This window comes from Mustela nigripes, chromosome 4 (assembly GCF_022355385.1).
Source record: "Mustela nigripes isolate SB6536 chromosome 4, MUSNIG.SB6536, whole genome shotgun sequence".
NCBI lineage: Eukaryota > Metazoa > Chordata > Mammalia > Carnivora > Mustelidae > Mustela > Mustela nigripes.
The window spans coordinates 88,980,309-89,051,752 of NC_081560.1; the positions used below are offsets into that span (position 1 = coordinate 88,980,309).

Consider the following 71,444-nt stretch of genomic DNA (forward strand, 5'->3'; position numbering starts at 1 on the left):
GGTTCCCACAATACTGACAGCTTCCAGCCTCAAGCACTTGTGTCTCTCTGCTGAAGGGCACACTTGGGCCAAGCCTGAGAAGGGTCAGAAACGTGGAAGGATTTATGTGGCCAGGAGTAACCCCCGACCAATGAAGTGTAAGTAATCAACTTCCTGCTCCCGTCAGTAGGATGTTCCTGGGGCTGCTGCACATATTTTTTTGGAAGCATCCCAGAGGGATCGAGCCCTGTGCTCACCAGTGGTCATTGACCTTCCCCCACTTTCTGTGTCTCCATCTGATTCTATCACTATGCTTCCTGGGATCATTTCCCAAATCAAGTTCTGGCACCCAAATCCTTTGTCTCAGTTTGGAGGCTGTGGTTTTGGAGAAACATAAATGAAGACACCAAACCTTCCATTCCCAGTTTTTTCACTCCTACGTCTCAGTTTCTACAGCAGCAGTCTTCAGATCCACACGACATCCTACTTCCCAGTGGTCTGAGTCCACCATGGGGGGAAGCCACCAAATTGTGCGTGACGACGCTTTCTAAGACTGTGTAAGTGCACATGTGTACACGGGCACACAGAGAAGCATCAAAATGACGTGGGTCAACATTTTCCAAAATACATCCCAGGGAATGGTTTTTAATAAATTTTGCTTGAAAAATAATCTTAATGTCAAATTAAATTTTTTAATGTTAAATTTGGGGCTGGGTTACTTAAAGGACAAAGAGGTCCATAGTGTACATCCGTATGTACCAATCCGTATGATTCTGTTGTGCAAAGACAAAAAGGTGTCCGTTTGCTCTGACTTCTCTTTTTCTTGAGCCTCTATCCTCACCAACTGGGAAAAATTACACTTGCCAATTAAAAGTCCCTCCGTCTTGTCATTTTTTTTTTTTTAAGATTTCATTTATTTATTTATTTGACAGAGAGAGATCAGAAGTAGGCAGAGAGGCAGGCAGAGAGAGAGTTGGGGGGAAGCAGGCTCCCTGCTGAGCAGAGAGTCCGATGCGGGGCTGGATCCCAGGACCCTGAGACCATGACCTGAGCTGAAGGCAGAGGCTTCTACCCACTGAGCCACCCAGGCACCCCAGTCTTGTCGATTTTAAAACGTCTCTTTTGGGGGTGCCTGGGTGGTGCAGTCAGTTAAGTGGCCTACTCTTTCTCTTGGCTCAGGTCGTGATCTCAGGTTCATGCAACTGAACCCAAGTTGGGCTCCCCACTCAGTGCAGAGTTTGCTTGAGATTCTCTCTGTCTCTGCCCCTCCCTTCTGCACTTTGTCTCCTTTGGGGTACATATTTAGTTAACTCAAAGTTCAAACGTTCTATCAGAAGTTTCTCTCCCTCAAAGGATCTCACCATCTCACATCGTAAGTGGTTTAGGGGCCCAGAGGCCAAGAAAGGATGGAGAGGGCACGCTGCCCACTGGAGGTGGGCCGCACTGTCCACCAGAATCAACTGGAGAGATTATAAAAATGCAGATTCCAGGTCCTCTGTCTGGATGTTTTGATTCAGGGACAATGGAGTGAAACCAAAAATCCTGTGTTTTTAACCAGTTTCCCAGAGGGCTCTGACATAGCCAGAGCAAAGCCTGGCATTTGGGAAATGCTAGCGTGGTCTGTCTTGTTGCCCACCAAGTTTTGAACTTCCTGCCGTACTGTAAAGTAGGAAAGACTCACAGCCTGTTGTCTCACGCTGAGGTGTATGGTGTAGCACTACCCTCGCCTTTATTCATCATGAGGCATATTGGGGCAGAGGATAATAAGGTTTCCACATGAGTATTGGCACTAGTGGTAATATACACTGATGCCGCAATTTAAATATGGTAATCATAGAATTTTTAAAGCAGAACTGAGGAAATAAAAGGAGGAGAAGAGCCTCTGGTATTAATTCCAGTCATTTCAATACCACAAGAAGGAGTAAGTTTTGGGGCGCCTGGGTGTTTCAGTCAGTTAAGCGTCCGGCTGTTGCTTTTGGCTCCAGTCATGATCTCAGGGACATGAGACAGAGCGTGGGCTCTGTGCTCAGTCAGGAGTCTGCTTGGCAATTTCTCTCCAACTCCGTCCCTCCCCTCTGCTTGCATGCATGCTTACACGCGCTCTCCCTCTTTTTCTCTCTCTAAAATAAATTTTAAAATCTTAAAAAAAATTAAAAAGGAATAAGTTCTAAGAAAAGCCACACAAAAATCCCTGAAGAAAAAGAGGAACAGTTTTATGAACAAAGACAAAAAAAAATTAATATATAATTTACTTAATAAACTCTACATCTACAACTCTGAAAGTAAGATCTCTTTTAAAAACTGCTGGGGGAAAAAAAACTGCTGGAAAAAGAAGTTAGAGGTTATTTTTCTATAATTGTGTACTTTAAAAGCATTAGATAAAATGCTCTTTCTGTGGTATTCTTTATAATAAAGAAGTTTATAGCATCACTTTTGAAGTATTTTCAAGATGGCTATTGTATCTTAATGAATACATAGGAAGGGTTTATACCACTTCAAGTTGATATCATTACAATCTTTCACCCAAAACAGCTTTGCATTTCAAATTCCCTAGAGTGAAATTTAACCTTCTAAAATCTGATCCAGAATATTACGTCAGCCTGTTTCTTCAAAGAGAACCTTTACCCGACATGGGAGTCAGAACATAGTAGGTTGGATTTTGGTTATAAACAACAGCAAGATTTCAGTAACTTGACCCACCAATAGCGCATTTCCTGCCCATATGCAAGCTCAACGTGAGTAAACTGGGGAGTTCAGCTGGTCCCAGCCTTTCAGGGGCCGTGTTGACATCTCAACATGGGCTCAAGTTCTTCAAGTTTCCCACAGCAGAGGGGAGGAAACATGACAGCTTGTGACACAATTCTGCTCACCTTTCATAGGTCAAACCAAATCAATGATCATCTTAACTTCAAAGAGGGTTGGAGAATATTGTCTTAGCGCTCGCCTTCTAGAACTGGACAATTTGTCACCAACCCTACCGGGTATCACTTCTGCTTGACTTCTTACTCCTCTGTACATTGGCATCAGGTAACAATCCACGCTATCTATCCCTGTTTGGGACTCATTTTTTTTTTTTAGGTGAGTGGGAAATAATTTTAATCAAAGAATTGTACATTTTCTTCCCACATATCTTGCTTTATATTAGGAGATGACACTGCAATCCATTTCACTAAAATATTACAAAGTATTTATAAGAAAATATTAAAATAACTCAAACACAAAAGGCAAGCTGGGGTAAAATAAACTGTTTTTTCGGAAATCTCTACTCCAGTGCCCACTGCACACAAGAAAAAAAATCAAAACAAGTAAGTAACAAAGATCCCCCTGATCACAAGTTTCCAAAGAATTGGAGAAGAGGAACAAACAGGATGAACACGGTGGTATGAAAGGGAATGTATATTAGCAGCACTGCTTCAATAACCCATCTATTCTGAATGAAATAATCCTCTCTTATATGCAAGAAATTCTAAACCTTAGGATATTCCTTGAACTGAAATTTAAAAATACCCTGACAGTGAAAGTCGCTCTTTCACTAAGTTTAGTAACAGCCTCTTTCCCCACCAACCACTGATATGAACAGAAACCTGCTCTGGCATTAAAAGCTGCTACAGGAGCCCTTCCATCTCTTTCATGAAAGCTTCATAAACATCATCCTTAGTCTGCACTGAGACAGGAACAGATGGACCAGACTTGGGAGCTTCTTTGGCAAGAGGCACAGCAGAATCATCCTGTGACTTTCTTTGGGGAGCAGCAGTGGCCCCTTTATCCTTCCGACATACCCTCAATGCAGTGGGCACGAATCGAGGGATCTCTGCCTTGGGATTAGTCATCTGTGGCTTGGCACTGACAGTTGCTGGTGCTTTCTTCTCAATGGAGGCTGCACTTGTATCATCCACCTTGGGTCGCTGAATCAAGTTGGGTGGAGCACATAAAACCCCTGGGTTCGGCAACAGAGCTGGTGGGAAAAGCCTAGATGGGGCAGGTCCAAGTGGAGGCACCAAAGGTGGGTGCATCATGCCAGGACGAGGAGGAGGGATACCTGAAGGAGCAGGGAGATGCACCAAGGAGCCTTGGTGGGGGTTCCCGAGGAGGAGGGCCAGGAGGCAGACCTGGAGGTGAACCTGGGGGAGGGCCATGAGATCGGCCTGGTGGTGGGCCTAGAGGCAAAAGTTGGGGGGTAAAGGTCCTCAGAGTCCCGACATTTCAGGCAGTCTCAGGAATGGAGGAGCTCCTAGAGGTGGTCCAGGAGTAAGGCCCGTGGGAGGTTGAGGGTGGAGCCAGGGGTGGTCCAAGAGGAGGCAGTCCCAGCATGGGAGGTGCTTGAATCTGAGGAGGAGGGAACAGACTGGGGGGTGGGGGTTGCTGCTGTGAAGGAGCAGTAGATGTGCCATCAGAAGGAGATTCCTCTTTATGCTGTTTTTGTGATTGCTCTTCTGCTTCAGAATCATCAGAATCATCTTTGTCATCATCCTCTGAAAATTATTCTACTTCTCGTCCCTACTCGGGGATTTCCTGACCTGCCCTTCAAAGCATCACGGCTTGAAGGGGAGTCAGTTCCTTCATGTTCTTCTTTTTCTTCCTGATTTTCCAGGCATATCTGCAAATCTCACACTCAGACCTGACTTTTTTCCTTCGTTGTTGTCTCTCTCATTATCATCACATCCACAAGGTCATCCCCTTCACGTTCTCCATCTGATCTGTCAGTGTCACTGTCATCAGTATTGTCATCATGCTTATCTTGATCCATGTCCTCAGGATACCCATCATCTTCACTGGAGCTGGAAACATCATCATCATGACCCCGATGAGCAAGTTCTGGGCTATATAACAAGTCTTCATCCTGCCTACGAGGGGGAAGATCTAGGGCAAAGCCCAATTTACAGCCATATATTTGCAAGGCTTTAGGAGGTGGTGGGACCAGGAGGTTTTCTGCCAGGGGGCAAACATGGCACAGCAAACATGGATGAAGTCTTTTTAAGGATGGAGGGTGGCTGGGCACCAGGCCTGTCCTGGATTAAGATGTCGGAAGGAGCATGTGGCATATCTGGCAAGGGAAAGCTCTCCACTTCCACACGCTGAGCATTCTTGACAGTGTCAAAATATCAGGTAAGTTGAGCCCTTTTCTGTTCATATTCTACTTCTAACTTTTTCAGCTCTTTGTAAATACCCGGACTGTCTTTTTCAAAGAGTCATAGGTTACGTTCAAAGGTTTCATGCAGCTTTTTACACTTGTCTTTCAGCACCTCCTCATTTAACTGTGGTTGCTGAACCGGGTTAAACTCCATTTCCTCCAATTTCTCCATGTCCTGGATAATCTTCTTAAGATCCTTCATCTTCAGAACTGCAGCTCGTACCATCATGTACTGGTTTTTGTTCTTCTTCAATTCTCTCTTCTGGGCTTCTTTTTGGGCTTGGTCTGTGGGGTTCAAACATTTTCCACTCTTGGTGGATGATGTCGATCTCCATCCCATCTTGACCATTTGTATGGTTCACTTGTTCATTAAAACAAAAAACCAGAAAAACCTCGTAGGGGCCTTCACCTCTGTGTACCGGTCAGCCAGCCAGCCACCGCCATCTTGAAAGCTTACGCCCCTCCTTTGGGACTTATATTACCAATCCCATAAACTTACATTATCAATCGAACAACAAAATATTTCATCCTTCTAGACCCATCGTATTAAAAGCAAAATCTCCTTTTATTCTTAAAACCAACATCCCTAGTATATCACATTTGGGTGGAGCTAAGGTAGGTAGGTTCATTTTTTAAAAAGAGGAGATGCTGGCCCCACTGTGGCAGAGATGACCAGCTGTGCACCAACCCCATCACTATCTCTGGGTGGTCACTGGTGAACTGCAACAGAGGCTCAGACCCTTACAGTAGGCGTAGTTATACGACTCCATTCTGGTCAACGAAATGTAGATGGAAAGGTCATTTCCCACTTTCAGGCCCAGCCCATCAAAATTGACCGTGTCAGGGACACCTGGGTGGCTCAGTGGGGTAAGCCGCTCCCTTCGGCTCAGGTCGTGATCTCAGGGTCCTGGGATCGAGCCCCGCATCGGGCTCTCTGCTCAGCGGGGAGCCTGCTTCCCCCTCTCTCTCTGCCTGCCTCTCTGCCTGCTTGTGCTGTCTAAATAAATAAATAAAATCTTAAAAAAAAAAAAAATCGACCGTGTCACATGCCACTCGCACCTTCTGGCTGGATGCCAATGCGGGAAACCAGAAAGCCACATGTTGAAGATGGTAGACTTCCCTCAGCTGGTCTCCAAGGGACCATGTGACCCGAGCCTTCCTTCAGTGCTCTATACTGCTGCTGATACATATGTTTTAGTAAAAATAGGTTTTCTTAAGATCATCAAAATAAACTTGGATTATGACTGATAAACTTTGAGATGGGGTGGTATAATAATTCACAAAATACTCTAAAAGTGTGACTTAAAAAGTGTTTTGGTTGGCCTCGATTCTGACAAGATCAACTAATGTACTTGCTCAGCTGTTTAGGAATCTCCGTTCTCTAAGGCAGATTCTCTGGGTAACTGCGCCGCCTGATGAGACCATTTCCCAGCAAAAGCAGGAAGAACTGCGCTATTCTCGAAGATCGGGAAAAGGCAACAGAGGGGATGGCCAGTGTCTGGTTCCGTGGAAGCCTCTACTCATCACTGACCCTTCCGCATAGACAGGAGATAAGATACAATCATGTCAGTGACGGTCTAACACTGATGGGCCACATTCTAAGTGTCTCATGACAGAAATAATCCAGAACACGTGAACTCAGATAGATGATGTTACTTACATTGTATCACGCTCCTCAAAGCGCTGACAACGCTCCTATGTTGCTGCCAACAGAACGCTCCATTTCTTCCCCTCCCCCACAGGGCGGGGGGGCACCCAGAGAGGCTGCTCCCCAGTCCCCGGGCCGTTCGGTGGGTCACGTGACAGAGTTCTGACCAATGAAGTGACGGCACGAGAGCCACAGGCAGTTCTCAAACCCAGTGGAGGCCTCAAGAGCCAAGCGGAGAGCAGAACCTCTAGCTGGAGGGAGCCGGTTCTGGAGTGAATGCTTGGAACCCCCTGTCCCCAACCCACCAGCTCTAGAGGCCAGAAAGCAGTAAACCACTGAGATTTTGTTATGCGATTAGCTCAATTAGGATACCCTCATGACTGCATTAGGACTGTGGCCTTGGCCCCAGAGGACCAGGAGCAAGGTTAAAGCTAAAGGGAATGGTACGTAAAGTACATCTCAGGAAAGCCGTTACTTTTTATGAAAGAAAGTCCAGGGGTCCCGAGGGTCCGGCACTGCCCCCACCCGGAACATCCAGATTCACAAGGCAGGGGGTCTGCCAAGAAGGCGGCGGAAAACCCTCTTAATTAAGAAAGTATGGAAAGTTGCTTAAATTTCAGACATTTTTAAAGTAAAAATGACTTTAGGTAAATACTATGGTTGATCCATATTGACGTATAACGCACTCGCAGAAAAGTGACCATCGAGGGTGCAACTCGATGAATATTCAGCAAAGTGGTCACTCCACGCCGCCCCACGTCGTCCAGAAACAATGTTCTCAACAATCCAGAAGCCCCTCCCCCGCTCAAGACGGTAAATACTATTTTAAAAGAAAAGGAAGGAAGGGGAGGGGGCAGATATCCACTATAAAAGAAAATGAGAAACCCGGGGGGGGGGGGGGGGGTGGCCACTCACACCCTCGTGGAGCCACGCCCATTGGGGCTTTTCCGGACCCGCGGAAAATTCTCACCGGATTAAACAGAACCACGGAATGGGTAATCGCAGAGCCAGAGGCCGGGCTTTGGAGGCGAAGAAGATTCCCCCTAGATACCCGAAGGAGCGAGGCTGTGGGGTCCGCCCGGCCCGCGCGCCCCGCGGGGAACGGAGCATGGGGCGGGGGCCCTGGGGAGGCGGGCAGGTGGCTCACGGCCCCAAGTCCAGTCCGCCACTCCAGGAGGGCGGCGCAGGGCGGTGGTCTCGTCGCGTCCCCAGCCCCGCAGGGCTTGGCTCGGGGTCCGCGCTCCCTTCCCACTTCCCATCCCCCCGCCCGCACTCCTGCGCTCTTTTTCTGGAACCTGGAGAAGCAGGGCATCCTCTGGGCTTCCTTCCAACGGGATGTGCCTCCGCCAAACTCTTAAGCAGAGAACCCAGGGCTTTGAAAGGTTCAAAGTCCCACGTAAAGGCCTGAGAAGCCGCTTCTGTTGCCATCGCTCCAGGTCTGGACCAGAGCTCTGAGAGCAGGCTCCATTTAAGCCCGTTGTACGTCTCTGCTATGCCCTAGAACAGGGAAATCAGGCACCATCTTTGGTTTGGAAGCTGCACTCGCTGTTGCAGTTCTGTCTCTGTCAGGATCTCGGTACCTGAGATAGAGACAGTCATGTGATGAGATAGTAGATAGGTGTGTAGGTAGATAAAACTTCTAGAGTGTCTGCAGGTAATTCTGCAGACATGGTCCCAGGGCTGGGTCTTAACATCGGTGTTGGGCGGGGGCGGGGGGGGGCGGTGGATTTCGTGTTTACAAGGATGGGTGGTACAGGGAGTTTGGGGTTTTATATTTCAGTTCCTTATATTAAGGGAACAACAAAGAGAACTAATAAATTGGATCAGGCAGGGGGGCTATAAAGGGGATGTTTCTAAACATCCTTACAGTTCCTTATAATCTTACACTGAGTTTCTTCCCACCTGCCCCAGTCTACACAACAGTTTCCTCCCGTATTTCCTGTTCTGAAGTTTCCAGAGAAGGCAAATTGCAGGGCTTTGGGTTACATGGTTAGATGGGAGGGAGGGGATACCTGGGTTTTGGTTGATTTGGGAGACTAAAGGGGGATCACCCCCATATTCCTGTTGCTTCCTGTAAATGCAAGGAGATCCACTGATTTTTTTTTCTTTTTTTTAAGATTTTATTTTTTTGTCAGAGAGAGCACAAGTAGGGGGAGTGGCAGGCAGAGAGAAGCAAACTCCCTGCTGAGCAGGGAGCCCAATGCAGAACTTGATCCCAGCACCCTGGGATCATGAGCTGAGCCAAATTCAGGCGCTTCACCAACTGAGCCACCCAGGCGTCCCTCCGCTGATTTTCAAAATGGAGATATCCTACACAAACTATCCATTTCACAAATATTTATCAAGGCCCTTGCTTTGTATGTACACTGTGTCAGGCCCTGGGGGATTCGGTGATGAGCAGACCAGTCACTGTCCACAAGAACTCACAGTCCAGTGGAGGAGACAGCCCAGTAAAACAGCTATGGTCCCCTGGAATAAACACTGTGACAGCTGCCGCTTCCCGGCTGTGGGACCCGGGGGCAAGTCACCCAACTTTGTGCATTATTTTCATGACCCGTGAATGGGGATAACAGGAGTGCCCTCCTTGGGATATGATGAGGATTAAATCAAGTAATGTATCCAAGTGCTTGGAACAATGTAAGTCACATAGAAAGTGCTATGGGAGAGTTTGTTCTTGTGGATGATGATAGTATTATTCTTGGGGTGATTACTGATGGAAAGAAAAGCTTCCCTCACCCTGTGCTTTCCTAAGCCAGAAAGCCCACCAAAGTGATCTCTTCCCTCAAACTGTTGCATTTTTGTAGCAGACATCATATAATGTACTTAATCGTACCTATACATACTATCACATTGTACATCTTAGCTTTGTTTCTGCACATCTTATCTCCAACTAAACCGTAAATAAACTCTCTGAAGGCTAGCACAATGAGCTTTCCTCATAGCAAATGATTCATTCTTAATCTGTTCACTAACCACTGACAGATCTTACTGGGTTATTTTCTGATCTGTCCTACCTTGTCATTCTTATGATGGTTGGGAGTGATACAGAAGGTCTTGTAGATCTACTGATAAGAAAAACGTGGTCCTAGATGCGTGGAGATCCACAGAATGGGGTGGGGGAGAAGAAAAGAGAAACATATCAATAAAGCAGGTTAATGATGAAGTCCAGGGGTCTTCTGAAGCTGAAAGAGGCCCTAACTCGTAAAGGATTCTTCTGCAAGGAGGAAGTATCCACAGAAAGGAAGGAGACATTGACCACAACTTCTGCCTTGGAACGCTTATGACATATAGTCAAATTTTAGCAGCTATATTAGGATTTGGGGAAGGGAAGAGTATTTTTAATCTCAAACCACCAATAAAGCTTGAACCATTTGCAAGTTTAGTCATAGAACAGACAATATTTGTATAATTGGACTTAGCTGAGTAGTTCCTTCAGTGGAAAGGAGACCCAAGAGCCAGTGTCTAGCACTTCGGAATAACTAATGTAATGGGAAGTGGGGGGTGGGGGGGTAATCAGGTTGGGATGTGCCCCCCACTCCCCGCCCCGAGTGTGATTAAGCCAGGGCTAGGAGGGGGATCTGCTGAATAGTCTGGGAAGAGATCTGGCCAAGTTCATGGTCCCTCTGTGGTCAGCTCTCCTGCCCCAATTAGCCCCCCTTCAACAGTCGGTGGGGAAGCACATTCCCCTCATTCAGAATCCACCAGGAGGACAGCTCTGAGGCTTCTAAATCCACCATCCTCCTAAGGGAGGATTCCTAAGTAGGAATATACTTTGGGAAGCTGATGAGGCCCCTCTAAATTTTGGGGAGGCAGTCCTCGCATCAAATGGTTTGCAGGCTGCTGTCCATGATTACAGGTACTATTTGACTATTTGTAGAAACTATCTGCAGAAAGCTAAGACCCAAGGGGTCCATGTGAAAGGAGACTGATCAGATCAAGGATAATTTATCTTGATGTAAGAGTAATTCAGAGAACCTCTCAATTACATACCTCCAAGAAAGCTATGAGGCCAGCACCATCCTCCCTGTTGTTCCTGGGGCTCAGCTAGAGTCCAGGAGAACCCAGATTGGGGATGAACTCTAGTGTAGGAAACCCTGGAGCAGAGGAGAGGGGACACTGCTTCAGGATCTGAGTGGGTTTAGGGGTTCCAGAAAGAACTGAGGTCACCTGGAAAATATAGAACTCTCTAAAAATTATTTAGGATGGTTTTTCTATGGATTCTCCACTCCCATGGGACTCAGAAGCTATCTCTTTGTGACTGTCTATCTGATAGTGTGTCAGTGCTCAGCTCCCCAATCTTCCCATGACAACCATTTTTTCTGTAGACAATATCGGTCACAGTAAGTCTCCCCCAACAGCACACATGGATACAAGCACACACACATACACACGCTAGTGATATTTGGACCCTGAATGCTCTGAAAATATAGAGAAATGTCTTAGCAAGGTAAAGAAGCAAGCTCTCAGAGCTTATCTTTGAAAATGTTCATTCAGCTTGGTAACTCGGACCCCTAGATCACTAGGTTTCTCCCTACCCTCCACCCCTCAGTTACAGCTGATGAGCAAGGGTTCATTTGAATTCCGGGGGGTGGGGGGAATAATTCAATGAGCTTTGCAGGGCTAATGGGCTTACCTGGGCTCTTAAAAAGCTTCCTACCAGACTGTTTCTCTAATATTGCAGCTGTTAGGCCTTTCCTTCTCAGGACTATCTAGAAAGAACTATTTCTGTCTCGCATATTTATGCCTTATGAATGTATATTTTAATTTGTTTCAGTCTCTGCCCTTCTAAAGCATTCATTCAAAGGGGAGAATATACATACCGTAAACCGTAAACATCGTTCACTCTCGTGCTTCCCTCTGTGCTATAACAGGAAATGCATTTCTGACACTTTTAAAATGAGCAATCACACGTATAATCAACTTGGTTAAAACTTCCTTCCTGGTAACTGCAACACTTCCTCTGCATCTGGATATGAAGGGAGACCCAGAAAAGCGGAAGAGCTTAGAGGCACACGGGGTCGATTCGAATTCGTTTTGTTTGCAAAAACTAAACAAATGATCCTTCAGCATCTCCGCCTCGCTCTTGGGGCGGCTTTATCAGGTATTACTTCCTTCTATTTTTTGCCCTTTGTCGGGTCTGACTCAGAATAGTGACACTTCCGCCTCAGCTCGAATATTTTTATCTGGAAGGGTTGTCGGTTCTCGAGATGATTCCACCGCTGAATGGCTCCGGTTCACTGTCTAGTCCAGCCTAGACGTGTGGATATTCACAAGGTTCTGGCCAAAGCGTCTGCAGGTGCATCTGTCCTGTTTTGTTTTGTTTTTGTTTGGGAGGAAGCGGGGAGGGCGCGGGGGCTTGTGCCCACCGGGCTTCTCAGTCTTACAAGTGCATGCTCACTGCTTGCTGCGTGTAAGGGTGTTTCTGACGCCTTCCCTTAATAGGAGAAAGCCTGTGGCCTCGGCCATGAAGGAGAGCAGTGAGTACTTAGCCAGCCTGTTTTCTTCTGCGTCCGGTATCTCGTGAGATGGTTCGGTATCACTGAGGCAGAAGCGATTGCTGTGCATGTGTCTGTTGCCTCAATGTGGACCGATTTTATTTCAACTCGTGTCAGTATAAATGTACCTTATGGTTCTCTTCTTCCACCGTTAATCTAGGACATAGGCACAGACCAAAGAGTGAATTAAAAGCTGGGAGAGGGAATCCTCTGGGACAGTTAATTTCATGTCTTTACTAAATATAACTTCATCATATTTAAAGAGAGGGAATACTGACTTTAAAAGTAAGTTCAGGTCAAGATTTGAATAGAAGTTTGAATCTAATGAAACTTGTCTTGCTTATCTTTTAATCAAACTCCTTTCGGTATATATCAAATGGTCTGCTCTTTCTTAAGGAAATAAGTACTTATGAATCTCACTAACATTAGTCATTTAAGAGAGTAAATGATATTTCCTGAAACATTAACTTTTGTTTCGATATTTGATTCTTATTTAGAATATATCTTACAATGTGGTGATACTAAATGTTAAAATCAAAACACCTCGTTTGTATTTCAATTTTAATATTTTTACTATTTATTGGAAGTGTTTCCTATTGCATTCTGTCACATTTGTACTCAAATGTTTTGTGAAGAGGAGGTACTTATTAAAGATTTGAGGAAAGAGTGAAATAATGAAAATGAATTTGTGAATTCTCATCACAGAGATGAAAAAATGAAGGCCAAAAAAAAAAAAAAAGTTAAATAATTGACTGGGGTCCACCTAGCAGGTCACTAGAATCCAGAAATCCTTGCTTCCAGCCTGTGGTTTCTCCACTGTTGGAGGCAGAGCAGATGGAATGAATTGGTGCAAAGTGAAAAACATCTGAACGCTCCTACTACAAGAGTACTGCCTTGGGTGACTCCCCTAAGATCCTCCCTTAATGTAGCAATGACAGTGGCAACGTGTACCCATTTCGTAATTCAAAAACTTAAATACTTGCAAATGTTCTTACTCTGGAATATCACCCAATCTGATGGTTTTGAATATTATCAATGCAATTACTACCTTTTCTAACTAGAAAGGAAAAAAAAAAAAAAAAGACAGACAGGAAGTTGGCTAGGAAGTAAGATACCTGATCCAGACAGTTTGAAAAATCGAGAATGTGCAGCGTGGCTGGGTGAGGTGTCTGGGTCCCAAGGAGAAGTGTAAGACTGAACAAAGACGAAACAAGTCAAAGGCCCATTTTCAAAGTGGGAGGGGGAGTCAACATCTCACACTGCACCTTGTAAATTAGAACTCGGCCCTTTAACTGTGTGATTTTAGTCCTCTATCCATTTCAATATGCTTAAGAACAGCTATTACCCTGGAGCCGTTATAACACGTGAGGGACCGTGCGAGATGAGTGCTTTACGTCTCTTTTTAAATTTTCAGATGTAAGTACAAGATAAATGAACCCCCATATGCCTATCGCCCATGCTGAACAAGGATATCACCTAATTTAATCACTTCTTTCACCCTCTGAGGGATTCCTAATCCCAGCTGACAGGTGATAAACAGGCGCAGAGATCCCTGAACTTGCTCGAGGCCCCCAGATGCCAGGATTCCCACGCCCGGATTCCAAACACCAGCCCTGCCCCCACGACCTTTCATCCCTTCATGCGCGCGTCATTACCATTCTTCTCCCTTCTTCTGCCACCTCGTGGGACAAAAGTGCCTTTCCCGTGACAAAGCCTCCTGTGTCCCCGCTCCCAGGTCGCGTAGGGCATGGAGCTGGAGAACTATGAACAACCCGTGGTTCTGAGAGAGGACAACCGCCGCCGGCGCCGGAGGATGAAGCCGCGCAGCTCCGCGGCCAGCCTGTCCTCCATGGAGCTCATCCCCATCGAGTTCGTGCTGCCCACCAGCCAGCGCAACAGCAAGACCCCCGAGACGGCGCTGCTGCACGTGGCCGGCCATGGGAACGTGGAGCAGATGAAGGCCCAGGTGTGGCTGCGCGCGCTGGAGACGAGCGTGGCGGCGGACTTCTACCACCGGCTCGGCCCGGACCACTTCCTCCTGCTCTACCAGAAGAAGGGTCAGTGGTACGAGATCTACGACAAGCACCAGGTGGTGCAGACGCTGGACTGCCTGCGCTACTGGCAGGTGCTGCACCGGAGCCCGGGCCAGATCCACGTGGTGCAGCGGCGCGCGCCCTCCGAGGAGACGCTGGCCTTCCAGCGGCAGCTCACCGCCCTCATTGGCTACGACGTCACTGACGTCAGCAACGTGCATGACAACGAGCTTGAGTTCACGCGCCGCCGCCTGGTCACCCCGCGCATGGTCGAGGTGGCGGGCCGCGACCCCAAGCTCTACGCCATGCACCCGTGGGTGACCTCCAAGCCCCTCCCGGAGTACCTGCTGAAGAAGATCACCAACAACTGCATCTTCATCGTCATTCACCGCAGCACTACCAGCCAGACCATCAAGGTCTCGGCCGACGACACCCCAGGCACCATCCTCCAGAGCTTCTTCGCCAAGATGGCCAAGAAGAAGTCTCTGATGGATATCCCCGAGAGCCAAAACGAACAGGACTTTGTGCTGCGCGTGTGCGGCCGCGATGAGTACCTGGTGGGTGAAACGCCCATCAGAAACTTCCAGTGGGTGAGACATTGCCTCAAGAATGGAGAAGAGATTCACCTGGTGCTGGACTCGCCTCCAGACCCAGCCCTGGACGAGGTGAGGAAAGAAGAGTGGCCCCTGGTGGACGACTGCACGGGAGTCACTGGCTACCACGAGCAGCTGACCATCCACGGGAAGGACCACGAGAGTGTGTTCACCGTGTCCCTGTGGGACTGCGACCGGAAGTTCAGGGTCAAAATCAGAGGCATTGATATCCCTGTCCTGCCCCGGAACGCTGACCTCACGGTTTTTGTGGAGGCCAACATCCAGCACGGGCAGCAGGTGCTTTGCCAAAGGAGAACCAGCCCCAAACCCTTCACGGAGGAGGTGCTCTGGAATGTGTGGCTCGAGTTCAGCATCAAAATCAAAGACTTGCCCAGAGGGGCTCTACTGAACCTCCAGATCTACTGCAGCAAAACTCCAGCCCTGTCGGGCAAGGTGGCCGCAGAGAGCCCCAGCTCCGAGTCCAAAGGCAAAGCGCAGCTTCTCTATTACGTGAACCTGCTGCTGATAGACCACCGGTTCCTGCTGCGCCACGGGGAGTACGTGCTCCACATGTGGCAGATCTCCGGGAAGGGAGAAGACCATGGGAGCTTCAATGCCGACAAGCTCACGTCGGCGACCAACCCAGACAAGGAGAACTCCATGTCCATCTCCATTCTTCTGGACAATTACTGCCACCCCATCGCCTTGCCTAAGCATCGGCCCACACCTGACCCTGAAGGGGACCGGGTTCGGGCGGAAATGCCCAACCAGCTTCGCAAGCAACTGGAGGCAATCATCGCCACGGATCCACTGAACCCTCTCACTGCAGAGGATAAAGAACTGCTCTGGCATTTTAGATACGAAAGTCTTAAGCATCCAAAGGCCTATCCTAAGCTGTTTAGCTCCGTAAAATGGGGACAACAAGAGATTGTAGCCAAAACATACCAACTGTTAGCCAGACGGGAGGTCTGGGACCAAAGTGCTTTGGATGTTGGGTTAACAATGCAGCTCCTGGACTGCAACTTTTCGGACGAAAACGTAAGAGCCATCGCAGTTCAGAAACTGGAGAGCTTGGAGGACGATGACGTCTTGCATTACCTGCTACAGCTGGTCCAGGTAGGGCTGCTGCTGTGCTCCCCAGAGCACTGTCCTTCGAGAGTGTATTTGCATGTACACAGTCTCCCCATGCAGTGGTCATCAAATGCCTTTTGTCCATGGTGTCACAGTCAGTCACAGTAGATCTGATGAAGCCACATCAAAAAGCGGCAAACTGTCCCATTTACTTGTGTACTCTCTTGGAGGGGCCGCCAATAAGCATTTTGAAGACCTGAGCAATTTTGCTTTTTAGGAAAACTGGCCCTACAGGAGTCCTTTGTTCTCATTTACTGTATGAGTGACAGATCTGACTTATTGAATGCTCCCTTTTGCCCAGACTGGGAGGCTCCAAGTGATTTGCATGCTTTTCCTGTATTCTCACATTGAACTCTCCCAACAACTATGATAGAGGTCAGATTAACATTTGCATTGTATGTGTGAGGGCACAGAGGCACGAAGAGTCTAAGGAATGTACTCCAGGTCACATAGTTGGGAAAGAATCAAACCAGAAATCCAACTCCAGGCCCTGCTCTTTGCATGGCCTCCAATACCCTGCAACAATCCCATGGCAGGAGAGTGTGTCCTAGAGAGAAAAGATCAGCCTCTCTGATCGCACCCATCACCGTCCATAGAATAACATCTCCTATCTGGGTGGCACCTTGAAAGCCCCCCTCTTTAGACAGGTCTGGTCCAGGATTTCCACTCCAGTTCTCGCACCTTTCCCTGTAGTCCAGAGAAGCTAAGCGATTTGATTACGGTTTACCTAGGAAGTTGAAAAAAAGGAGGCATGGTTCCAGGCACCACAGCAGTTCCCAGATGGTATTGTGCTGCTTAACAAGGAAGAGGAAGTAAAGGAATTAGAAGAGATTTGTTTATTTAGAGTGCAGAGATGTCCCTACATTAATTCAGTAACATGTACTGAGTGTTTCCCGCATTTTGGATGGTAGATACAGACCCATGATCACAACCGGGTCTGTCTCTGCCTCCCCATAACTTGTGGTGCTGTGGAGAAGATTGACAGCAAATGCATACACATACAAACAGATATTTAATAACAAATTGTGCACATGCTTTGGGGGAAGCCTGCAGAATAGTATAAGAAAATCGGCAGGGGTCCTGGAGATACTTAATGTAGCTAGAGGAAACCAGGGACAGTTCTAAATACGTGATGTTTTGACCCAAGATCTTTAAGATTAGCCAGGCCAAGTGTCAGACACTAAACTGTCAAATCATTAACAACCATTAGAAGAAGACCCCTGAGTTTTCTGAGGAGCATTTTGGATATTCTCAACTTTAACTCTGAATCTTCACCTTATGATTAGGCAGATCCTTGAAATATGATATTCAACCTTTGCTTTCATCTATTAAATGTACCTAATCTTTCTCTCAGCCGACTAGTTCAGATCCTGACATAACACAAGTGAAAATTAATGAAATTTAATTCACTGATGAATTATCTTTTATTGTCATTTTCACAAGCAAATTGTGCAGAATTGAAAAATGAATGACATTCTTCTTGGAACTGTTTTAAATGAAAGAGGTCAGTAAGTAACACTACCATTGAATCTGTGGTCGTAAATGTGAAAAAGAGTCGTCATTTGTAAAACTATTTGAGACATTTTCCGATATGAGGGAATGACTCATTCCTGATGAAAATGGTCTCCTGGTTCAGACCAGCATCATGTTTACAGAAGTGAAACACGAATAAGGTCAAAAAGACTCACGTTCAAGCCAGAAACATACAACTGATTCTGAAGTCGGTACCATGGCTAAATAACCACATTCTCAGAATTCAGACCCTCATGGCAGCTACAGACAGATTACTGGCCCACACTTGAGAGGCGCCATTGACAGCATGGAGATAAGAGAGAGGTTATCGTGTCAGAATTGATCATTTCCAACCTGGAAAACCAGAGTAAGAACTGGATGTTGTACCTAGAAACCCACAGGCCTGCAAACATAAAGCGGAATGGGAATTTCTTTGGTTCCTTGGGAGAAAAAAGATAGACCATTTCTATTTGTAAAGGAAATACTAAGAGTATTGCTAATTTCATTGTAAGCCTCTCTTTATGCATACATGCGATATCCACCCTCTTTTTGCACCCATCTTATTTGCTAGTCTTGCAGCTGTTAAAAAGATGAGCTACTGTAAGTACAGAGAATGATATTGCAAATATGTATACACCCACCATTCTTAATTATTTTTTCCACTTTACTGGTGCTTTTCCTTCCGTCATAGAGCAGTCTGCCCCCTGAGTCCATATCTCTGTGATAGCCAAGGGATAGGAAAATGACTAAACCGGAAGGAGCATCTAAAATCAGAGACTTTTCTGCCTTCAGCTCAGGTCATGATCCCAGGGTCCTGGGATCGAGTCCCACATCAGGCTCTCTACTCAGCAGGGAGCCTGCTTCCTCCTCTCTCTGCCTGCCTCTCTGCCTACTTGTGATCTCTGTCTGTCAAATAAATAAATAAAAATAAAATAAAATAAAATCAGAGACTTTTCAGACAAAAAGCTCTGTCTACACTGCTCCATGGCAGAGGGGTAGTGATCACTCTGTGTGGACGGTCCAGGCCTGCTACTTACTTGCAGTAAGGCCCATGAGGCAGCTCAGGGAGATGCCAAACACAAATCTTGAGCAAAAGGGAACCGACAGGATTTTTAGGATTTCCACATCTAATCTTTTTCTCCTTATATGTACTGTTATCTCCACTGTCCATTTCCTTTCCAACAACCTCTTTTACGTATCACTTTTGCCGATTTGTTGTAGCCATCCCCATGTGTCCCCTCTGTCCTTCCAGTAAATCAGGGGAGCCCTTACCAGAAGCTAAAGCCTGACAGCTTCACCTTTGAGGTTATCAAAAGCACGTAACAATGAGTCGAGAGTTCTGGCTTCTGATCCCAGGCCCTAAGCAAGTGGTTCGCTCTGGCCCAAAGTGTCCTTGAAAAGAAAGGGCTGACTGCAATGGCTGGTAAGAGTCTTCTCACCCTAGCCCGGAAAGACCCAGGAAGACAGACGATTTTCCCTGCAACCCCTTTTTCCTGATTAACCCACACAGAGTGCAATCGGACAAGTGCCCATGTGTTCTTCCTTCAGGCTGTGAAATTTGAACCTTATCATGACAGCGCCCTGGCCCGATTTCTGCTGAAGCGAGGCTTAAGAGTAAGTCCTTCCACTTTGATCATAGTGGGGCATTTCCAAAGTGGAGAGAATTGGCTGCGGGAGCCTGAGTCACAATAATTTCATCCTTCTCGTTCCCACCCTCAGAACAAAAGAATCGGTCATTTCTTGTTTTGGTTCTTGAGAAGTGAGATAGCCCAGTCCCGGCACTATCAGCAGAGGTTCGCCGTGATCCTGGAAGCCTACCTGAGGGGCTGCGGCACGGCCATGCTCCACGACTTCACCCAACAAGTTCACGTGATCGAGACGCTGCAGAAGGTCACCATTGATATTAAGTCACTCTCTGCTGAGAAGTATGATGTCAGTTCCCAAGGTACAGTGGCTGTGTTTTCATGGTTCCCTTTCCAAAGGCCTTCATCTCCAAGTGCCCTCATCCTTGTGATTCTTCTCCTTGAGGAAGGCAAGTCGCACCTTCTGAAAGGGAGCCAAAGACAGGTTTTTTTAATCCCCTTTCTCCTTGGAGTAAGCAAATTTAAAGCTCTCTTTTTACAAGATCATATTTTTTTGAACTATACACATATACATGCTAATGATGAATTTTTGAAAATAGACATTAAACTCCATGAAAAATTAAAAAAGCATTATGCCAATGTAAGATGTATTAAGAACAATTGTTTACACCCATCCAAAGATTAGTTACTTGCAAATACTTACCTATTTCCTCCCTTTCAATATGTGCATAATTTTCAAATTTTCAGTCATTTAAAGAAATTATTAAGAAACTAATTTAAAATGTGTGTGTGTGTATATATATATATATTTTATGTCAGTGGATTTATACATCTCCTCTCTGAAGTCATTTCCAAAATGATCTTCTTATCCCTAAGAAATCCTGCCCCTGCCTCTAGGAAAATTAATCACTCTTTCTCTGTATATAGCTTTGGGTTGATACTGTATTAAATTAGAGTCATTAACATGTCTTTCTGGTCTGGTAAATTTCATGACCCTTGAAACAAGAGGCTATGTCTTACTCATTTGTGTATACCTAGACCCAGCACTATGGCCCCAGGTGGACACACTCTAACATACTCAGCCAGTATTTTAAACTTAATATTCCAAATTTCCACTTTTTCCCTTTGATTCTTTTCCAATACACCAGTAGTACTCTCCCCTAAAACATAATAATGGTAATAATCATCTTTTTGCATTGCAAATAAGAAAGGGAAACACTTGTTCTGGCCTCCAGTATGGTATCCAGGAAGTCATTTTAACCTACATATTTTGACTTAGACTTTAGAATTCTGAAGAACTCTTGAATTTTGAGGCTATCACGTTGTCTCCACATAACCTAGCTTCCTCTTTTGAAAAGAATCTACAGAACCCTAACCGAATGGCATTTCAAACAGTCTTCAAATGTCTGTTCCCCAAACCACATGGCAGTTGAGAGTTTCACATTGGAACGAAAACTACAGTATTCATTCCTTAGCATTACCCTCAAGGTATCCTCCCTTACCTGACTGGCTTGGGATCCCACAGAGGCACTCCCACGCTTCTATCCTCTGCTGTATCACGCGTCACGGTCACATTGCTCACAATAAGCCTGATTTAGGGGTGCCTGGGTGGCTCAGTGGGTTAAGCCTCTGCCTTCGGCTCAGGTCATGATCCTGGCATCCTGGGATCAAGGCCCCCAGGGAGCCTGCTTCCCCTCCTCTCTCTCTGCTTGCCTCTCTGCCTACTTGTGATCTCTGTCTGCCAAATAAATAAATACAATCTTTTAAATAATAATAATCCTGATTTAACCCGCCACCTCTTATGGTTAGTTCCTCAAAGACAGAAACCCAATGCCCTGGGTTCCAGCTCCACACCAGACCAAATGGATAGAATGTTATGAAGAGATGTGGCCTCAGGAAATGTTCTAGATAAAACCGGTGACTCCCTGAACTTACGTAACTTTTGTGTGCTTTTGGCAATTACAGTTATTTCACAACTTAAGCAAAAGCTTGAAAACCTGCAGAATGCGAATCTCCCCAAAAGCTTTAGAGTGCCGTATGATCCTGGACTGAAGGCGGGAGCCTTAGTGGTAGGTATCACCTTGATGTCCCCAAGTGTCTTTGTGTCTTGAAGCTGTCTGTGCACGCTTTACAGGGCCCAGTGGGTCAGAGCTAACATGTATGTAGAGACAGAGAAGCTGGAAAGTCCCCAACAGGGTTCTTGTCAAGGTGTTCTCTACGTACTAGCTGCTCGAAACCTCCACACCAGGCGTTTCCCAACCACTTGGTTTTAAATCAGCTCTCTTAAGGAATCATTCACGTACAATAAAACTCACTCATCCAAAGTGTACGTTGCAATGAGTTTTGACAAATCATATAACCACCACCACGATCAGGATAGAGAACATTTCCAAAGAGATGTCGTAGGAAGGGTCCTTTCATGTGCCTTTTGCAATTAGACCTTCCCTCCTGCCATCCCCCATCCTAGACAGCAAATCTGCCCCTGCCACATCGTTTTACTTTTCCTAGAACTTCATGAGGTGCAATCATACACTGTGTGGTGTTTGTTTCTGGATACTTTTCCTTCGCATAGTGCTTTTGAGATCCATCCACGTCACTGTGTGTGTCAACATTCTCTTCCTGTTTTTATGACTGAGTGGTATTCCCCTGTCCAGATATACTGTGACTTGTTTTCCATTCACCTCTTGAGGATGTATTTAACAGCAAGGCAGTGGAGTCATGGTACATGTGTGTTTCATTTTATAAGACACTGCCACACTGGTTTTCCAAAGTGGCTGTACCATTTTATTTTCCCACCAGCATTGTGAGATCCAATTGTCTCTCATCCTTGCCAACACTTACTATCACCAATTTTTAATTTTAGCCATTGCAATGGTGAACTGGTAACACCCTGTTGCTTTTATTTGCATTTCTCTAATGATGTGGAGTATCTTCTTGTGTGCTTATTTTTTTCCCCAAGTTTTTTTTGTTTGTTTGTCTTTTATTAACATATATTAACATATATTAACATATATTAACATATATTAACATATAATGTATTATTAGGGGTACAGGTCTGTGAATCACCAGGTTTACACACTTCACAGCACTCACCATAGCACATACCCTCCCCAATGTCCATATGCTTATTTATTTTTTTGAGAAGTTTCTGTTCCCACCTTTTTTTTTTTTAAATGTGGGTTGCCTTCTTATTTTTGAGTTATTTATATATTCTGGCTACAAATCCTTTTTTCTTTATCAGGTATATATTTTATGAATAATAGTCCATGGCTTGCCTTTTCATTTTCTTAGTAGTGTATTTCAAAGAGAAGAGGGTTTAGTTTCAATTAAGCCTAACTTGTCACTTTTTTATAGTTTTTGTGTGTATGTGTCCTATGAAACATCTGTTTTATCCAGTAATTCTCAACCAGGGGTGACACCCCCCAACAAAAACACATACATGTGGTAATGTCTGGAGCTATTTTTTATGGTCACAACTGGAACAATGCTGCTGGCATCTAGTGGGCAGAGATCAGGGATGCTGTTTACTATCCTACAGTGCACAGAACAGCCTCCCAACAATGAATGATCTAGCCCAAAATGGCAGCAAGGCCAAGCTGAGAAATACTGCCTAATTCAACATGACAAATCCTTTTTTCCTAGAAGTTTCATGGTTTTCACTCTTATATGTAAGTCTTTGACCCATTTTGAGTTAATTTTTGTGTAGAGTTGGAAGTAAAGATCAGGTGTGGGTTTTTTTAGAATCAAATATCTGACTTTTCTGGCCCCATCCATGGAAAACACTAACCTATTCCTGTTGAAATACCTTGGCACTTTTGTCAGATATCAACTGATCATATTTCAGAGGGCCTATGTCTAGATTTTCCAATCCACTTCGTTGATCTATCTTGGGGAGCCTGGGTGGCTCAATGTGTTGAGCTTCCGACTCTTGATTTGGGCTTAGGTCATGATCTCAGGGTCAGGAGATTAAGACCTCCATCACGCTCTGCACTCATTGAGGAGTTTGGCATTCTGTCTCTCCCTCTCCCTCTGTCCCTCCTCCCACTTGCTCTAAGATAAATAAATAAATAAATAGATATCCTTCTATCAATACCACGTGCTCTGGGTTACATTCAGATGATAAACCACTCCATATCTGCCTAAGAATCTTACAACAGTGTATTTCCATTACCTTCCTCCCATCCTTTGCACTATTCTGTCATGCCTTTAACTCCCACATATGTTATAAACCCAATAATAATAATAGCTCTTGTTATTATTGCTTTAAATAGTTAAGAATAGATTGAGCAGATTTAAGAGATTAAACATTTTTTATATTTACCCACACACTTAACCACATTTGGGACTCTTTATTTCTTTGTATCAGCTCCTGTGTCCCTCTGGTATTGTTTTCTTTCAGCCTTAAATACTTCTTATAAGGCAGGTCTTCTGGCTAGAAATTCTTTCAGCTTATGTTTGTCTAGGAAACCTTTTTATCCCACCTTCATTTTTTCGGAAGATGTTTCCCCTAAATATCAAATTCTAGGGTGATTTTTTTCCCTCCCTTTCAGCAGCATTTTCTTCTGGCTTGCATATTTTCTGACAGTAATTCTCCTATCATTCTTATCTTTGACTTCTGTACATGTCTTTTTTCCCTAAGATGCTTTTAAGATTTTCTGTTTTAGCACCGTGAGTTTCCAGCAATTTGATGATGATGGGCCTTGGTATGGTTTTCTTTACATTTCATCTACTAGTATTTGTTGGGCTTGGATAAATGGCACATGGGACTACCAGGGCCCTTGGAGGTGGGTATACAGATGGCATCTGCCACTGTTTCTTGGGTACCTCCACAAACTCTGAGGGTTCCTTGGAACACAGTTTGAGAACTCTTGCTTTCAGGTACTATGACTTGCTCTTAGAGAGCATTTCCAGATTTGGTTGGAATCCTTTCTGTGTTTTCACCCAAATCGTTAAGCATCATTTTCCAGCTAGGATGCCGTACTGGTTGTTTGTAGTGGCGCCTTGCAAGAGGATTTGTATCTCCACAACATGTATTCATTATGTGTTGGAAACACATGACCCTTTTCTTACAGATTGAAAAATGTAAAGTGATGGCCTCCAAGAAGAAGCCGCTGTGGCTTGAGTTTAAATGTGCCGACCCCACAGCCCTATCCAGCGAAACGATTGGAATTATCTTTAAACATGGTGATGACCTGCGTCAAGACATGCTGATTTTACAGGTACGCCACCGCTAAGGAAATTTTTGCACAGTTACCTGAAAAAAGAATCCCGTGTTAGAGCTAAAAAATGCCCCCACGACTTCCATTCCCACTCTCCTATTCCATCCACACACGGTGAGCCAGCATTCCGTAACAGTTTCCACAGCGGGGAGCATGGCTGCAGACTGTTCGATGCGCGATCAGGGAACAGCCCTGTTCCATCCATCCGTGAGAAGATGCACAGCCAGCCTCCGCATGGGGCCAGATGGGTCTCCCTCCCCGTGCCCTTCTTGTGCACACCATATTCCTAACGCGATAACATAAAATACAGACCTCTTCGGCCCCCCTGGCATCCCCTTTATGTATATTTATAGACACAGATGTGCACCCACAGGTGCTCTCCTTAGAGACCCATAGACTCTGATACACATCCACATCTGCAAACCCAAGTGAAGGATTTGACAGGAAAGAGAGAAGAAGAACAGGCAGGTGATGTCAGAACTCATGCAGTTAAACAGCAGGAGTGAATGGATTACTAGAGCAGGAGGCAGATGGTAATCGATGTTGGCCATCTTCCATATTGTCTAACGTTTCTGGATCAACTTTAGGTTTGCAAACCGGTAAAGTAATATTCTCCATATTCTAGCTCACCATTGTAGAAGTAACATAAGTTCTAATCTTTAGTGGGTTTTTTTAAAAATAGGCAGACCTCATTGAGCTAAATGTGGCCTGCTTAAAAACTGGTCGTGTTTCGTTCTCTCCGTTTCTGCTCGGACTTATTTCTGATATGGAAGCGATAATACCTTTTGCTCTCTTTTTGAGAATCCTAGGTGTATTGTCTCAGAAGTATTCAAAAGAAAGAAAGGAAAAGAAATCCTTCAAACCTCTTGGAGGTTTGTTGCATTTCCCATAAATCTGCAGACTCCTTTGAATTATTCGAAGACAAGAACTCGCATCACTGTGCCATTCCTCTCAATTTGCGGGGAGGTTTGCACTTGCCTTTTCTGTTTTGTTTTGATGCTGAGGCATGCTGCTTACAAGAGCTCAGGAAGCCTTAGTCTCTCCACCTGCAAAATGGAAATGAGAATCATACCCCCGTGAGAGGGTAAATGCAAATGAAAGACCTAGAACAGCACTCAGTCAATTTGCCGGCATTTTCAGCGCTGCTCCTGTTGTCTTGGGTTAGCCCAAGCGTGCCTTATGGATAAAAACTCGTAAGAACAGCAGAGCAGACCATAACCCCAGAATAGCTAAAACGTCATTACCATGTCTCCCCACTCAAAATCCATTCACCCTCTTCCCCAGAGGACATCTCAGGGACTGAACTTAAGAGGCCCCCAAGGAAGGGGAATCTCAAAGCACCCCTTATAAATAAAGTATGGCTGTTATTTATAGAGTGTACGTTAACATACATATTTCATGTTACCAGATAAGATTGTGGGGCTTTTTAAGGGAGAAGAAAAAGACATTAAGCAAATATAGATTTCTAATGGAGACTTTTTTTGTGTTCACTGTCCAGATTCTACGAATCATGGAATCCATTTGGGAGACTGAATCTTTGGATCTGTGCCTCCTGCCATATGGTTGCATTTCAACTGGGGACAAAATAGGTATGTGGTCACCTCGGGAGATGAATGTACTGCTCAGCTTGCTTCACGGGATCCTAAGCCCTTTGGTGTAGGCATTTAATACCTGAAAAATTACACACATAATACATATATAAAGGAAGGCAGTGTTCCAAGGCTGGTGCATGTGACTCGAGTTAATGTGGATCTGTTGGAAATACACAAGTGTGGGATTCCAGTCCTGTGACTATACATGGCAATGATTTTAGTAAGAACTTATTCCCTCCTCTCTACTTCTCCATGTCTAAACTGTAACTCGTTTCACTGCACATTAAACGTCTCTCTCACAAATAACATTTAAAAATAGATGGAAAGATCTGTCACTTACTTTAGTATCTTAGAATTCACATTATTGAAGTGATTATGTAGTCATCTCTTCGGTGCTTTTATAGACATTTAACATTTTTTTTTGAGCCACACATATTTTTATTCAAGCTTCTGATCTGAGAACTGTATAAAACCACTTCCATTTGACCCTGGGATTAAAAAAAGGAAAAGGCACCATTTGCCAAACTCCTATGCTCAGCACATAAGTGCTTTTTACTTATGACTTTTCAAAACCAGCTTTCCTCTTTTTTCATTCAGGGACACCAAAAGCAGGTCCTACACAACTTCCTCCCTCCTCCTCCTTTACTTCCTGTCCTTCCTAAGAAAACCAAAAGCACAAACCTGGAAAATAGCCCCCTGGTTGAAAAGCCTGCTGCCCCCAACCCCCATCAACAAAGACAGAACCATTCACCCCGGGGTCAGGTCCCAGTTTACATCAGATTCTGTGCCTCCTGTAGGAATGATCGAGATCGTGAAAGATGCCACAACAATTGCCAAAATTCAGCAAAGCACAGTGGGCAACACAGGTGCATTCAAAGATGAGGTCCTGAATCACTGGCTCAAAGAAAAATGCCCCATTGAAGAAAAGGTGAGCTCCTGCTTTTTGCAGCGCCAAAGGCTCCTTGCAAGCTGGTCATTTATGTAGCAATAATGGGTTCACATTTTCAAAGCATCTACCAGTGTCACACCTGATGTTGGGCAAAATCCTGTCCTCATGAGGCCAAGAGGGTTTTAAGCACCTTCCCGTGGGACACAGCAGATTGGTGTCAAACGCTCCATTCAGAATGCTGAGAGCATTTGTTTCTCCTTTGATTATCAGGCACACTTTGCATCAAATTTGGTTCTATGAAATGATGTGTTGGCACTTTTTAGGACAGTCCATTGTTGTTGTTCAGCAGAAACATGTAGTCACTGTGTTATCAACCCCTTCCTCCCTGAGAAACGCCACCTATCCTATCAGCGAACTTGTAATTTACACACCCGCCCCCGCCCTCCCATCTAAACGGTGAATTATGGATGTGGCAAATGTCAGTTCCAGCATATTTCTGAAGGACATATGCTGCGTCCTTCACAAGCTGCGTGCTGGGGCTGCTTGGCTGTCGCTTCAAGTTCTGCTGCGCCAGATTAGCCCTTCTCATTTGCATGGTTAGCAGCCTTTTGGGGAGGAAATATAACTAGCAGCACTTATTAGGCGGCTATACACGTGGATTTGTGAACCCGTGCCTACTGGGAGTGGTCACAAGCAAAACATATGTTCACGGATGAAGGAGGAACCATTATGGGTTCTGTGGAGTTGCTGGCAAGCGGTGCGGAAATGAACCCTTCGATCAACTGTTGCTCCCTGACTCTTCTTTCCTCTCCCCGCTCTCGTGAGTCACCGAATCTTCACCTAAATTGTAAGGAGAGCAGTGACCAAGTTGGCAGTTCGTAGAACGTTAATGAAATCAGGGGCAACCCATTTGCTCTCTGAAAACAGTTCCCAGAACTGTCCTTTTCGGAAGTCACCTGTCGCTGGGGTGCGCTGTTCTTTGTGGTTAGAACACAGCTAATGCCCGGATGCCTTTGCATTAGTTTCAGGCAGCCGTGGAGAGATTTGTTTATTCCTGCGCTGGCTACTGTGTGGCTACCTTTGTTCTTGGAATAGGCGACAGGCACAACGACAATATTATGATCACGGAGACAGGTGAGTTTATTTATTATCATTTTTCTATCACGGTAGAATATATATAACAGAATTTAGCATTTTGACCAGTTTTAAGTGTACAGTTAAATGGCATTAAATACATTTACACTGCTGCACAACCATCACCACCCATCGCCAGAACTTTCTCGCCTTCCCCAATGGAAACACTGTCCCCACTGAACTAGTACTAATTCCCCTCCTCCCCTCCCCTCGGCACAGAGCAATATTTAAGCAGAGGTCCGTGTGAGAGCACACATCCAGAAGTCATTACCATGCAGGGACATAGACACCGTGATCACTCCCAGACAGAACCCAGGAGTGAATAACAGAAGATTCCAGAAATGTGACTTCAGAAGGAAAAGCCAGAGAGTAGCTAGAAAGCTTGGGTGGGGACATATCCCAGAAGCTGGTGACAGCGGGTATGATCAGTAGTGCCAGACACAGCAGGGAAGTGACGACAAGAACTCCCAGATGTCCTTCCATCGGAAGCGCTCTGCCTTCCTAACCTACCCCTCGTCACCAGTTCGCTGACTGCCCTGACAGTGGTCAGTACTGGCTACCGTGCCAGGAAAGGGTTCTCTAAGAAATCTGGACCAGTTTAAGAATGGAGCCTGGAAAAGGCACCAGATGGGGGTAAACTGCTTCCTCTCTGTGGGAAGCAAAAGACATCACGTACTTACGGGCTACGTAAATGAGAGGAGATGGTGGTCATCGTGGTGGTAATAGTGACAGGGGTAGAAATGGACCCAAAGGAGATTCAAAATGGTTTATTTCTGTGGGGCTACTCCAAAGTAAAAGGTGAATGCCCTTCCCCCAAGCAGCACCGACCCGCCTTCTCTCCCGAGTCCCATAAAGGGCATAAGAGGGTCCCGGTTATAACGATGGCAGATTAGCCAGAGAGTGTAAACTTCCATTTCTAAGAATAATTCTGAGACGAGTCAAGGATTTTTTTTTTTTTAATGGCATTTGGCTGTCATTTAAAGAACACCAGAGGATATCAAAAACACACTTGGTTCAAAGAGTGCTTTGTGGTTACTACTACGCACACCTGCTAAGCCGAAAAAATATCACAAGCCTCTAAAACAGGGTAAAAATAGCTCTCTCACCCAAGATAGCTCATTTTCAAGCAACTTGAAAAAATACTCCAGGAAATAAACAAACCAGAGTGTTGTTACAAGCCATTGTGCCAGTGTAATGATGTCCGACATTTTCTTCTCCGAAGGAAACCTATTTCATATTGACTTTGGACACATTCTTGGGAATTACAAAAGTTTCCTGGGCATTAATAAAGAAAGAGTGCCGTTTGTGCTAACTCCAGACTTCCTGTTTGTGATGGGAACTTCTGGAAAGAAGACAAGCCTACACTTCCAGAAATTTCAGGTAATTGGCCTCCTCCTGCGTGGCCTCCGGGAACACCAACCGGAGAGTGCCTGCCCGGCCCAGCAGCCCTGCCCCCTCAGCTCCACTAAGGCTTTTCTGCCCACCCTCTCCGGCAGAGGCACCCGGTCCTCCCTGTTTCCTGCGTTCCATCCCCACGTACACGATCCCATTCCTCCGTCACCTTCCACCCCAAACCAAACGGCAGGTGAAAGCATTCCGTAATCCAGGGACAGGCAGATCCGGAACACCGGGATGGCCCCTGTACTGAAGGGGGGCTTGACCGGGGAGCCCCTCCGAATATTTCTTTCTCTATTCAAGCCAGGGCCTAGAAAATCCAAATCTTGCGTGTCCCTTTCAGGACTCTCCAACAATCGGGAGCTCCTCTTGATGTCTGCGACAGGTGTGTCTTTTTCAGAGTACTGACAGAGGGCATGGTGGCCGCACCTCTGGACTCTTGTCTCATGTGTGTGAAGGGCAGTTCCTTCTCTCATTCGAAATCCTGTCAGCGTGTGTGCAGGGGGTGCGCCCAGCTCTGACACGGCCTACTCACTGGTCAGCGGGCTCTGACACGGGTCAGCCCGTCTCCCCGGGCCTTCACGTCCTCCTTGCTTTTATATTCCTTCCTGGTCTCCATCCACATTTGACTAGCAAATATTTCAAGCACCCGAGGAGGAACATTTTGGCACTTGCAAACTTAGTAACTGTGAAGGAATAGAAGTGAAAATGACTACGCGACGGGCTGCATGAAATACATGCACGGTACCCCCCACGAACACGAAACAGACCAGGGAGGTCGAGTGTGACTTGACCGGCAGCTGTGCTTGGGTCCCCTCTAGAGACCCCACCCCCGTCCCTCACCCCCAGCCTTAGGGCCTCTTCAGCACAGCCTGGTTTGCAATTAGCATTTCAGGAACAAACCTTTTTTCCGGGCGTCTCTTCTTGAGTACCCTGGGATCCTTGGGAGGTGGCCCAGGCCCCACAATTCAGCGCAACAGGAACTGGGAGATACGCATTGTTTTGAAAGCTGTCTGTTCTTGTTTGTTCTCCTGGCTGATTTCGATCTGATTACAGGACTTAATTCTCCCATGGTTCCAGGAGTGTTGTCAGAGAGACTGAGATCTCTGCGGCCAGATGTCTTAGGATTTGGGGGGTGTGCGTGTGTGTGTGTGTTTCTGTGTGAACTCAACTGGGTTTCAGACTATTTCAAGGGATTTGACACATCTCAGTCCTGTTTTTCTTTAACGTTAAAAACCATGTTTTTTGACAACTTCCTGGAAGAGAAAAATGGTTCCCAAAAAAAACCCCAAACCTGGAAGATCTTTACCATTTAAAGAAGAGGGGGACCCCAGAGGAGGGGGCGCCCCAAGGGGCCTCAAGCACAGCTGCAGTCATGCCACTGAGAGTCAGGCACACAGGAGTCCGTCCTCTCTGACAAGCTTTCCTGCTGTCTCTGTGTTTGTTCTCTTTCTCTTGGTGAGCGGTTTTCCCCAGAATGACTGCCCGTCTCTGATGTTCCTATGGACCCCACAGTGTCCGTGCCACCCCTAAAATCCCAGCAGGACTTCCCCCTTTCCTCTTATTCATTGTTATGCTTCAGAATAGTCTTTAATGAAGATTTGGGACATGGAAGGCCAAGGAAAGGTCACTCCTCGTCCCAGGCAGCTTCTACCCAAAGCAACAAAACTCTGCAGGGAGCCTTGGCACTAGTCTCTCGGTCCAGGACCACTGCGCCACCTGTTGTGACTAAAGCTGTCTTCCCAAACCGCTAAAACCTCCTTCACCAAAGTGACCTCTAGGCGGTGTGCACTGCTAAAAACACACCTTTGTAAATTTTACGGAACTGACGTATCTGTGTTCTAGAGTACTGGCCTACGGTTTAAACCACAGTACTGTGGCTGAAGGATGGCTTAGGAGCAGAAAAATGAGCTTGAATCCTAGTCCTCTACTTAGTATCTCTGCGTGTGATACAGAGAACTCATCTGTTCAGAACCTGGGGTTCCTGTTCCGTAACAGCAGGAGCAGGAAGGGATTATCTAAGCAGAATGGGTAGAATGCTCTTCCCAGTGCCAAGACCACAGCCGAAATCCAACACCCGGCAGCCCCCAGTGGGACGTATATATTGCAAGGGGTCTGCTAACTTGGAAAGCTTTTAAGCTGAGAAGCCCTCTTAGACATGAGATCACAAGCACAACAGCAACGTACAAAACACAGAAGAGTAGCCTTTTTCTGGGGAAAGAGCGGGGGCGGTGGGGGGTCCGAGCTCTGCCTGCTTGCCCCCCACCCTGCCTCTTTATCTGCTCATCCCCCGCACCTCACTCACAACAGGGAAAAAGCAGGCCACAGACACGTGTGTATACCATTATCTCATATCCAGGCTTCCTGACGTTTCAGCCTGAGCAAGATGAGCAGCAGGTTTTCATCATTTGACTCAGGCCTTGTGACAATTTATTTTTTTTAACATACTGCGAAACCCTCCAGAAGTTTTTCTATTTCTTAGTTTTATGTTCCCCTTTTGACACAAAGTCCTTCAGGCTCTGGGAGGACGTCTCTAAGCTCTCGAAATAGTGCTACAGGATCTCGTATAATAAAGCCACCATTTTTAGGTAGGCTAGAAAATGTTGTATATATTTACATTTTGAATCAAAGGTGTCCTCATTTCCAGCAAACCGCTAATTTAGAATGGTGAGGTTAATTAACGCACACAGCACGTTTGAGTAACCTGTTGGGGAGGGTGGAGAGAAGCTGACCCACTTTTCATTAAGGGTGAGGCAAGCCTTCTCCATAAGACCTGAAAACATGCCTAGCTCCTGGCTGAAGGCTCGAAGGCCGGAAACTGAAAGAGGAAGGCGCTGCTTTATTGCCCCTCTCCCTTTTTTCCAAAATACTTGTTGAGCCCAGGACCATCTTGATAAATTATTTCTAGAATCAGGTCGACTTCAGGAGCAAGCTGTGATCACACAAAAGGCACAAAACCAAGGCATGCTGACTGTTTTAACCCGAGGAGCCCCGATGGCCTTCGGAGCAGCGTCCTGGACATCACATGTTAAACAGAAACATTTCAAAGATGACGGTTTTGATAAATAAATTCTCTTTGGGAAAATCTCTCCCTTACTGAAGGGTGAAAAGGAAAACCACGTTTTACTCAGACAATTGATTTGAGAACCACTGTGCTTTAAATTTCACTAAATGGTTTTAGAACCTCTGTGACCTACAGATACATTTATATCATTAGCAAATGAAATTTGGCTCCCTCTTTTCTTAATCTAAGAACGTGGGGGCTTTCTCCTAATTTTAAAGGTGGTAAATGTGTTTTTTTTAAGGCCAGTGAAATATTAAAAATATCAGAAGATACTGAAAACCCACCTTCCAAAAAGAACGCTGTCCGCCTTTGAGCGTTTTGCCTTTATTCTACTCTTTGGCCTCGGAGAAGATTGTAAATTCATCAGAATTTGGTTAAAACCTGAACTGAAGCAACAGATACACTGCTACTCCCTATAAACTGTTCAGCGGCTTCTCACCTCACTTTGAATCAAATCTGATTATCGAAGCCTGCCCAGGAGGCTCCATTCCGGGAGCCCACTACACACCCCCCACACTCACTTCCAAACAGAGCAGTCGCCCACTGGTGGGGCCCCCGGCCGTGTGCTTTGCCCTGCACTGTGCCTTCATGGCACCTGGGACCACATACTGCCGTCTGGGCAAGGCTATGGCAGCCGGGCCCCGTCTGACCTGAATCCCTCTTGTGGGGCCTGAGATGTAGGGAGTGCGCAGGAGGTATTTGCAGAGTGGAGAGGAGAGGGCGGAGGGTCAGTTCCTGCCTGCTCTTGGCACACAGTAGGCACTGAGCAAATGCATGTTAGATAAAGCAAAAGAAAGCTGGGGAGCCAAATAACACCTTCTCGGGCACATCTATGCAAAGCAGGCAGCTCGAGGAGCACACTTAAAAGGCATTTGCCCCTAGATGTCACTCTTAAGAAGCGTTTTATAGGAGAGAGTTCTGGAACTTATTCATGGTGTTACTTTAATCTTGGGGGCCGGCTTTACCACCCCTGGCAGTGAGGTCCCTGCACCCGATCTCCGTGCGGAGTCCTGACTGGGGTTAAGAACGATCTCAGCTGTCGTCTTGCTCTCCTCTTGGCCCCAGGTTCTTTTAACTGCCTCTGCCTCAGTTTCCCCAGCACAGCCCTGCTTGTTAACCTGCCTTTAGGAGCGGGGCCCTGCCCCCACCTACCAGTTGCCTTGCTGGAAACTCAAGCACTGTCCTAACCCCCGCCACAGGGACCCTAGCGCTTGACACTTCTGAGGACTGTGGCCTCCTCGCCGGTATTCCCCATTCCTGCTCTCTGACCGCCCTTCCCCACGTGGTAACCCTGGGTTTGTCTACACTGAGAACCCCCTGTACTTAACGGGCTGCCAGCCTACACCTTCTCAGCCTCCTGCTCCGCCCTGTTGTGGTCACCAGGCCCTATTTTTCCCTAGTTCTTACCAGGCCCTGATGGATAAGATCCATTGCACTTTGCGGGCAGATACAGGAAGGGAAGGAACATCCAGGCAGAAAGAATAGCATTAGCCGGGGCATGAAGTCAGTATTTAGTATCCGTATTTAGGAACAAAAAGTACAGGCGCCCAGTATGAAAGCCACACAGGTATAGACAGAAATGTGGGGTGAAATTTGGGTCAAGGAAAGAAATTTGCATCTGGTTTGGTCTCCAATAGGGAGACCACAAGCTTATCTGTCAATATCTCAGATGTGCCCAGAACACACTGAGTTGAGAAAGGATTCCCTCCTGGGACCTGCACCCTGGACCATAACAAGGTCAGGCTCAGCCTGCTCTCTCCCCGCCTGAGGATGCTCAGTCTATACTATCCACCGGAAGACAGCCTCAGAGAAGGGTCCAGCATCAGTCATCCGTAGGCATTGGGATTCACGGGCGTGGATTTTGGATCCCCGTAACTTTTAAACATCTATCAAGAATAGCCTTCCGACTGGCATCTCCTCTCCCTGTTTAGTTTCTTCTAGAGAATTGTTTCGTCTACCCGAAGAGTATTATTGAGGCTGTTACTCCCCATGTTACAAAAACGTGTACTCTTTTTATAGAGATCCTCTTGCAAAATCTCTGTTAGGTCATAGTCTCCAGAAAGACTGTGTTTCTCCTACACAAAGAGTTTCTTAAAATCATTTGACCATTGGGTGAAGTAAGGGGTTTGATTTTCCTTTTGGCTACAGAAACATTTGAAGATGGCCCACGGCAAGTACATAGCATTTGTGATGTATGGCCTTGACCTGGTCGTTATCCCAACCCCCTGTGATCATGTCCTTTGTCCTTCCTTTCCTTTTTCTACTCACTTCAAATTAATGTTATTTTGACTTCTGTGTACTCAGTCCCTTCTGAAACAGGCTAGAACACGCACACATACAGTCCATTTAGAATATCTGACTAATAATGCAAGGCAGTGTAACCGGTAGGTTTCTAATGAGCTTCTAAGTATTTGAGAACATGGCAACACAGCCCTTCGCCTGGTAGACGGAGCTGGTCTGAGATTCATTTTTAAGAGGTCCTTAGAGACAAGATTCCTAATTCAAGCTCAACAAATGCACACCCAAGTGTCAGACACACTCTTCCTTCAGATTATCCAGAAAGTGCTTCCTCCTGCGTTATTGAGGTCTGCTAGCCGGTGTCTCTCCGTTTTGCCAGAATAACTTCTAAAAGCATAGCCTGGCCAACTCATTGATTATTTTGTTGTTGTTGTTACAAAACAAAATAAAATCCTCTCTGACAGGAATGTTTTTTCTCTCCACTGTCTCCTTCCTCTAGCGGACGGAGGCACCCTTACTATTTAGAAAAAGTCAGCGGGTACGGACATTGCTTTTCATTGATGAATCTTTGTGAGGTTTTCTCCTCTCTCTCTTCTCTGCCCTGGAGTTCCTGTTTTGTAGGCCTGAGGTCGCTTCCTCATTTTTGTAAGTATGTGTGTGCAGTACTAGTTCACTTCCACTTTGTTTTAGACGAAAATGGAGGAGTTTGTTTTAAGAAAAAGGAGGCCTATTTCCTATGACCTTGGACAGCCTAAAGCAGCCAGAGCTCATTGGTGGTTAAAAAATTAGTAGACGGGCACATGGGTGGCTGAGTCGGTTAAGGCGGTAGGCTCAGGTCACGATCCCCGGGTCCTGGGATGGAGCCCAGCATCAGGTTCTCTGCTCAGCAGGGAGCCTGCTTCTCCCACTCCCTCTGCCCCTCCCCCAGCTCATACTTGAGCTCACTCAGGCATGTTCTCTCTCCCTCTATGTCAAATAAAGTCTTAAAAAAAAAAGAAAAGAAATTAGTAGACTGTATACAGAAAGCTTTCAGTTTAATGAACGAGTTTGGGCCCAGTTAACAAAATGACTCTAAGTCTTAACCCTGAAATGATAATGAAGTCCTTTGTTTCCAAGGCTTCCGGGAGTGGTAGCTTTGTAAAAACAAGCCTTTCCTTTGGTACTGGATGCTATAATTAAGGCACTTGAATCAACGATGAAATTAGGAGCTGAGGTGCTGTGTAGGCTCAGTCTATCTGTTAACGGCTCCTGGGTGGTGTGCCGGCTCACAGTAACAATACTACTGCGTTCCCCACACTCGTGCTCATTAACAAGTGCATCACGCCAAGTTCCCGAAATCAGAGTCTTTCTTTACCCCTTCTTCTCCACTTGGCATCATACAGCCTTTACCAGCAAGCTGAGAAGGAGAATGAGGATGTCTGAGGTCGTGCCAAGCAGCCTGGGCGGAAGGGAAAATTCTGCTGCTCCAACCGGTCACTTCTGTGTTCTGTGTTTCCCCCCAGCTCCGCAGGCCACATCCTCAGCCCCTCAAACCACAGGCCTCCGGCCCAGGGCAGCCCATAGCCAGGGCGCTCTCACACACGCCCCAGTGGCTGAGTACAAGAGCAGAACTGAAACTTCTGGGGCTTGAGGGGGGCGGGGCCAGTGCCCAGCTGAGCCCCTCCCCCACCAAGAGAACCCCCTGCAGGAGCTGCCAGGCCACTGTCTGCTTCCGACTGGCTCCCCACCTCCGCGTCGAGAAATGGGCGTTCGAGAATGCAACTTGGCGTTCTATTAATAATAATCGCCAACCACCCACACCACCCTTAAATCTCACCACAACCCTATGAAACAGGTCAGTGTATTATTCTTGTGCTACAGATGAGGAAACTGAGCTCCGGGCAGGTTAAGTGATTTCTCCGATGACAAAGAGCTTGTCTGTAATAAAGCCAACTTTGAATCCAGGCTGCGAAGTGCGACCGCACGTCTAACCCCTACTCTGCACGCTCGCTAAGCCAAAGACCATTAAATCTCTAACGAAGGTTCAGTGTCTGCTCGGCCAGTCAGAGTGTAGACACGGTGTCTGCCCCATACGGGGCAATTGGGGGTTAAGATTTCTCCCTCACAGACATGACCCTTCGCACACAGTGACAATCAGAACTGAGTAAACTCAAGCCAGCAGAGATGCCTCATGTAGAGGAGATGGCCCGAGAGGGAGAGACGCAGACAAAGGACAGTTCTTTTCCTTTAATACATTTCTGTGTGCCACAGTGAGGAGTGAACCTCACTGGGCTGCCGCTTTAAAACATACACAGCACCTACGGACTGGTGTTCAAATACCTTGGCCCCACGCTCATTTTCCTTCTCAAAGATTTTCTATTAAGGAGTTTGACTGCACGGTGAGCTCAGACAGCAAGGGGTGTGCCTGGAGCCCCCAGTGTACAGAAGGCTGGGAAATAATTAAAAATCAGAATATACTCCAATTCAAAACCAAAAGGCATCCCCATCGACGCCCTTGTGAAAATCGTGTGAGCTGACAAATTAATGAGCCAGTTGCCTGGGGTGAAGTCTGCCCTTCACCTGTGTAATTACCAAGAAACGAAAGCGACATCGGTGTGTCCTCTGGATGAGCAGAAGGTAGTGATTTCCGGCCATGAGCAGAGTCACGAAGGACGCAAGAGCGCTAATGCACTGGGGCCAAGGCAGGAACAGCCCAGGCCCTTGGGTCTAGGAGCTTCCAGCTCCAGGGCAAGCAGGCAGGCAGGAGACACAGAGTGATGACCCCTCCAGACAGGGACAGGAGGTGAGGAGCGTTTACTGAAGGAGCGCTGTGTACCGCCCCCTGGACCGGGCATTTTATATATATTTTCTTGCTTAATGCCAGAATCATCCATGGGCTTTTCTGCTTAGACGGGGTGATGTGTCCATGGTCCAGCCTTGCTGTACAGATGTGACCGCCATTACCGTGGCTCTCAGTCGGCCACATGCGAGGGACACAGACAAGACCATCCAAGAGCAAAAAAGGAAACTCACTACCTTAACATTTTGGCCTGTTAACCTTACAGTCTTTTTTCTCTATAAATATTTTCTGTCCATTTACCAATACGGGCTTACGCTGCATGTGTTGTCCAATGACGCTGTTACATGGCCATTCCACATTCCTGTCCAGTCTCACTCCAGCACTTACAGAGCCCACAGCTGGAGGGACTCCCATCCACCCTTTTTATCAACCCGCACTTGTAAGATGTCTAGGTCCCCTTTAAGCTCCCGTGTTTTAAAATAATGTTCTGCTGAATATTCTTATAGACCGAGCACTTGAAAAGTGATTGCAATTTTTTTTTAAAGGTAAAAATCTAGCATGGAAATTGCCGGATAAAAGGATAGACACATTTTTAAAGTCCAGTTTATTGAGACATAATTCACCTACAGCAGAACTGGGCCTTTTCACGCGTACACTTTTTTTGATTTTGGATGAATGGCATCGGTCACTTGATCCGTCACCGCTGCAGTGATGTTCTGTAACACTTATTAGTAATTTAAAGCTTTTGATGCATGTTACCAAATTGTTCACTAGTAAATTTACACCTATTCCCACCTTCTGTCATCCCGTGAAAGGTGAACATTGGATTTTATTCTTTTAAGAAAAAAATTTAAGATTTCCCAATTTGGTAGGTGAATGCTTCCATCTTGTTTCATTACATTTATTTGATTACTAATGAGATGGTGTATTTTTTCGTGTTTATTTTCTGGTTGTCTTGTAGTGTGAATTCGCATTTATATCATTGGCTTATATGTCTGCCAACTACTTAATTCTTTCTTACCTATTTGTAAGAGCTATTGGGGGCCGGTAATCAAAGAAGTGATTTGTCGTGTTGCAAATGTGTCTTCTCTTGCTGTTTGTTTTTTCTGGTGTTGGTTATAGCTTCCCCACCTCCAGTAACATTTCCATAATCTCTCTACCTTTGCTTTAGAAGACTGCACCTTGGAAAGTGATCTTCATAAAGGCCTTTCCCACTCCATGATTATTTACATGTTTGCCAATTTCCTAGGAAAGAAATTGACCTAAAAGGTAGTGTAAGCAAAAAGATGAAATGTAGCATATTTAATCTTTAATGCATCGGGAATTTATTTTCGCCTATCACACAGGATAGGCTTTGTCACCCAAATGTTGAGCTGATTGTACCAACCCCTTTTATCCAATAATAGATCTTCTCCTCACTAATTGGAGAAGTCAACTTTGATAGATATTACATGGACATTTAGTCAGATCCGTGTGCTGAACTTTTCCATTCTCGTCTACACAATGTCTTCTCTTTTTCTGAGGAAAAGAATAGGCGCTATTTCCCACAGTTTTAAATACCATAGTTTTAGAATATGTTTTAGTATCTGGCATGCCAAGGACTGGTTTTCATTAACGTCCTCGTTCAAAATGTTCTCTCTGGGCCTAATGGTTCCAGATAAACTTAAAACCATATCTAGGTTTTAATATCCAATAGGAATTTTTGTTGAAATTTCATCGTAGATGAACTTGAGAAGAATTTGTGTCTTTATAATAAGCAGTTTTCTGAGGATCATGCTACATCACTCCACGTGTTCACGTTTTCTATTTCTCAGTAAATTTTCGCATCTTTAGAAACAAGGGGCTCTGTGGGTTTTGTGTATGCATTTATCCCAGGAGTCATGGGGTGGGGGGTGGTTTTGCTGCCATTATTCACAGCATTTATCTTTTCACTCTACTTTCTAACTGGTGGCTCCAATTTATAGCATCCTATGTATTAAATTTATCAAAAGCTATTTTTTTCTTTTTTTCAAGATTTTATTTATTTATTTGACAGAGATCACAAGCAGGCAGAGAGGCAGGCAGAGAGAGAGAGGGGAAGCAGGCTCCCTGCCTAGCAGAGCGCCTGATGCAGGGCTCGATCCCAGGACCCTGAGATCATGACCTGAGCCAAAGGCAGAGGCTTAACCCACTGAGCCACCCAGCTACCCCTCAAAAGCTATTTTTTAAAGATTTTATTTATTTCTTTGACAGGCAGAGATCACAAGTAGGCAGAGAGGCAGGCAGAGAGGCAGGCAGAGAGGCAGGCAGAGAGGCAGGCAGAGAGGCAGGGGGAAGCAAGCTCCCCGATGAGCAGAGAGCCCAATGTGGGGCTCGATCCCAGAACCCTGAGATCATGACCTGAGCTGAAGGCTCAGGCTTAACCCACTGAGCCAATCAAGTGCCCCCTCAAAAGCTATTTTGATAAAAACTAGTTGCTACAGTATTTTTGTTTTTTCCCCTCAGTGTTCGCAGGAGACAGTGAAGTTATTTGTAAATACTCACAAGTTTACCTTCCACATTACATTTTAGTTACATATTGACATGTGAATTTTAAGAAATCAGAAGCAGAGGTCACCCGGCTGGCTCAGTCAGTCGAGCATGCAGTTCTGGATCTTGGGGTTGTGCATTTGAGCCCCACGCTGGGTGTTAGAGATTACTTAAAAATGAAATCTTTTAAAAAAATAAGAAGTGGGTTTTAATACAGTACCTTACAATGATCCTTGCAATTTGGGAATAAATAGTCTTTGGAGATGTATATTATTCTTTTAGCATTTTACTCTATTTTATTTGAAATATTTCTATCTGTAATCATTAAATCCTGTTTTCTTTAACACGGTATCTTTGCCAAGTTACGATATTAGGACTGGGTGGTTCTCATACTGCAAAATTGAGAACCTCGAAATTTCTTCTCTACTTTGGGATCCTTTAATTGGCATAAGCCCTTAGCCTTGCTTCCCAAGTGGACCCAACTCACCTATCTCATCTGCTCAAAGGCTTTTGGAGGAGGTCCAGACAAAGCATTGGCTTAAAGCCCTCTCTCTCACTCAGTATCCAGCATTTGTACTAAAATCCCCACATTTATTCAACATTCTGAGCGTCAGCAAAACGCTAATACATCTGTTTTCTTAGACTAGAACAAATTGTAAAATAAAGATGAGAACAAAAATCTCCCAACACCGCATTGCCTTCATTTCTCTGGATTCCGTGAGCCATTGCCAAACACTTAGGCTTACATCAAGTTTACTGCTTCCAGTATGGTGTTCAAAAACGGACTCATCCCTGTGCAGAGCCTACAGACATTTCTACCCTCAATGTCCTGGGACAGAAATGGACGTAAAAGGTAGAGTAAGAAAAAAGATGAAACGTAGCCTATCAGTTAATTTTCCTGGAGCCCAGCCGGACCCTGGGTGATGACACCAGCGTGCTTCAGAGGGTATAAACACAGTCCTACATTCTCATCAAGGCTTCCATCTGAGGCGCGGGACCTGCCCTCTTCGTGACGGCTTCCATCCGAGAGGATAGGATAAGGCCGTATAAATGGGCCCACTCAGTTACCGCGACAAGGCTAACAGCGCTGTCTTTTCCTTTTTCCTTTATGCAGGACGTGTGTGTCAAGGCTTACCTCGCCCTTCGTCACCACACAAACCTGCTGATCATCCTGTTCTCCATGATGCTGATGACGGGAATGCCCCAGTTAACCAGCAAAGAAGATATCGAATATATTCGGGATGCCCTAACCGTGGGGAAGAACGAGGAGGAAGCTAAGAAGTATTTCCTGGATCAGATCGAAGTTTGCAGAGACAAAGGGTGGACGGTGCAGTTTAACTGGTTCCTGCATCTTGTTTTGGGCATCAAACAAGGAGAGAAGCACTCCGCCTAATTCTCCAGGCTAGAACGCAGAACCAGTGCGGGTCCTAGAGCTTTAGGTCAGCACGTCCGTCATCAAACTCGGATCTGAAAGGTAACAGGACATCGTGAAGGTTGGCATTTCAGAAAGACAGACCTGTTCCTAGCTGGACTCTTCGCTGCAGGAAAATACTGGCATGTCACATTGTCTAAGTCGCGTTGGGTTTTAGGCTTATGCCCAGGTTTGTTTTTTCTCTCATTCGCCTCAGTGATGTCGGAGAACAGTCTAAGTTTAAACAAACTAATTACTTCCTCGTGGTGCCTGCTGATTTGATTATCTGGTCACTAAGTGCTTCTCGAGAATAAGTGGTGACATGTCTTTTCATCTGAGTTTACCCTCAATTTTGGTTATTCTTGCATGCCTCAAGCCCTTGAGAGAAAATGATGTTATCTCTGTACCTTTCTCTCATTCCCCAAAGGACACTTCCAAACACCCCCTCCTTGTCTGTAGAGGTTAGTGATTTGCTGAAAGCAAAGGCGAGCTGGCCTTTTTAGTGTCTCTTGTAATTAGGGTCTTTTTCAGCATACAGTTGAGACGCACGGACACACTGGAAAACCTGAACCATTGGACCCTGGCCCTCGCCTGTGGGTCTGGCTGCAGGGTTACGAAGAGAGTAACAGAGATAAGACCCTTCGTCTCAACTCCACCCAAGAGTCAATGGTCAAGTACAGTTACACCAGCCTTCACTAGTGGAAACAGGAGGAGACTAAAGGGACCCCCCAATATTTTTTTGACCTTTTAATCTTCCTCCCTGCCTCCCTTCTTCCTTAATGGCTAACCCTCCCACAACTTGTTATCCAAGTTGTGATATCCTCAGAACAGATCTACCTTAGAATGCGAACAGTAGTTGAAAAACAATTTCTCCTCTAGGGTTACTGAAATTTTAGGTACTTCTTTGTAGAAATGTTTGGAGTTTTTGGTTTTTTGTTTTTTGTTTTTTTAAGTATATTAATAAAGAGGACATTCTAGGAAATAGGGGTTCGTTTCCAAATGCCTTAATTTTAAATTTTAGCCTAAGCAGGTTTTTTTTCTTCTTCTTTTTCAATGGAAGAAGGTCTTTGAGCTCTAAACAATACATCCAGCTAGGAAACACACTACGTGCTCTGGCCATCTCTCAGTTTAGAGGACTTTGAAACTCTGACGTATTCTTTAGATTTCCTAGAAGCTGAAATGTCTTCTCTAAAAACCATTTTCATCTCCTAAATATTCTATACTGGAAGCGTTTAACCTAGAGAAAGATCATTAAATTATTTATAAAATATTTTAAAACTACCTATAGTTGGTACTTTACCTAGAAATAACTCTGGTCACAGTACCTACATTTTTACATGATCACTTCTAAATAGATACTTAATTTAAAATTTTTCTGAAAAGATGTCTGTTTGACTTCAGTGGAGCCTAAACTTTTCTTTTTGTATATGCAAAAGCCCTTTGAAGGTATAGGTAACACTGCTCCCTTGCCCGCTGAGCCTTTGCCTTGCTCACAAGGGGTCTAGAACGATCTCTTCCTTGACAAGCTATCCTTTTAAAATCACACTCTATCCTCCTATAGAGAGGACCATGCCCTGTAATGAAATGTTTAATCCTGTCTTAATGGAAGATGGATGTTTTATGACATTTTTCCAACAACTATTCCCCACCATTCTTTTGAAGAAAAATAGGAAGAATGATGCTTTCTAATTCAGAAGAGGCTGTATTCATTATTCTTATAAAGAACAGACAAACTTGGCCTTGCCACAGATTCTGCTTTTTATTTAAATTGCTGAAATAATCGTCTTTGACAGAAGAATCACAGAGGAATGTATTTATATTTAGCTTACTGGCACATGGGCACACCTATTTTCACTTCAAACGAACAGGTTCTTACGCTGGTACACATCACCTTGGGCTTGACTCCTCCATATTTCGCTGAACTTGAACTCTTCAGACTTGCCGATAAAAATCACCTTTACGTGTTTCCTTCCTTCGTTCCTCCCAGGGCATCACATGATCCACAACTTTTAGATCTTTGAAAACGTTCTAGAACGAGGGCCCGCTCCTCCTGGGAGGAGATTTGGGGGAATGACCCACCACTCAGTCTTCCCTGACAGATGAAAACAGAGATTTCAATTCAGAGGATTCTGGCCAAAGCAGCTTTTGTGTGTGTCCGGGACTGGCTACGTAATTTGCAGAGCCCAGTGCAAAATGAAAACGTGGGGGCCTGCCACTCCAAAATTGTTAAGAAGCTCAAGACAGCAAGAGAGCATGGAACCAAGCCCTGGGCTAGACCGTTCACAAGCCCATGAAGCTGAAACTGTATATATCTGAATAATGGCTTTGGTGCTCACTTTTCCATGTGGACTATGTGCGAGTTCCAATAAAGTGCCCAGATCAAAATGTTATTTCTGTTCTAATTAAAATACCTCATCTCTATGGCTGTACATTAGGACTTCAAACACTGACCCATTGTTTTGGACTGGAACCATAGCCACTAAAAGTAGCACAAAGTAGGTGTTCGAGCCCTAGCCCTCTAGGACTGTATTTGACTAGCTTTGGTGAAAGTGTAAGGGAGTGCAGACATTATAGATAAAGTATGGAAACCCCGAGAGAAAACTCTTGACTTCTAAAAAAATATTAAGTATATATTTTACAGGAGATGAATTATTTTTTTAAAGAAAGATTACATATAGGAAATCTGCAGGAAAATTTGGAGGCTGTGAGTCCTTTGTAAATGGAACATATTTTTGGAAATGAGCCAAAAATGATCAAGGAAGTAAATTTCTGGAGCAAATTCTGGCATTTGGTAAACCTAGGCTCTGTTTGCCATAGCCATGAAATAAATTGCCAATTGTGTTTTATGATACAAAAAAAAAAAAAAAATGGGGTGATTTTTAAGGGTTCTGCCATCTTATTTCTGTTTAACTCAACCTAAAAATTCCGGTCAATAAATGTGGTTCTAGTCTGTGTTCTTGTCTGCGTACTTGTCTGCACATTTGCAAAGACTCATTTTTAGGACAGATGCTGGGCAAACCTAGAGCATGCTACTTGGCAAACAAACTCATTCAGAAAGTTGAGACATTTCCTCTTCCGGGATGGTCTAGGTCTCCCCAATTATATTTGCATCTTAATTGTTGAATGTAAATTCAAATGAAAGAATAGACATCTTGTGTTCTCTGTACACATCTTTTCAATTTCTGAAAGGCCAGAGATTCCTGAGAGTCAAATTCTTTAAGAAACCCATGGTGGGGCACCTGGGTGGCTCAGTAGGTTAAGCCGCTGCTCAGGTCATGATCTCAGGTTCCTGTGATCGAGTCCCACATCGGGCTCTCTGCTCAGCAGGGAGTCTGCTTCCCTCTCTCTCTCTCTCTGCCTGCCTCTCCATCTACTTGTGATTTCTCTCTGTCAAATAAATAAATAAAATATTTTAAAAAAAAAAAGAAACCCATGGTGTTCCCACAACATACTAGTCTCTATGCTAAGGACTGGGAATTTGAATATAGAACAAAATCAACCCAGCCTCAGTCCTTCCAGGGTCTATAGTTTGCTGGCAATAGCAGACACTTCAAAATGGGGAGGGTCCTCTTGTGGGTTGAAATGTGTCCCCCCAAAAGATATGAAGTCAGAATCCCTGGTATCTGTGAATGCAATTTTATTTGGAAATAGGTTCTACAGATGTAGTAAAGTTAAAATAAGGTCATAACAGTGGGCCCTGACCCAACAGGACTGGTACACTTAAGAGAGACTGTAACAGAGGTAGAGATCATAGTGATTTAAGCCAAAGAACACCTGAGGCTACCGGAAGCTGGAAGAGATGAGGACAGAAACAAAGCGCCCTCCCCTAGAAGCTTCCAAGGGAACACAGCCCTGCCAACCCCTTGACTTCACCTTTCTAGCCTCTAGAACTGTGAGAGAATTAACTTCTACTGTTTGGAGTCACTCAATTGGTGATATTTTGTTATGACATTCCTAGGAAACTAACAGTGTCAACAATCATCAGTTTTGTGGGGGTTTCTTTTTTCAGGGCCGGGGGGTAGAGACAGTTTATGTAAGTAAACTTGATATTTGATATTCTCTGCTATTACCAAAAAGGTTCAACTTCAGGCAAAATACGTGACAAAGTGCGAATATACTTAATATATAAAAAGCGCTAATAATTCAATAAGTAAAAAATAAGCACCTTATCAGAAAAAATATTGAATTCACCCAAAAAAATGCACATGGCCAATTAGCATATGACTGTAGACCCCAAATTACTGTGGATTAAACAAATGCAAATTAAGATAAATTGAGCTTCTTTTCACCATCAGATGAACAAAGAGTGGCCAAACCTAGAGTTGATGATACTTGGGGAGAAAGAAAGCTCTATCACACTGTTGAAAGCAGAACAAATTGATAAATTTATGCACGACATTTTGTCAAATTTTATCAAAATTAAGAAGATATCTATTCTCCGGCCCCTCAAGTCCACATCCAAGAAGTTATCCTTTAGCAATTATTGGACAAACGTGCAAAGACTTAGAGGCAGAACTAGCTACCAGCTTTCTCTCTAATACAACCCCAAATTGCAAACAGCCTGAATTGGTTAAGTCATATTCATAGAATGGACTACAGTGAAGACCCTGAAAAGATACGATAGATGAAAATGTATTGATGTCCATGTAGATCTACGACCTACTGAGGAGTGAAACAAGGTAGTTATAAGCCAGTATTACAGTACAGTTCTAATCAAGTAAAAATGGAAGTTTGTAGCAACATAAAAAGGCTGGGAGAATATATTCACACCAAACTTTCAATTGTGAATTTTTTTTTTGACCTTGTGTTTTTTTTCTTTTTCTCTTGAGCGTGACTTGATAGTATCTGAATTTTTAATTTTTTTTAAGATTTTATTTATCTATTTCACAGACGCAGATCACAAGTAGGCAGAAAGGCAGGCAGAGAGAGAGAGAAGGAAGCAGGCTCCCTGCTGAGCAGAGAGCCTGATGTGGGACTCGATCCCCGGACTCTGGGACCTGAGCCAAACAGAGGCTTTAACCCACTGAGCCACCCAGGCACCCCTGAATTTTATAAAAAATGGGGGAGAAAAAGTCTTTTAATTTTGGAAAAACAATACAATCTGCATAATAATCCTGCCTTTTCACTTATACCAAGCCTCACTAAAAGTTCAGAAAATGTTCTCAAAAGAAAAAAAAAAAAATCATGTGAAATCAATAATTATCGAGTGGTGACATTCGAGCTGTTGCCAGAACCTTCTGGCATATAAATGACTATGTCAAGGTTTCCTGCCTCACTGTGATCTTTTGCCCCTATGCCCACACCGAACTCTCTAGCTCACAGGTGAGGTCTCCTTGGAGGTGCAAACCACCTCATTGTCCCTTCTCAGGAGTGTCCAATTTTTTTTCTATACATGCACTCATTAGTACAAGTCAAATCTCCCTGCCTGCTCCTTTGTAGGACTTTTTCCTTCTGGGATCCAGCTTCTGGGTCTGGGTTCAGAATGCACAGGTCACCTGATTGGGAGGATATAACAGGGACAGGGGCACGGCCAGGAATACAGAATCCATCGGCAGCCCCCCAGCGACACTTCTCGGACCTCACAGCAGAAGGACAGTCCTCTAAGAAGTTTTATACTCAGAGATTCAACCTGAGAATTCTTTTGATTACACTTAAGTGTTGAAATGGGTCCCTACTCTCTTCAGAGATGCACACCCCCATCCCCCAATTACCCCTGCCATTTCTAGCCACGTCCAAGGTTGTGGCAGAACAACATCTCCCATTACCAGAGGTGTGTGGTGGCCAGAGCCACAATGGTCCCCAGCATCCCCACCCCCATCCCTATGTCTTTTTTTTTTTTTTTTTTTTTGGCATCATCACCAAACACCTGTTCTATAAACTAACCAGGGCCTCCACTGGGAAAATCCCATGACCATAAACCACTGCCAAATCCCTGACCTCCCCCTGGCTCTGCTCTCCTCAGTCCATGGTTCTGGAAACCAGAAGAGAGAACTCCTCAGTTTTGCAGCAACTCATTGCTTAATAATCGCTCATCGTGGCAAAGCACATTCTGCAGGAGTTGGACTCTTTTCATTTACAGAGATTGAAAGGAGTCTGAGACTTGAGATACCCTGATGGAATTGCAGGTAAGTGTGCGTGTGGCTGTAGAAGCAGAGTGGACCGGAAGCCGGTGGTGTAGGGTAACCCACATCAGAGTCTAGGCCAGATGCCATAGGAGCAGTTTAGACGAGGCGAGGCAGTAAACACAGCATTGGATCATTCCAGATTCAGTACAGACTTCCACTTGAAAGACTTGTCTAATCTCGCTAAGCTTTGGCGCTCTCCTCCGTGAACTGGGAAAACAGACAGGAGTGCCTCATTCACAGAACTGTGGTGCGGATTAAATGAAATCATCAAAGTGCAGCTGGAATGTCTGAAGTCATTGTTCAATAAATGAAAGCCATCATTTCCATGCTCCTGCTCAAGGCTGAAGAAGCTCCAGAAATCAAAACAAAAAGTTCGAAGGCAACACACTTGAAATGTGACTTCTCGGAGTCTTTTAACTGGTGGAAATCTGAACAACTTTCTTAATATGTCGTCTTCCCAGAAGGACTTCAAAGGAGAAATAATTTCCACTCTAGGTCAATGTCAGATACCAAGGATATCTTTTAAATAACATCCTACGCTGACGAGTTCGTCTAATCAGTGCTCTGGGCCTACAGAAAGATAGAGGACCCAAAATCAATTCAGAAGACTCCTAACTCCTTTTGTTGTTGTTTGAAGCAAAATTTATTTATTTATTTTTAAAGATTTTACTTATTTATTTGAGACACAGAGAGAGAGTGCACAAGCAGGGGGAGTGGGCAGTCAGAGAGAAAGGGAGAAGGAGGCTCCCTGGCAGCCCCATGAGGGTCTCAATCCCAGGACCCAGGGACCAAAACCCAAAGGCTACTAATTCCTACTTAACATTTTCTCCCCATCAACTTTACAGAAAGTTAATTTGTATAAAATTCAGCCATGTAAATATATAATGTGGTGAGTTTGACAAATGTACACATACAGTATCTACTACCACAGTCAAGAGGTAGTCCAGTCCCATTCCAGAAAGTTCTGTCAGGCCTCCATGCAGTAAGTTTTGGTCCATGCCTCCACTGAAATGCTTTGGGTCACTGCAGTTTTGCTTTTCCTAGCACTGCACAGAAATGGAACCGTGCCATAATTGGTCTTTTGTGCCAGGCTACTCTCACACAGCATGATGCTTTGGAGATTCATCTAGGATGCCTAAATTTAAGAAGGCTCACTCGCTGGACAGATTCACGCTAGTTCACCCCAGAGCCAAACGCCAACTTTCACATTCGTCCACCATCTCTGACAATGCATGCCGGTGGTTCCTGTTCTACCTTAGATTACAGATAGAGACCTTTCTTTCCTCTTCCCTTGTTGGTAATACAAGACAGTAGGTGCCTTCATTTCAAGGGCTTCTTTTCCTCTGATTCTCAAATTAGTGCAGTGATAGATGGTAATATTCTCCACTACTGCTGAGGGGCAAGCAAGGAGCAGCGCCAGCAGACAGAGGAGCGTGGGAACACGGAGGTCATCAGAGAGTCTAGAAAAGGGACCTTCTAGAGCAATATTTCTGCAATGTTCATGTGCACGCAGCTCACCAGGCATGCCGATTCTGATTCCATAGGTCTGGGACAAGGCTGGAGGGTCTGCATATCCAGCAAGCTCCCTGGAATAGCTAATGCTGCTTGGCCCCAAACTACACTTCTCATAGCAAGGTTCTAGAGGACACAAAGGCAGATTCTGTGGGCTGGTGGGGAAAGTCAAAGCTATAGGAGGCTGAAACGTGTACCAACCTATGCTCAAGAAATACAGCTCAGAGACATGATTTTTCATCAATACATATATATACATCATCAATCATCTCTGTTTTTTTCTAACGGCATCTCAATTTTCTCATCCGTAAAATGGGCGTTAAACTATTTACTTATTAAACTAAGTAAACCTCCAGTACAGTCCCCAGTGATCTTTGACTCCTGGCATCATCCCCTTGTGTGATCTCCTCCCCTTGAGTACAAACTGGGCCTTGCAACCTGCCTCTAACAAATAAAACAGAGCAAAGATGATGCGATGTCACTTTCAAGACGAGGCTGCAAAAGCCTGTGAGTTTTATCTTACCAGCATTCTCTAGCTTATTCTTTCCCACCTGTTCAGCTCAATGAAGCCACCTGCCCTGTCAATGAAGTCACTCTCCAGAGAGGTCTATGTGGTAACGAACCCAGGGAGGCCTCCGGCCCACAGTGTGAATGCTGTGAATTCTGCCAGCAACCACCTAAATGAGCTGGGAGAGGGGTCTTTGCAAGTCAAGCCTCTGAGAAATCCAGAGCCAGAGGACCCAGCTAACCTGTGCCTGCATTCCTGATCCACGGACACCGGTGAGATAATAAATGTTATGGCTTCAAGCCATAAAGTTTGAGTAATTTATCATGTGGCACTAGATAACTAATACATTTCAGAGTTGTCTCAAAGATTAAAAAGGACAAAGGGATTAATGTAAGTGAAAGAACTTAGCACAGTGCCTGGCACAGAGTGTCTGCTTGGCAATGTTTGTTGAATCTAAAAACAGCAGCGTCATAAACATCACCAGGATCTGTAAACAGCAGCGGTAGCCACTAATCTAAGAATACTTCATGTGTATAAACTCTGCTACTTTCAGCCTTGCCAGGGAACCTGCAGACCCGGAAGTTGGACGCATCCCTGTAAATGCCACGCGTGTTTTACATATTTATGCAGGTATCTCACTTCTATATGGTAAGCTTGTTGTTTCATGGATCTTAGGGGCATGCTCACGTACCCCAGCAGGGAGGAAGAGGAGAGAAGGGGGTCACAGGAACATCAGAGGTCATCAGAGACTCTAGAGACCTTCTAGAACAGAATTTCACTCTAGAAGAGGAGGAGGAGAGAAGGTGAGCGCCCACCGAACCATGACCTGTCAGGGGGCATTCCCACTTTTTTTTTCTCATCCTCTCCCTCCTAGCTTCTAGTTGATTCAAAGATGCAAGTTCAGCAGCGTCCCTACAGCCAATGGAAACTGTTAAGAACCACGTGCGGGTCAGCCCGGGTCCAGAACCTCCACTCCAACAGCCATCAGAGCCCTTCACCAGAACTGGAAGCTCAAAACTCTCTGATGAAAATCACTGTGAAACGTGTGAGAGCATTTCAGAGCGAGACCAAGTCCACCCTGTTTCACAGACCTCTATTCAGTGACCGCCCTGAGCGCCTGGCATTCAGCCCTCCGTGATCCCGGGAAAGAAAAATAAGTAGAGCGCCATCTGGTGGATGGGAACAGGCACAGTCACGCTTGACCATCCAGGAAACCGGGAGGCGGAGCATCATCTACTGCGCTTGCTCCTTGGCAGGCTTGGGAGTAGGGGTGGGGAGGTCAGGCTGACCTCTTGAGAGCGAAGACGGGTTGTGGCAGTGTTGTAATAGAAGTGTAAACAGTCAAGAAAATACAAAGATGCCCAAAGTTAATTCTGACTCAGGGCTCAGGAAAGGCTTCTTAATGAAGGTAACATGTGCGTGTGGTTTTGAGGAATAAATAGGATCTTACCACGTGGGTAACAGCATTCCAGATGGGGTGAGAGTAGGTGCGGCCCAGACAAAGGCAGTGAGGTGGGAAAATGGGAGGTACGTCCAGAAATGCCGACGAGAGCGTCACCATAGGAGTATCGGCTGTATGGCAGCAGAGTGGGAAGCAAAGGCTAAAATGGGGATGATCATAAAAAGCCCGGGGAAAAGAGACTGGATTTATCCTGCATGTAACAGGAAAGCATGAGTACCTTTTAAGGACAGTAGAAATTTGGCCACACGTTAGCCAGTATGCTTTGGGCTGCCAGTGACTGAAACCCAATTCAAACGGGCTTAAACAAAAGAGTGTATTGGTTCACTCAACTGGAAAGTGAAGAGGTGCCTCTGGCTTCAGCTAGTGCCAAAGAATAAGTGATACCACCTCTCAGTACTATTTCCCCCTTCTTGACTTCTTTCTCACGGGACTCTGTCCACACTGTGGCAAAGATGGCGGTCAACAGCTTAAGACCTACATCCCATGGCGTAGGGTCTCCTGTAGGAAGAGAGCGCTTCTTCCCCAATTGTTCCATCAACGGTCTGGGAGCTGAATCTTTCTGGATAATCAGCATCACCCATTACCAACGTAAATGCTAGGCCAGGGGAATGTAGTGCCCCTCTTTGGAGACTGAGTGGGTGGGGGAGGGTTGGCCCTATCCAAACTCTATTCACTGAAGGGGGCTGGATCCTCAGGAAAATTCAAGGGCTATTTTCAAAAGAAAGAGAAATAAGTGTAAAGCTGACCAAAAACAAACAAAAAAAAACAAAAAAACAAAAAACAAAAAACCACAGCAACTTGAAAACCAATACCCTGTCCATTGCAAAATAAAAGAGGAATTCTAGAGACAGTCTTTTGGAGAAGATGCAATACCACCCCTCCCCCACCAAGGCCAGAAAGCCTCTGCAACAGACCAGGCAAGACAGTGGTGTGAACCAGGACACATCAGCACAGGCATGACAGGAATAAAACAGTGGCTCATAACCTCACACAGAGTACTGATGGGCCCAGAGGAAAACGTTTTAAGTGAATCTGGAAATCATGTGTGTAATCAATATGATTTAAGGGGTTCTGCCGTACGAAGACAAAACTTAGATTTTATTGTGTTTCTACCCATGTGAAATGAGTTCAGGTTATCGTGGCTTATTTGTTGTCAGAACAAACAGAGGCTAAGATAACTTAGTTTGAAGTTAGATAAACACCATATATACAAGTCTACTTTGAAAAAAAAAATTTACTCGTTTGCATTACCTGTGGACTCATATTTTTCTTCAATTTGCTTTAAAAATTAAAATAATTATCTAATTGCATTACAAGCACCATAAAAATTCCTAGCTATATATGTCGTATAAGTACTTTATTAGATACATGCACATTTTTTAAAAAGTGCAGAAGACAAGATCTCAGTCTCAGATGAAGGAGTTCAGAATGTGCACCCCAAAATATGCCACTTTGGCTTACTGATTATTTTTAACTAAAAGCACTTAAGAACCAGCAGATGCAAGAACGCCCCGAGCTCCCCTTTTCTATAAAAGCTTCCATGAGAGAGGTGCCTGTCCTCCCTGCATCAGGAAGAAAAGTACATTCTTATCCCCGGAGACTTGGGATTACCACCAAAATGGATCTGGACAAATACACAAAAATAACTCTTCTCTTTCCCTAGCTTCCCTCACCACTATATCTCTTAGTAACCTCTGCACAATGTACTGTCCCTAACCCAGACCCCTTCATCTTGCCTTTTCTTCCCAAGTGTATCATTTCCTTATCTAAAAGATCTGAAAGCTTTCTGTTCTGGTCACTTCTTTGGGTCCTCATTCTCCCCTTAACTGTGAAAATTTAATAAAACTTGAATGCTTTTCACCGTTAGTCTATCTTATGTCATTGTAATTCCAAGGCCCAGCTGGAGACACTCAGAGGGCAGAGAATGTTTTTCCTTCCCTACACAGGAATCTAAACATAATTTTCATGAAGAAAGTGCTAGAGGCAGCGTGGGGTTGGGCAAGGAACATGGGGCTAGGGGGTGGGGGTGGGGGTCCTGATTCCACCCCAGGGCAAACCAATCAGCCCCCCTGGGGGTCAGGATTCTCATCTGGGCAAAGAAAAGTTAGAGCTGGACTCTGCGGGATAAGGTTCCTTCTCCACCTAATCTGCTGTGTTTTTTTGAACCAGAAAGTTCCCCTACATCCATAAGGCTCCCTCCCGGGGACAATTCTGAATCTCCTGAACTCTAGACCTTTTCTGGTCAGCCTGCTGGGTGGCAGTTCTATAAAAAGTCTCACTGACACTTCCACCAGAGCCCATCACATGAGCATGAAGCAACATTTCTGTGCGGATCACCCAGCCACACCCCATGTAAGCGCATGACTAAAGCCACACACCCACCCCACAGATGGCCAGTGGAGGAGGTCGGCGTCCTTGCAGTACCACAAAAAGGACACCTACCACAGCACCCAGGCAGTCAGAAATGACAAGACCCAAAACTCGGACCAGGGAGAGACATGTGGTAAAAGTTGATTCTAGCAAAGCGGATTATTTTATGAGAGGCCTTCTAATTGGAAGGAACAGAAAACCACTCTAACTTGAGAACAAAGTGGGATTTATTTTAAGGATATAAATCTGTCTCATAAAACCTTGGATCAAGAAGTACATCCAAGCTTCCCAAAAAAAAAAAAAAAAAAAGGAACTAAAAAGCATCAAAAAGACTTTACCATCTCTCTCGCTCGCTCCCTCGTCCTTACCTTTTCTCCTCTGTGTGCTTGTGCCTTCCTCTCTCCCTGCGGAGCCCCTCTCCTCCCCTTGGTTGAGCAGGTCGTGAAGCACGGCCACATCTCAGCCCTCCTCTGGTTGGAACATCTAATTTAAACCTCCAGCATCTTTATGTTCCAATTAAACTACACTGAAGGTTATGATTGGCTCAGCTTGTCCACCTCTAGGCCAATCAGTTACGATCAGGGAGGCGGGGCCATGTGGTGGAAACATGGTTGCCAGGACCTACCCCCCACTACCCTGGAAACCTGGGCAAGGTAGTACACCAAATTCCTGAAGATCTTCGGCCACGAAAGAGGATATGTAGGTGTAGAAACACTTCGGCCAAGTTTTCTGTAATTTTTTTCCTTACTTAAATATTTCTTTGCATATTAGACAATATACAGAAAGACATCCTATTGTCTACATAGTCTAATGTACAGAGGATCTAACTGCGAAGACACAGCTGCTGAATCCGAACATGACTATCATTTCTTAGTACCCATCATACTAACAGAGAAGAAAAGCAATTCAAGCAACTGGAGTTAATCTTCCCTATCTTTCACCCCAGAGATGAACCCAGGTCACTTAATTCTCCCCAGCTGAGTATGCAGCTGACATTTTAGTGAAGGAAGCATAAAAATGATTTCTGGCTATGTAGGTGTGTTTCATGCAAACACTCTTCAGCAGCTCCTGACTTCAAACGAGAACTCCAAGCACTAGCAGGCACGTTTAGTGCTTAATAGGTTTAAGAAAAAAGAACAGGAGTTATATGGTTTCCCTGGAAACCTCTTTCTGAAGAAACTCACACAAGCACCTTCTCCACAAGCAGGATTCTTCCCCACCGGGGCAGTTCACTAAAGGGTCAAGGCCAAGGCTCTGCTGGCTGGAGCTGCAGGAGCAATGGCTGACCTTGTTTTACTTAGAGTTACTTAGTATCAAGTCTCTCTTCACTACCTGCTTTTAGGAGAAAAGCTCCAGTGGCTTTTGGCATCTTTAAAAACATTTCCAAGTCCTGGCTGATCCAAGGGAAGTGGAGGAAGTCCTATCATGTTTATCAGAATGGGTGATGGGGATTTGTCAGGGAGTCAGAGGAGATAGCTCATCAATTACTGTAAGGGATTTGAATCTGAATTCCCAATGCAGGCATGTTCAGATTCTAATAGAAATGACCTGGGGAAGAGCAGTGGAGATCGGTATCAGGTTCAAGGCCTTTTTCAATAGATTTGGTCTTTTAGAGTTTGGGGGAGAGGTTACCCCAAAAAAAGAACTATCAGATTTGTAAAATGTTCTGGAAATTATTGATACCTTGATTCCCAAAGTGCCATGGGAGCCAGGTTGAGAATGATTCCTACCTAGCTTAAAGGAATATTATGAGCCACCAGCTTATATAAGTAACCCCTTCTTCCACTGCACATTTCACAATCCTCCTGTTTCCTCCCCCTCCCATCTCCATAACAACCAGGGTTGTTATCAGAAAGAAATCAGCCTGCTTCTTTGACTTTTGTCTCTAATTTAGGATGCTTAACTTGGGAGGTCTACTTTATTTCTTTCTTGGGAACTCTCCACATTTTAAGGCATCAGGTCAATATCTTGGTTTCAACATCCTCCCCCACACCCAGCATCAATTGAGAAGATGCAAATCCAGCAAATCACACTGGGAAAGGGGATATCATTGTAAGATATGGAAGAGACTGCGTGATTCCTTTTAATAGATTAGGACAGGCAAGACAATTTTAATATTGACTAGCCTTGTATAGGCAAGGAAAAGCAATGTTAGCCAGAACAACACTCACTCCAGATTCCCGTACTAAGCAAAGCCTCCAAATTTCCTGGATCTCTCTTAAAATATTATATTTATCTTAATGAAATATGTAAGGCACATTTTGGATTCTTGTAATATTTTGTCTTCACCAAACATGTCAATTGACTTGAGAATATTTTGAAGTGATACAAATCTGGATGGATATAGAAACTGCAGAAGAGAATAAAAGATTTTGAGACCTCTAACTAGACTTAATCAAATGAATAATATTGTGATAATTAGAATTGCTAGAATCCAAAATACTCAAATTAAAAGAAAATCCTCTCATGGACTTTCCCCAGACAGCCGCAGAATGTACCATGGACACTTGCAAATCTAATATCCAAGAGTTCAGGTACTGAAAGGCAACTCCAAAGGTCATTTTTTGTAGGAAGCCAACTTTGAACCCAAGCTTTGAGGCTCATGTGAGGAGTTGAGGCACTTAGCTAACGAGTGAGTCTTTCTGACCCATCTTATTCATATCTCCACAATTCTTCAGGGTGTATATAAAAGTATTCACTGGGCGCCTGGGTGGCTCAGTGGGTTGAGCCTCTGCCTTCGGCTCAGGTCATGATCTCAGGGTCCTGGGATCAAGGCCCGCATCGGGCTCTCTGCTCAGCGGGGAGCCTGCTTCCCTCTCTCTCTCTCTCTGCCTGCCTCTCTGTCTACTTGTGATCTCTCTCTGTCAAATAAATAAATAAAATCTTTAAAAAAAAAATAAAATAAAAAAAAAATAAAAGTATTCACAAATGCAATGTCAATGCCAGTTGTTTATTGCTTTGCCTGTTTAGTAGTTATTGATGCTATGCTTTTGTAGTTGGAAAATCCCTTTATTCCCTACTGCACAAAAAATTAGCGTGTGTTAGTCATTGGAAATTCTGTAGCAAGCAAATACATGTAAAATCTCTGTTCTCATGGACTTACACTGTGCAGGATAGACAGACAATAAACAAATGAGATAATTACAGATTTTCAATGGGTGTGATTAAGGCAATAAACTTGGTAATGTATTACCAAGTAAAGGCAGAAGGACTACCTTCTACATAGATGGGTAGGAAGAACCTTCTGAGGAGTTGACATCTGAGTCAAAATTAGAAGGAAGAGAGAATTGGGATGCCAGTACTTAGTTATTAGCTGTTGCTGGAGAAAATTAAGTCCAAATAGAAATAAACAATGCTATTTACCTGTTCCAGGAGATACTTAAGAATCAAAAGGCCTCGATGGGATGGATATGATAATTTAAATGCCTTTGAATTATGCATCTGCTTTTCTATGAGTTATTTCAGTCCTCAGGATGAAACAGAGCCACTGCTTGGCTATAATGTGTTATTCATTAGCATAATCTATTTAGAATGAACCGTATTTCTTGTGGATATTTTCTGTTACCAGCGTTAAGTGTTACCTTAGAATACAAGTGAATCAATCGTACAAAACTCAATCACATTTCTATACACTTGCAAGAAACAATCTGAAAATGAAATAACGGAAAAAAACTCACTTACAATAACACATGAAAGAATAAAATGCCAAGGAATAAATTTAATAATGAAGTGCAAAACTTACACTCTGAAAACTACAAAACATTGTTGAAAAATGTTAAAGGAGATCTAAATAAACATAACAGATGCCTGGTGGCTCAGTCGGTTAAGTGTTTGCCTTCAGCTCAGGTTATAATCCCAGGGTCCTGGGATCAAGCCCCACCTCAGGCTCCCTGCTCATTGAGGAGCCTGCTTCACCCTTTGCCTGCCATTCCCCCTGCTTTTGCTCACACACACTCTCTCTCTCCTCTCTCTCTGACAAATAAATAAATAAATAAAATCTTTAATAAATAAACAAACAAACATTGAAGCATGATATTGCTTAGATTAGAAGATGTTATTGTTAGATGGCAATACTCCCTAAACGGATCACAGAATCAACACAGTCTTCCCCAAAATCCCAGCTGGCTTTGTTGTAGAAATTGACAAACTGATCCTAGTATGGACATGCAAGGAACCCAGAATAAATAAAACAATTTCTAAAAGGAAGAACAAGGTTGGAGGACTCACATTTCCCAATTTCTAAACTGACTACATATCAATCAATGGACTAGAACTGAGAACCCAGTGTGGAAATGGACATAGGATCTAAACAGACATTTCCCCAAAGAAAATATTACTCAATAAGCTCATGAAAAGATGCTCAATATCATTAGCCTAAATCAAACCCACAATGAAATACCACTTCCTACCCACTAGGATGGTAATAATCAAAAAGAGATTAAAGAGGCTGGAAAGAAGGTAGAGAAATTGGAACCCTCATACACAGCTGGTGGGAATGGAAAATGGCAAAGCCGCTTTGGAAAACAGTCTGGTGCTTCTTCAAAAGTTACCATATGACCCAGCAATTCAACGCTTAGGTGAGAGAAATGAAAACCTACATCCACATAAAAACTAGTATAAAGTGTTCTTGGCAGCATTATTTGTAATGGGCAAAGTTAGAAATCCCCCAAGACTCACCATTGATGAATGAATTACAATGTACAATGGAATGTTATTCAGCAACAAAAATAAAGAATGAAGTATTAATACATATTGATACTATGCTACCCCACAATGAATACTGCCAACAGTACCCTAAATCTATGTGAAAGAAGCCAGTCACAATACAATTATTTCATTTACATTAAATGTCCAAATCTGGCAAATCTATAGAGACAGAAAGTAGATTAGTGGTTAGCAAGGATGGAGGAGGAGTGGTTGGGGTGCAAAACAGGGAGTGACTATTCATGGTCGTGGAATTTCTTTTTGAGGTGATGAAAATGTACTAAAATTGATTGTGATGACAGTTATACAACTCTGTGACTATATTACAATTATACACTTTGAATGGGTGAATTGTATGGTATATGAATTATATCTGAATAAAACTTTTATGGTAAAAAAAGTAAAAAAAAAAAAAAAAAAAAAAAAAAACCGGAGACAATACCAGAAAGCATTGATGGTCCAGAAGATCAGAAGAGTCAACAGGAATTATTTATTTATTTATTTATTTATTTATTTATTTATTTGAGAGAGGGCATGGGCACAAGCAGGGAGAGGCAGAGGGAGAGGGAGAGAGAATCTCAAGCAGACTGCCCACCCAGCAGGGGCCCATCCCACGACCCTGAGATCATGACCTGAGCCGAAATCAAGAGTCAGATATTTTGCCAAGCGAGCCACCCAGAAGTCCCAACCAGAATTTCAAAGGTCAACTTATCTACCTTATTTTTACATACAACCTCTGTGTAATAACACTAGATGAAAATCTGTTGTTTTTAGGCCCTCAAGTAAAGGAGCAACCATCAGGCACTTCAACAAACCATTCCAGTTGTGACAACAACTCCAGGAATCAACAAACAAGAGTCTTTTCTAAGACCAACCGCATGTCAGATTTTAGGCTAAGATTAATCTCCCTTGAGGAGAAAAGATTAATACAGTAATTACTGTGTTTCCTATTTTTCTGGGTGTGTCTAGTCTAGAAACAAGAGCCTGGTACTAATCTATTATGCCTCTGCTCTACTGGTCTCATCAGGTTTGGTTCCTTCCTGCAAAAACTGAGTGCAAATCTCCCATCTTAATTTAGGGTAAGAGAGACACTGCACAAATGCATTACTTTCCCCTGCTTTCATGCCCATCAATTTCATGGGCTACTATGTGATAACTGAGCGTATACACAAAAGGAAAATTATGACCCAATAACAATAGCATTGTTTTAAAAATAAATGATAAGATGCTGGTTACTATTTTATAGTTTTCCCAAACCAAAAAGTCCTTTTTCTTCTCCTAAGCGTGCTTTTAAGGGCCTTGGTTTAAGGTTCTTACCTTCTCTTTGCTTGATGCTTTAAGTATGTTAGCATCAGGAGGTTTTTAAATATACCACAACCTTATGAAAATCTGAAACCAGGGGCTGGAGAGTGTGTGGAAAAGAGCTACAAAGACAGCGACAAAGGGTTCTCCAAGTGAAGGTAAAAAGTAATGAGGTTTTTAATGTGGGGTTCTGCCAGTTTTTCTCTCTTCTACCCAACGTAGTTAGACAGTAACTTGCCCTTAGTTTATACTCTCTATAGATGGTCTCCGAAGCTGTCGTAGAGAGTTCTGGTTGAGCTATCCTCATCTCAAAAGTTCCATAATGGAATAATTGTATATTATTTTAATATATATTACTTTAATGCAGTAAGAGCTTTTCACACTGTGAGAACCTTTCGCCCCAGTTACACTGTGTTTACTATGTGCTCCTTTCAGAGTCCTCTGCTGAGAATATCCTAATTTTTCCAAGAGGGGAAATTTTTGTATTTAAATGAAAGTCCATTTCAGCACAGGGATTACTAAATACTGTACAAAGCACCATGGGGGTTCATAATGGAACGTAGACACAACTGTCAAGGATCTTAGAGTTTAATGAGTTGAGAAAAGGCACAAATAACTCAGATACAGAGGGGAGCAGGTCAAATGTCACACACCAGCATCGGTGTTTAGTTCCCGATTTCTGAAAGCTTTCCTCCTGTGTTTAGTTCGAAGAGCTCCTGAGAATTTGAGTAAAATGCAAGTAATAAACAATTATGTAAATATGAGGTCTTCTATTCACAGTTATATGTCTTTTTCCTCCAGTTTGATTTCCTGGTAAGAACAACACTCAAGGCTTCCAATGCTCTAGCATTTAGGTATCTCTTCATTGGGAGATTTACATCCTATAAAAGAAAGGACAATGATAAGGCTGAAAAGCAGAGGAAGCTTTCAAAAGTAAGCTGGAGAGACTCTGATGGAAAACTACTTAATTCTCTCGGATCTGAAAAAAGCCAGGTGTTTTTAGATTCCCTCAACAGGTGAACGTTCCTACAGACAGCTCTTACAGAAATACAAGTAACACTCTCAGCTTAAAATTCACCAGTGTTATGCATAAATATTGGAGACATTCACGGACAAATGCAAAATGCCCAGCTCCCTTTCCACACCGCAGGACTAATGGAGTGTTCTCTTAAAACAAACAAGGAGGTTTCTCCCTGGCGGAGTTACAGAAAAACGTTTCCTTTTAGGAGATGGGTAAGTGGGGGATGGGAGGCAAGATGTTTCTACAGACTCTTCGTCCTCTGGGTGTGAATGCCACCTATGTGCCCCACAGGTCCTGTCTGTTGTATTTTCTCACCTTCCTCTAATGCTTCAGCTACTTACCCCTAAGTAGCAAACCCATTATTCAGCCTGAAAGTTTAGTCTTTGATAGGCCAACCCGATAAAGCTTGCTGGTAAAGCCAAGCAAATCTAGTGAACCTCTTAAATATTTTTTAGTTGCCCTGGTCTGGCAAAAAAAAAAAAAAAAAAAATCCCTGAACCCATATGAATTCATCTGTGTCCCTGATGGCAGATTGATTCTATCCTCAAGAAGTTTTGTTGAGGGGCGCCTGGGTGGCTCAGTGGGTGAAGACTCTGCCTTCAACTCAGGTCATGATCTTGGGGTCCTGGGATGGAGCCCCACATCGGGCTCTGCTCAGCAGGGAGCCTGCTTCCCCCCTCTCTCTGCCTGCCTCTCTGCCTACTACTTGTGATCTCCTTCTCTCTGTCAAATAAATAAGTAAAATTTAAAAAAAAAAAAAAAGGAAGAAGTTTTGTTGACATTTGTTTGCTCCTACTCCAAACCCCAAAGTAGACATGAGTTTCTTGTCCAGGAGCAAATATCAGAAGAACCTGCGAAAGCACACACACAGATATCACTGAGAGGATGTACCAAATAGAACAGCCTTGGTGCCTGTCCCACCCACAGTGCCACCGAGGGAACTCTCTGCTTTGTTCTAAAGGACGGTGACTTCACGGGGCTAGAGCTGAATCTGAGCCAATCCGTAGCTTGGTTAGTGACCTAAGGTGAGTCCTGGTATAGAAAATTAATGAGTCTTTCTCTTGGAAATTTAAACTAAGAAATATTGAGAGGATAAGAGAATAAGCACCCCACTCTCTCAGTTTCTCTTGTCCGTAATGGGAACTGTAATAAAAGCATTTACAACATAGGGTGCCTGGGTGGCTCAGTGGGTTAAAGCCTCTGCTTTTGGCTCAGGTCATGATCCCAGGGTCCTGGGATCGAGCCGCACATCAGGCTCTACTCAGCAGGGAGCCTGCTTCCTCCTCTCTCTCTGCCTGCCTCTCTGCCTACTTGTGATCTCTGTCTGTCAAATAAATTATATATAAATAAATAAATAAATAAATAAATTTTAAAAAGCATTTACAACATAATGGAAACTAATCAGTTCTATGAAAGCACTTAGAACAAGATCTGGCATAATAATAAACAAGCCATAAATGCATCGCCGCCATCATCATCTTCATTTTGAGTAGTTGTCTTCTGTTCAAAAACCTTCTATGAGACTGCACACATAGTAATACACATGTAATAAGCTACAAAATGAAAGTAATGAGTATTTTTTGTTCTTATATTACATACTTCTGTGCTATTAAAGTATTTTTAGAATGTATATATTATTTTTATGATTTTAAAAACTCATAGAAATTAATTTCAGATCATGACCTGAGCTGAAGGCAAATGCTCAACTCCCTAAGCCACCCAGGTGCCCTGAAATTAATTCCTTTAAAAAAAAAAAAAAATCCTGGGGCGCTTGGGTGGCTCAGTGGGTTAAAGCCTCTGCCTTCGGCTCAGGTCATGATCTCAGGGTCCTAGGATCGAGCCCTGCATCGGGCTCTCTGCTCAGCAGGGAGCCTGCTTCCCCTTCTCTCTCTGCCTGCCTCTCTGCCTACTTGCGATCTCTGTCTGTCAAATAAATAAATAAAATCTTTAAAAAAAAAAAAAAATCTGAGCTCCTGGATGGCTCAGTTGGTTAAGCAACTGCCTCTGGGTCAGATCATGATCCAGGATGGATTCCTGCATCTGGCTCCCTGCTCAGCAGGGAATCTGCTTTTCCCTTTGACCCTCCCACCTCTCATGCTCTCTCTCTCTCTCAAATAAATAAATAAAATCTTAAAAAAAAAAAAAATCCAGCCAAATCCCTGTGGCCAAAAATAAAGCTCAAACTCCTTAGCACACCAAAGGCTGCCATGATTTATTTCTTTTTCTGGTTAAGATTGTATTTATTTATTAGAGAGAGAGAGTGGGTGCATGTGAGCATGAATGGGGGACAGCAGGGAGGACTGGAGGGAGAGGGAGAAGCAGTTTCACCGCTAAGCAGGTTGCCCAATGCAAGGCTCGATCCCAGCACCCCGGGATCATGACCTGAGCTGAAGGCAGACGCTTACCCAATGAGCCTGACCATGATTTATTTCTAAATCATCTCCTCTTTTCTTTTCAGCCTCATCTCCTATAGTCAGAATTGCCTTGTCTTCCCTTTTTTGCCCCCCTCGGCCCCTCATTGGTAATTCATCTGTCTGCCCTTAGATCTACTCCCTGCCCTCCTCCCTTTGCTCTGAAAGCCATGTGAGCCGCCATGTGACCATGTCATAGTCTGAGCAATAGGACCTATTTATTAGATGAATGAATAAACAAATGACAATGACCTTTGCTTCGGTCATGGAAGGCAGAGGGAAGAATGAAAACCATTGGTAGAATGATACCAATTCTGTCTCTTTCCACACTCATCTAACTTTCTCTCCCTCTAGCTTGGAAAGCTTTGGCTTCACGGTCCTTTCTCAGATTCTTGGACCCACTAAGATCTTTCCAAACGGAAGCTCCTTCTCATCTTTAGATCTCGGCTACAATGTTTCCCATTTTTCTCTCCTCTTGTTTCCTTCATCATGTTCATTAAAATTTGTAGTCATCTATTTGATTCCCTCTTTAGACTATGAGGTCCATTAGGGTCTGGGCCATGTATCCCTAAAATCTTTGTCTGCATATATCAGGTACTCACTGAAAAACAAAGTTTAAAAATTGTTGCTGAATGAGTCACAGATAAACTTGGCTTCATAGTTTTGATCGTGGTCTTCTGGGTTGCCCAATAGTTATGGGGGTCAAGCCAGAAAATAGAAAACTCCCTGACAGTGATACTAGGAGATTCCTACTTCTCACAGTTGTATTCAGACTGGAAAGTTTCCCCTCCCACTACTCTCTTTGCACAGATGAGACCCTGTTCATCAAATACCACTGCTTAGGGAGAGTTCTATGCTGTGGCTAGGATGGGGTGGTTCTGTCAACCAATGGCTGAAATGAGTTACAGAAGATGCTCCTAGAGAAGACCCTCTTTCACACAATCTGATTGCTGAAGGCAATTTCAAATTAATTTTGTTAATTTCAAATAATGAGGCTTTTAATTGTATGTGGGAGACACGGCATTAGTAGCAATTCAACTCCCATTCTTTTAAGGAGCTAAAGATTTAGCTTCTCCTCAGCCTTTTGGCTAAGATGGGGTATAAAGAATTAGCTTCTGAGGCCATACATTCCATTATCAGGTTTTCCAAGAAATGAGAAAAACACTGAATTTTTTGAAGCTTAAGCCTATATTCTGAATCTGTTTTTCATTCCCACTTAAGTTGCCTTGTTAAAAAAAAAAAATCAGAAGTTGACTAATTTCACCAATTACCAGTACAGTCTTCTCCAGAGCTAATAGCACCATCCTTCTTCCCCAGGTTACATGGGCCATTTGACAATATTTTTGAATATCCAAGGCACACACTCAATACTTAACGAATCTTTAAGGAAGTACTGCTGTTTGCCATTTTTTTTAAAGATTTTATTCATTTATTTATTTGACAGAGAGAAATCACAAGTAGATGCAGAGGCAGGCAGAGAGAGAGGGAAGCAGGCTCCCCGCTGAGCAGAGAGCCCGATGCGGGACTCGATCCCAGGACCCTGGGATCATGACCTAAGCCGAAGGCAGCGGCTCAGCCCACTGAGCAACCCAGGCGCCCCTGCCGTTTTGTTTTTATAAAGAAAACTGACACACAATGACATTTTCACGATTTGGTAAATCACTTTTGTAAACTCTTTCCTGGGTAATTAGAATTGCCAGTAAAATCCCAAGTTCTTTGTTTTATTTTTTAAATGAGTTCACTTTTGCATTCAGGTGCCTTGTAATACCTCCTTTCTCTTCCTTTTGGTAATACAAGGCGTCACCTTCTCGCTCTAGTTCCAAGATGGTGCTTCTTAAAAGCAGTGCAAGCCAAAGTTGGAGTCCTGTGTGTCTTGCCCCAACACGCAGGTGCATTTGCAGAAACCAACCCCCAGGGGTCAGAATTCACAAACGAGAAGTGGCCTCAGGCTTCCTTATTAGCTCAAGAGCCTTCAGCTCTAGCCCTCTGTGGAGACTAACCTCTTATATGTCACGAGAGAAGTGGGGTTTTCCCCAGAGGATATTTGACTTCTCTTCACTTGGTGATAAAAGATCCAGATGACAAAGAATAAGACATGTCAAACCATTGTGGGTAGCTAACGAACCTTTTGTATATTGCACAAAAATGTCCCTGACTTGACCATTTGGTAACTATTTTAGTCTTTCCTAATCATTAAGCAACGAAGAACATTCTTTGCTGATGTGCCAACTTGGACTAGATAGACCCTACGTTCACACTGACAGAATTCTTACTCCTCGTTAAGGGACCACTAAGTGTATCTTCTTAGAGAAAAAACATGCTCTTAATACATTTTTTAAAATTATAATTGAGAGGACCCGAGGTGGCTCAGTGAGTTAAGCCTCCAACTCTTGGTTTTGGCTCAGGTCATGATCTCAGGGTTATGAGATGGGGAGCCCCATGTCAGGCTCTGTGCTCAGCACAGAGTCCGCTTGAGAATCTCTCTCCCTCTTCCCTCCCGCCCCCACTTCCACTCTCTCTCTCTCTAATAAAATAAATAAATAAAATCTTTAAAATAAATAAAATTATAACTGATAAAAACTTCAGAAAATCATCCTCACAGAAGTACATTTCTATGTGATGTCAGCCAACAGAGCATGGCAAATGCAAACAAGTGAGAAGTGCTTAAGGTTTGAAACATTCATGGTATCAATACTTCCAGGTAACACTTACTACCTCTCGGTGGGTATTCCTGCTAGAGAGAGAGCTTCTTCTCTAGCTTAGAGTGGGAAATGACTCCTTTGGGAAGAAACACAAATCCCAGAGTTTCCCACATCCCAGGTGACTTTTGCCCATGGAAGGCCAAAGAGTGGGAGGGGCACCATGGGGGGGACGGTAGTGACCACCGGGCCTGAGGAACCAGTGTGAACCCAGGCTCCCTTCCGCTTCTAAGAATCCACCAACCTCACTGGACAGCATCAGCATGCCAGACCCCTCTGGTCACCTCTCCCCTTTCTGTTCCTCTCCTCAGATCCAATTTCCCACCATTCTCCTCGTTCATAGCTCTTACTGCTAACCTGTCATGCCCTAGTTGATGGTAAAATAAAATAAAATAAAACCACGCCTTCATTGTTCTAAGCCTAGTTAGAGAGGTTCCCTGCCTTCTCTATCATCTGTATGGTCTGCTATCCTGCACAGAGGGAAATTCTGATCTCCCAGGGATGACCCCTTTTCTGAACTCACCTGGATAAAAGCTGTTCTGTATTTTCAAGCTCAGCTTCTGGGCAGAATTCTCCCATTTGCACTTTCGGGTCATTAACACTTCCCTCAGGCCCTGTCATTCTCACCTCTGACCTCACTACCCCTTCACCTCAAACTCCAGCCTTGTGGCAAGGCTCCCTTCCAGAGAACTTCCATCTCCGTGCAAAAGACCATCCATAAAACACCTTGGTCTCATAGCACCTTGACCTTTCAAGACCACACCTGAAGTTTAATTGCTGCCTAGAATTACTCCATCTCTGACATCTTAGACTCAAATACCCATCCCCCTGACCGCATCCTATTCTTCCAATCACCACAACTTAGCTGCCACTCACCCAGACTGGCGCATCTAGTTCTGTATCCCACCTACTCTCTCCACCCTGTCAAACCCCTTTTGTGTTCCCGTCACTCTTTTCTGCCCCCCCCCCCCCAGATTCCATGCTCAGCCCCTTCACTCTCTCACCCCTTGACCTACTTCTACTATCTCTAACGCCTCACCTGTGTGGGCTATTCACCTTCCCCCAGCTCTTCCTTCTTCAACTTTCAGGCTACCTACTCTTCCTGAGTGACCTCATCTACTCCCACAGTTTTAAGTACTATTTACAAGCTGATGCTTCCCAAATATCTACCTCCAGCCAGATAGTTTTCCTAAATTCAGGAGGAGGCGCATACCAGAAGGTCTATGGAATATTTCTACTAGCACTTGCATACTCACTTTGTCAAAAATGAGCTAATCATCCCTCCCCCACAGGTGGGGTGGAAAGAATGATCCTCATCTCAGTGAATGGTACATTGTGTACCTAGTCTCTCAAATTTAAAAGTCAAGTCATTCTGGACTTCCTTCTCTTCCTTCACCACAAGCGTTCTTTCGATCACAAATCAGTGACTGATTCTCAAGAGTCTGTGGAATTCACCCATTCCATAGCCTAAGGACCCTATTCATTTCCTACTTGAACTTGACATCGGGCTACTCTAGTTGCAAGCAATGGAATCTAGTTCTGGCTAATTTGTTATGAGAGATGTATATATATCAGAAAGATACTGGGTAGTTTCCAAAATGGAAGGAAAACTGACTAACTAGAACTTTGGAAGGCTAGGAACCAATGGCTTACAGAGGTAGAAAGCCCCCTAAGGTGTACCATTAGCTTATGTTTCTGTGTACCTTCTGCCTAATTACCCTTTTGTAACCCCTTCCACACCACCTTCATGCACTTGCTTTCCAAAACAGAAATCCCTCGTTCTTAAAATCCTTCACTGGCTAATCAGAGCTTTCAGAATAAAGTCCCCAAATCCTTAGCATTCATGAATTGGCTTCTCTTGGTCCCGACCATGCCTCTCCCCCTCTTTCCTACTCACACCAGATTCTGGGTCCTATGTCCTGCAGGGTCCAGACTCCATCACGTTCGGGTGCCCACTTCAGTAATGATGATCCTGGCAGAAACAGAACTCACCTGGGATGGTTCAAGTGAAGATTCTCGAAGGAAAGAACCACTTCCAAGTATCAGAAGGGTTGCATGAATCAAGAAAGGAAGATGGACCGCCTATAGACTAGCCATGGTGGGAAGCCGTGACCAAACGGGGCTGGAAAGACAAGGGCTATCCAAAAAAAAAAAAAAAAAAAGACAGAGCTATCAGAGCCCAGGGAGAGCTGAAGTCCCTGTGAGAGGATCAGCCCTTCGGAAGGGTCGCCTTGGGAGATGCAACTCCTACCCCGCGGTTAGGACGCCCGCCATATTCCCACGTGATCCTCTGCTACTCTGTAGAATGCGTATCACAACTCGTTTCATACACCAGTGCAGCGCTCCTTTACGTGGGGCTTCTACATTTTTGGAGGACAAAGACTTCTCGCTTCGGCAAGCCCCAACATACACAGGCCAGTACCCAGCACATAGAGTGCTCCACAGTATTTGCTGAATTAATGAGCAAATTCATTGATCCAACTAGCTTCACATCTTTTCCTCTTCTTAGAAAAGATTTTATTTATTTATTTATTTATTTGAGAGAGAGAAAGTGAGGAAGAGAAAGGACGTGAGTGGGGGAGGGGCAGAGGGAGAAGGAGAAGAACACTCCCACCCCCCAACCCCCTCCCCCCTCCTCTGTGCCCCCACCCTCTTCCCCCCTCAAACCGGCCATCCCAGCCCAGGGAACTGGAAGTGGGTCTCCATCCGGGAACTCTAGGATCATGACCTGAGCCAAAGGCAGACGCTTAACCAACTGAGCCACCCAGAAGCCCCAGTTACACATTTTTCAAAGTGGAATCTGAAGGCAGCGGGTTTACAGGTAAAGGAGGGTAAGTGAGAATTGCAGGCAGAGTTTGGCAATAAGCTTCTGGAGATGAGAAAGGTACCACTCGCCCTGTTAGGCTCCTTCTGTCTCCAGGATTGGGTCTCCCAAAAGAGTGTTTCATGATATTCGATTAATATGAAAATAACCATTTGCGGAGTCTGACTTTCAATGAAAATCATGAGCAAGAACTCTACACTCACCTAGTGCAGAAGGTGAGGGATAGCATCTGTCTTCTCTGAGGAGAGAAATGAGGGGTCCATGGGTATCAATGAGATTCTCAAAAATAGGAGGACAACCACAGCCAAGAGAGGAAAGATTAAGCTTAACTAAAAGTGAAGGGATCTCTCTTGTTCCATAAAGCTGGTATGTGGAAATGACAGTGAGGTGTCCAGAAAGAAACAGAAATAAGTTGGCTCTCTGAAGGTAAATATAAACCAACACTTAATAGAAGAGATTGGAGATAAAGTTGCTACCTCTTGGGCCTGCAATTAGTTCACCTTAAGAAATGTGTAACTTTGGAGCTGGGATCAGGTGTGTCAGCAGCCAATGTCTGGAGCACAGGTAGGGCTGAGCTCGGGGAGCCCTCAGTTCTGAGAACCTGAGAACCCAAGGTCCTTGGACCAAAGTGAATTTGCTAAGGTGTCATGGATGGTAGAAGCCAGACTGATCTCTCCTAGAACCATCTGCTATGGGCTAAATTGTGAGACCCCCAAAATTCATTATGTTGAATGTCTAAATCTAGCATATATTTCTGACTATATCTGGAAAACAAATCCTTTTTTTTTTTTTAATTTATTTATTTGACAGAGAGAGAGACAGAGATTGAGCACAAGCAGGGGGAGTAGCAGAGTGAGAGGGAAAAGCAGACTCTCCCCTGAGCAGGAAGCCCGAGCTGGAGCTCAATCCCAGGACCCCAGGATCATGACCCAAACTGAAGGCAGATGCTTAGCCAACTGAGCCACCCAGGCGCCCCTGGAAACAAAATCTTTAGGAGCTAATTAAGGTTAAATGAGGTCATGATGGGCTCTTATCTGATAGAACTGTAGCCTGACAAGAAGAGGAAAAGGGAGAGAGATCTCTCGCATGAGACACAGGGAGAGGCCACAGAGAGAAGGCAGCTGTCTGTAAGACAGGAAGAGAGCTTCTGCCAGGAAGCAGATCAGCTGGCAAACCTTGAACTTGGACTTCCCAGCCTCCAGAACTGTAGAAATAGATTCCTCTTATTTAAAGCACCCAATCTGTGGCATTTTGTTATGGTAGCCCAAGCAGACAGACAACACCGGATATCAACTTGGGCTCTATATTTGAACTTTTCTATACTCTGAAACAAAGGGTTTTGGTCGTTTAAGGCCAAAACTTGAAGCCAGGGGACCCTCCATGAACCACCTTCTGTGATCCTCTGTAAAATGGGAATGCCAATCCCTGCTCTGCCAGCCTCACATCACTGCTGTGATAACCAATTACACGAGAACACTCTGGAAAACCAGGCCTGCCAGGACGTGCAAGCATCCGAGGATCAGCCCTGCCCACCTCCCCGCCCAGAAGGGAGCCGCATGCACGCACAACAGGAATATTGGCTCATAGATTTCTTTCTGAAGCAGAACAAAAGGTTATCCTAATTCCCACTTGGAATAATTAAACGAGGAAGCATTCAGAAGCAGCAGGAAAATTTCAGGCAGCTAATGCAGGGCAAGTCTCAAGTCAATGCAGGAGCCAAACTTGGAACGACTGAGACAGGGGAAGGAAGAGTAAAACAAATGTGCAGCTTAGAGAAGAGGAAAGAGCCAAAAAGCTAAGAGAACTCTGGCTTCTCTTCCCCAGGCAACAGTCTGTCCCACAGCAAACGACTGTTCCAAGGGGAAGAGAGGGGTTTTCGGAGGCTGGGATCTTGGGCGGCGGTGGGGGCTGCCGGGGGTGGGCGGGGAGGGGCGGGAAACCGGGCGTTTGAGGTGGAAGACAAATCGCTCACACCGAGTATGAGTAAAAGTGAACGCAGCAACGAGAGGAAGGCTAACGGCCTGAATGCGGGCTAAAGTAAATCTTGTCAAACAGGATGAAACGCCTAGCGCCGAGGCAGGAGCTCAAGTTCACACGTGGCCAAAGCCCGGGTCCCTCGCCGCAGTCCCTCGCTCGCTCGCGTCGTGCGCCTGCGCGGAGGGGACGGCGGGCCTGGCGACCGGCCGACTGGGGCGCTGGGGAAGGTGAGGCCAGGAGGGGCACAGGTCAGGGCGCGGGAGGCTCCCGGGAGGCCAGGGAGCGCGGTGGGGGGAGCGAAGGGGAAAGTGAAAGTCCGTACACGCGTGCCCCCCCCCCCCCCCCCACCCCTCACCAGCCGGACTCTCCGACACTTCGCTGCAGCTCTGGGGACCCCGGGCTCCTCCTCCGTAAAACGGGGCTGACGGAACTGGCTCAGCTTGCCCTCCGGAGTTGTTGGGAGGATCGGAAGAGTTCCAAGAGAAAATTTCCTAAACGGAAATGAATCCTACACCTGAATGGTATTCAGTACAGGTATTTCCGCGGAGCCCAGGTACCCCCCCTCCCCCAATGGAAGCACACTGAGGGTCGCTCAGAGCTCCTTCCCCTGGGGCCTCTTCCTTGTCTGCTCTCAGGAGCACCTGGCCCCCTTCCTGGTGACCTTGGTTGGGCCCAGGCTCCCTGGTGGCCAGGGTGGTGGCAGGAACGCCACCACAGGGTGCCCTTTTCTCTCCTTCCTCTCTAGTCTTAGAGCCCTGCCCTATAACCGCAAAATACAGAGCCTCTAGACTCCTGCTCCCCCACATACTTCCTCCTGCTCCAGTTCCTCCTCTCCCTGCTTTCCCAAAAAGGGCAGTGCTCATGGAAGCCCAACGGGTTGCAGGGGACGAGCTCCATCGCCCCCATCCTTGAGTGCGACAGAATGGTGCCCCTGTCTCCTGCCAGTGCTTGCCTTTGCCAGGACGCAGCAAGGAGAGTACTGGGGATGGTCCTGTGATGCTCTAGAGAAGTGCCTCCCACCCACAGGGAACTTTCACGGCCCTCTGGGAGATTCCTGAGGGGCACAGAGGTAGCTAGGGGGTTCTGTAGGGTCGCGGAGGGGGCTGTAGCTGGCTGCCATATCCTCCCCACCCGCTCCACTTGCAGCACCCCTGCCACCACATTGCCACCTGGCCCTACCCTGGGAAGACTCTCC

General features: G+C 44.8%; 1 protein-coding gene, 1 long non-coding RNA gene and 1 pseudogene across 4 annotated transcripts in view; 1 reads left to right on the top strand and 2 right to left on the bottom strand.

Annotated features, from left to right (window-relative positions):
• Nucleotides 1-3,543: 3,543 nt before the first annotated feature.
• LOC132015123 (WW domain-binding protein 11-like) lies at nt 3,544-5,450 on the bottom strand (annotated as a pseudogene).
• A 6,291-nt stretch (nt 5,451-11,741) lies between these two features.
• PIK3CG (phosphatidylinositol-4,5-bisphosphate 3-kinase catalytic subunit gamma) lies at nt 11,742-44,288 on the top strand. Of its 3 annotated transcripts, XM_059397029.1 has the most exons (12): nt 11,742-11,859; nt 11,949-12,054; nt 13,989-15,995; nt 19,071-19,136; nt 19,242-19,467; nt 21,071-21,174; nt 24,178-24,324; nt 25,823-25,913; nt 26,714-26,844; nt 27,828-27,939; nt 29,162-29,319; nt 41,038-44,288. In XM_059397029.1, exons 3-12 carry the CDS (start codon nt 14,001-14,003, stop codon nt 41,314-41,316), a joined length of 3,309 nt encoding a protein of 1,102 aa, XP_059253012.1. In that variant the 5' UTR covers nt 11,742-11,859; nt 11,949-12,054; nt 13,989-14,000; the 3' UTR covers nt 41,317-44,288. The 3 variants fall into 3 exon arrangements, with proteins under 3 accessions (XP_059253012.1, XP_059253011.1, XP_059253010.1); XM_059397028.1 differs by lacking the exon at nt 11,949-12,054; XM_059397027.1 differs by lacking the exon at nt 11,742-11,859 and having other exon boundaries at nt 11,891-12,054.
• A 15,611-nt stretch (nt 44,289-59,899) lies between these two features.
• The window catches only part of LOC132016032 (uncharacterized), an 86,177-nt gene continuing 74,632 nt past the window's right edge, over nt 59,900-71,444 (bottom strand). Inside the window, exons 4-5 of the long non-coding RNA XR_009403865.1 lie at nt 67,441-67,585; nt 59,900-60,198 (exon numbers count right to left, since the gene is read on the bottom strand). This is a non-coding gene — a long non-coding RNA (uncharacterized LOC132016032). The remainder of the gene's footprint in view (nt 60,199-67,440; nt 67,586-71,444) is intronic.

Bases quoted from the DNA above. Each gene is read 5' to 3' on its own strand.
- PIK3CG (XM_059397029.1), top strand. From the start codon at position 14,001: ATGGAGCTGGAGAACTATGAACAACCCGTGGTTCTGAGAGAGGACAAC. The intron at 25,914-26,713 runs GTATGTGGTCAC...TGCCTCCTGTAG, and splicing joins TTCAACTGGGGACAAAATAG to GAATGATCGAGATCGTGAAA. The intron at 29,320-41,037 runs GTAATTGGCCTC...TCCTTTATGCAG, and splicing joins TACACTTCCAGAAATTTCAG to GACGTGTGTGTCAAGGCTTA.